Source organism: Mercenaria mercenaria, chromosome 12 (genome assembly GCF_021730395.1).
Source record: "Mercenaria mercenaria strain notata chromosome 12, MADL_Memer_1, whole genome shotgun sequence".
NCBI classification, from domain to species: domain Eukaryota; kingdom Metazoa; phylum Mollusca; class Bivalvia; order Venerida; family Veneridae; genus Mercenaria; species Mercenaria mercenaria.
The window spans coordinates 17,966,126-18,027,073 of record NC_069372.1 but is presented as its reverse complement, the minus strand read 5'-3'; the positions used below and the strand labels follow the sequence as shown (position 1 = coordinate 18,027,073).

At 35.3% G+C, this 60,948-nt stretch overlaps 1 protein-coding gene across 3 annotated transcripts; it reads left to right on the top strand.

Annotated features, from left to right (window-relative positions):
* The first annotated feature begins 3,808 nt into the window (after positions 1-3,808).
* LOC123535253 (uncharacterized) lies at positions 3,809-36,562 on the top strand. Of its 3 annotated transcripts, XM_045317840.2 has the most exons (6): positions 3,809-4,005; positions 4,403-4,942; positions 6,283-9,142; positions 28,580-28,721; positions 30,834-31,409; positions 32,644-36,562. In XM_045317840.2, the coding sequence occupies exons 3-6, from the start codon at positions 9,058-9,060 to the stop codon at positions 32,819-32,821; spliced, it is 981 nt and encodes a 326-aa protein (XP_045173775.1). In that variant the 5' UTR covers positions 3,809-4,005; positions 4,403-4,942; positions 6,283-9,057; the 3' UTR covers positions 32,822-36,562. The 3 variants fall into 3 exon arrangements, with proteins under 3 accessions (XP_045173775.1, XP_045173776.1, XP_045173777.1); XM_045317841.2 differs by lacking the exons at positions 3,809-4,005; positions 4,403-4,942; positions 6,283-9,142 and adding an exon at positions 15,013-15,443; XM_045317842.2 differs by lacking the exons at positions 3,809-4,005; positions 4,403-4,942; positions 6,283-9,142 and adding an exon at positions 27,088-27,224.
* Positions 36,563-60,948: the final 24,386 nt, after the last annotated feature.

The following is a 60,948-nucleotide window of genomic DNA, read 5'->3' as shown; positions in this document are numbered from 1 at the left end:
CAGTTATAGGCAAGAGCACATAACTCCATCAAGGATTTTGGCTGAATTATGGCCCTTTTTGACTTAGAAATCTGGGTTAATATTTCGTACCAGTTCATATTTTGACAAAGTCTTTAAAGATAAAGCTTTGAAACTTTCAACACTTGTTTACCATCACCATGTCCAGTTATAGGCAAGAGCACATAACTCTATCAAGGATTTTGGCTGAATTTTGGCCCTTTTTGACTTAGAAATCTTGGTTAAGTTTTTCGTACCAGTTCATATTTTTTGTAAAGTGTTTGACGTATGGCTTTGAAACTTTTATCACTTGTTTAGTATATTAGTCTCTATCTGTAGGAAAGAGAACATAACTCTGTTATCTATTTTGGCTGAATTATGGTCCTTTTTGGACTTTGAAATTGGTTCTGTTTTCATACAAGTCCATGTTTTGTCAAAACTATTTGACATATGGCTTTTAAACTTCGAACACTTGTTTATCATTATGATTTCCATCTGTAGGCAAGAGTACATAACTATTTTGACTGAATTATGGCCCTTTTTGGACTTTGAAATTGGCTCATATATTGCGATTTAGTGCAAGACTTATCGAAATCAAAGTAAAACAGGAACATTGTTTGTCTAATCTATTTATTTCTTTTGTCTGAATATCCGTGGAAATATTTTGACCCCATTCTTCAATCAGTTCTTCGAATAGTCGAGCGCGCTGTCATCAGACAGCTCTTGTTATTTTGTGTTCTACGAATCAGGCAAAGAAACCGGTTTTTTTTATATGTTTTGATAATTCAACAGTTTTTTTTCTTACTTCATTCAGCATGCACATGCAGCTAAGATAAAAGCCAATGGCTCTTGAGGCAGTGGGAAGCATTTAATGAATATGTTAATACAAGCGGTGGTTGCCGCATTTACCATCTTTACAAACAGATCATATTCTACAGAGTAGTATTTATCAAATGCATAATCAAGTATTTCGAAGCCTTTTCTGTTAACAAAAATTACGTTACAAACTTTGTGATAGTATCCTTAATTTCAATAAAATATTATTGTGAGATAATTGTTATAACTATGATCTCAAAGAACGACAGCTAACAGCTCATGTAAGTGTTCATAAGGTACAGTGTTCCCTCTCTACAACAACACCCTTTGGGAGTCGGAAAATGTGGTTGTTGTTCGGAGGGAGATGTTGTAGAACAATAAGCATATTTTGGAGTCAGCAGCAAGTGTTGTTGCAAGGAGAGAATTGTTGTTCAGAGGGTCGCTGTAGACAGGGAACACTGTATATGTCAGTTAGGTGTCAATTAAATATCTCTGAGCACTGTAAGTGCAAGAGCGATCAAAACTGAGAAAATAATATGAAAAATATTTCCAAATCAGTAATGATTTACACCCAAAACTTAATAATTTTTTTAACAAGAGGGCCATGAAGGCCCTCTATCGCTCACATGAAGAACGTAGGTCATTAGGTCACACTCATGGTCACTGAAGTCAGTTTTAAGATCGGTGTGCAAAACTGTACATGTCATCCAAATTTCAAGGCTGTATCTTAAAAAACAAAAAAGTAGGTCAGTAGGTCAAATTCCACATGACCCAGATTCGAACTTGACCTAAAGATCATCAAGGTTAACATTCTGACTAAGTTTCGTAAGGATACAGTCATAAATATGGCCTCTAGAATGTTAACAAGCTTTTCCTTTTATTTGACCTGGTGACCTAGTTTTTGACCCCACCTGACCCAGATTTGATCTTGACCTAAAGATCATCAAGATTAACATTCTGACCAAGCTTCATTAAGGTATGATTGTAAATGTGGCCTCTAGAATGTTAACTAGTTTTTCCTTTGTTTTGGCCTGGTGGCCTAGTTTTTGAACCCACGTAACCCAGATTTAAACTTGACCTAAAGATCATCAAGATTAACATTCTGACCAAGTTTCATTAAGATACAGTCATAAATGTGGCCTCAGAGTGTTAACACGCTTTTCCTTTGAATTGACCTGGTGACCTAGTTTCTGACTCCACTTGACCTAGATTTAATCTTGGCCTAAAAATCATCAAGATTAACATTCTAACCAAGTTTCATAGAGATATTATCATAAATGTGGCATCTAGAGTGTTAACAATCTTTTCACTTGATTTGACCTGGTGACCTATTTTTTGACCCCACCTGACTCAGATTTAAACTTGACCTAAAAATTATCCAGATTAACATTCTGACAAAGTTTCATTAAGATACGGTCATGAGTGTGGCCTCTAGAATGTTTACTAGCTTTTCCTTTCATTTGACCTAGTGACCTAGATTTTGACCCCACCTAAACCAGATTTGAACTTAATCTAAAGATTATCAAGATTAACATTCTGATTAAGTTTCATTTAGATATGGTCATAAATGTGGCCTCTAGAATGTTAACAAGCTTTTCCTTTTATTTGACCTGGTGACCTAGTTTTTAACCCAACCTAACCCAAATTTGACCTTGACCTAAAGATTATTAAGGTTAACATTATAACCAAGCTTCATTGAGATATATTCATAAATTTGGCCTCTACAGTGTTAACAAGCTTTACACTTGATTTAACCTGGTGACCTAGTTTCTATCTCAACTTGACCTAGGTTTAAACTTGACCTAAAAATCATTAAGGTTAACATTCTGATCAAGTTTCATTAAGATACGTTCATAAATGTGGCCTCTAGTGTGTTAACAAGCTTTTCCTTTGATATGACCTGGTGACCTTTTTTTTTAAACTCACCTAACCAAGATTCAAACTTGACCTTAAGATCATCAAGATTAACATTCTGACAAAGTTTCATGAAGATACAATCATAAATGTGGCCTCTAGAGTGTTAACAAGCTTTTCCTTTGATTTGACATGGTGACCTACTTTTTGACCCCAGATGACCCAATATCAAACTCTTCCAAGATTTTATTAAGAGTAATATTCTGACCAAGTTTCATTAACATTGGGCTAAAATGTGACCTCTAGAGTGTTAACAGTGTGAAATTGTTGACGACGACGGACGACGGACGGACGCACGGACGACGGACGACGACGGACGACGGACACAGGGCGATCACAAAAGTTCACCTTTGAGCACTTCGTGACGACGGACGACGGACGGACGGACGACGACGGACGACGGACACAGGGCGATCACAAAAGTTTACCTTTGAGCACTTCGTGCTCAGGTGAACTAAAAATGTAATAAAAAATTAGTAATGATTTATATTTAAAACTGAATCAAATGAAATGCATTCGACTGAGTATGTATATCGCTGGTATAACTGAGGCATATTTTTCCATAGGCTGATTTACTGAAAGTATAGCTGTTAGCTTTGTTTTCAACCAGTGTTTCTGGATTCTGTGCCAAGTACTCATCTGTTCTCTGCCAGTAACTGCCAACTTCACAGTCAGAGGTGAAAGACGAATGATATCACACACAATGTCTTTCACCAATCGTCACGGAGAACATACGCCTCGCCCGTGGATCGAACTCACGACCCTGTGGTCCGTATATCTGCTCTCTACCTATCAGGCTAGACTTAGTAACACTAAGGACAGTAAGTGATTGTATAGCCAATTTGATTTAAAGGACTATGCCTACATTTAATTTAGTCTAATTTGAGATAATTTACTTATCTAAGCATTTAAATATTAAATACATATTATGCTAAATTGTAGTTTTGAGCCTTCCTTTGTTAGATAAGTGTATACTAATACACATTATACAAATTTACATTGTTTTCTTTTGATCACATTGTTACTGTTTTTTTACAAAGAAGCACTTAGGAATAAAAAAAGTGGGCGTTTCCGGTGTGATAAGTAACAATTAAACATAACACTTCTACACATACACAGTTTAAAAATCATGAATAAAGGTTTCTTGTTCGTATGTTTAATTCTATTTCAAGGATTTTTAAATTCATGCATACATGGATCTGTTAAAAAGGGAGCTGCCGTTGGCCCACGTAGTTTCCTCTGTGATGATTTTAAGGCGTTGAATGACATGTTTTGGTGGTAAGTGATTTCTAGAGAATATCATCATACAGTAATTAAATCTGCTTGAAATACTCACAAATACTAGAAAGTTAATGATATGTTAAATGTTCTTCAAATCAATGTTTGACAGATTGTTTAAATAACGTATGAAGTTTGTAAACCTAGCATTTTCTGTCGTTACAAAATGTACAAAAAATATCATATCAAAAACCACACCGACCTACTTTGATTGTCATAACCCCGGACCAGATCGGTACAGTAATCTGTAGTTTCACCGACTGACTCGTTACACCTGAATGACAGCAGACACTTATTTTTCATATAAACTGGTACCGTACATATTTTTATCTAAACTATTTAGTAACGCAGGTATTAGGTAGGAAACATATTTAACAAACTCTGGTCTGTATTCCAGGTATGACTGGGGCGCTAATCTAAACATGATTCGCAAATACAGTAACTGCTCTAACATAGAACAGTATATTAACAACTTTATCCCAATGATCTGGGGGCGTGGAAGCTTTCTCAATGTCAGTATCCCGAGCAATGCAGCTTATATCTTAGGTTTCAATGAACCTAATCATTTTGAGCAATCAAATATTACTGCAGAACAAGCGGCTAAATACTGGCCATATATTGAGGAACTTTCCCAAGGGAGGCTTCTGGTTAGTCCAGCGGCTGCTCCTTGTGGGGGAATATGTCATGGCAACGCAACGGAATGGTTCGACAAGTTCTTCAAGTATTGCCTTGGATGCAGGGTTGATTACTTAGCAACACATTACTACAGCTGTAATGCAGACAAGACAATGGCATATCTACGTGACCTGTACAACCGATACGGGAAGAAAATCTGGCTGACAGAATTTGCCTGTCCCCGCACAGCTAGCCCGGACAAAGAACTTAACTACATGAAACAAATTCTTCCAATGCTTGAGGCAGCACCTTTCGTATTTAGGTAATTTACATGACTTCTTGAGTCTTTTTGCACAATAAAGAGCACGAAAGTATTGTTTAAACCAAGTATTGCTTTATATTTCGATAGTAAGCAAAACTTTTTATGTCGAAGTTAATGATGTCTTAAACATGTCGTAAAAACGGCAGACATTTATGACTTGGAAATACAGATTCGAAAACATATATGTCTGTTCGATTTCAAGTATTTAGATATTAAATGGACTCGTGATGAAATAATGATCGGAGTGGCATCTGGGGTCTTCCTCCACCATCAAAGCTGGAAAGTTGTCTATATTATGTCGGTGCGACCTTTAAACCCAACAAAAACAAAAAAGCAAGAATGCAGGGATAGTCAGACTGAAATGACCTAAGGCGGAAAATCACACTTTCGTTGTAAGGTCCGTTTAACAGCATACGGCAAAAGTTAGTACATTGCGAAATCCAAAATTCGTTGTCGTTACCAAAATGTCAATTCTTCGGATCATGTTAGCATTACTCTAGAGTGATCTATCCGGATGTTGTAAGCATCGCCTCAGCGTGAATTTTCCAGAGGTTGTGGGCACTACCCTTGTGTGAACTATCCGGATGTTGTATTACCTCAGCGTGAATTTTCCAGAGGTTGTACGCACTACCCTAATGAGAACTTTCCGGAGGATGTGAGCACTACTTCTAAGTGAACTATCTAGAGGTTGTGAGCATTACCTCAGCTTGAACGTTCTGGAGGTTGTAAGCATTGCCTCCAGTGTGAACTTTATATCATTTTTCACGAAACCGTTCATAATGATCATACACTAATATGAAAACTAATAGCTTTCTTTCTTTTATTATAAATAAATCAAAATAATTGCTATTCGCGGATGATGAGTTTCTTTAATGGTTACATCTATCCAATTACCTCTTTTACATAAATAGTCATAATTATGAATTTTGAATGCCTTTGGCAGATGGTCTACTATTTGCTTGGCAGTTCTACTTAAAGAGAAATCATAACATACTGTATATGATTGTAATATGAAATCGTCCCTGCTTACCATACGTGCGCACGCGTGTATGTGTGTGATTGCATATTGGGGTGGAGGGTTTGAGGACAAAGGGTTGTGGGTGGCTGACTGTGCGCGTGTGTGCGTGCGTGCGTATGTGTGCGCGTGCGTGTGTGTTTAAAAGGACGGGATTTATGAAACGTCGTGTGAGAATTATCTATTGGTTTTGCCTTTAATCGTTTGTTAATGCTATATTTAATAGTGTTTCAGATTCCAGATTCCATAATGTACAAGTTATTGAATATAACTATATAATTATTCGACCTGCTTAACTTTCAAGCACAATCATTTTCAATTACAGATATTCTTGGTTTGCATCTCGTATAAAGGAAGGTGTTTTCGTGACGTCAGCAGCCAGCCTTCTTGAGCCCAAGTCGTCTGCATTAACAGAACTTGGTCAGTTTTACAACAGTTTTATTACAAAGAAGAGTATGAACACTTCTGTGTCGTGGCTTATTACCATTTTAGAAGGTTTTGTGGGATTCTGGGAGTATCTACTTGGTTTATAAATTTCAGAGGCGTGACGATCCAGTAAACGAATAGATGACGCTTTGCAACGTTATATAGATAACAATAGTGAGAAACAGAAACGTTTCTGGGCTTACACCTATGCCTGTACGTTTAATCAAGAAAAAAAGAAAGCAAAAACAGCAAACCAAATTACAGCTATTGTAAGGCCAAAGAAAGCGAATTGCTTTATATTTAAAAAGGATGAACACTCCGTAATATGAGCTAAAATGTTAAAGTTATTGTTAAATTTATCATCGTTTATTTAGCAGTGCTTTATTAAAATAGTTCTGTTTTCAATACATAACTTTCCAATTTCTTCAAATATACTTTTAACATCACTGGACAAATTTCGTATACATGTCGAATAATCCCACAAAAATACTTTTTGGTCAATCGGTTGTTGCTCGTAGAAATAAATATTTTATAAAGACGAATACTGTTCACCTTTCTTCTGACTATAGGTACCCATCCCATATCTCCCAAAGGAAGGGATCTGAAGTGCATTTATGGACACCGAGGAAATATTTAATTATTCACTTGTGCAGAGTGTCCGGCTTCGAATAAAGTTTAAAGCCACATCCAGAAGACATGTAGTCCGCCTAGATATTTGTAGTTTTGACAAATGTCAACTACAAAACTTCCCAATTTAAATATGAAAACATCTTTCTTTTTCTACCTAAAATGCACTACTTTTTTGTTTTATTTATAAACACTAGTGGTTTAAAGTGTCTAGTTTTGTTGTAGTAACATATGGGTCAAAGAAATGACTCACCAGATATTGCATGATGTAGCGTAATATAACTGAACGCGGAATACGAAAAGCCATTTACCACCGGAACAAATTCCCCCTAATTTAAATGACAAAGGTAGACAAAACCAGAATTTTTCTCTCCAATGTATGATTTTCATTTTGTTCCGTTAGAAACTGATAGTTATTAATCTTAATATTGTTAATACTTATGTCGATGTTACTTAGATTTTAAACTTTGTACTCAACAAAATCAGATTTTATCCTCCTCATTTGGATTTTATAAGGCGGTTGAAACAACTTAAGAAGAGACACACGGTGTTCTAAATAAATGCTCTATGAATTAACCAATCAAGGTGGAACGTTCTTTAGCGTGCATGTAAGCTGGTCGCGATAAATTATATAAAGGCGGAGACTTTTAATATTTCATTGGATCGATGACTATTGCGTTTCGTTCATACGGTGAGTGTAATCAGGTAGAACGTAATCATCAATAAATCATTATTCATAGGCGGTAATGGGATAACAAATCGACCAAAAAACAGCAATCACTGCGTTTGTTGTGTTCAAAGGTAAATAAAGAAATAGAAAATATATAATTGACAAAAATACCACTTCTACCTTTTACTTCTAAAAATGATTATTCGGTAATTGATTCGTATTAAATGTTCATAGAAAAACAAGAAAAACCAGGTCGCCGAGCATGACATAAACGAAAATGTTGCAAGCTCGGTTAGACTGGGCCTGTTCATTGACGATAGGTGTAAAGGCAAGATACTGCTCACGCCATCTAGCCCTTGGTTGAGAATAACTCCTCATTTACACATGTTACAAGTACCAAAATATATATTTTCGAGATACCCGCAGAAGTACAAATGAAAACTAAATGATAAAGAGAGTGCAAGTCCATAAAAAGCGACATATGGTCCCTAATTTAAATAATTTGTTCATGCAATGGGCTTGAGTACTTTATCACGTCTGAAAGTTCAGAATAAGTAGATGTTGTCTATAGAGGTTATAATGTTTGGGCAATTGTTGCCCTGTTTACCCTATATAAATATCATTGTCTGTTTCGCAGAGAATCCATTATACAGGCCATCGGAAGCAGATGCGTTTTGTACGGCTCCCTACAACAACACCCGCTTTCGTCTTAGTTTGCCATTTTCATTCTAATCCAGAATTTGTCATGCATTGCCGGGATGAGGGCATTATAGTCTTACTTATATCCGTATATGCGTTCGTGTGCGATTGTTTGTTTTTAATGTATGCGCACAATTCAATCCAGTCAGTTTGATACGCATTGTTGGATTTTGAAATAACTTGACACTTAGAAACCACCATAACAAGACATGTTGCATGCATCATCTTTACCTTTATCGCCAATTTTCTTGACACTTCCAAATGTTTATACACGCATGAATATTCATTTTACTTGGCAAATAAAAGTTGGATAGCCTGTATATCTATCAACGATATTCAAAATAATATTAGCAAACATGATATCAAACAACCCATTTTGCGAAAGGTAGTTGGTGGTTTCCTTCATTGACGCGCCATTGCGTGAGTACAAATAACAATCGAGATCTATAGGATATACATTTGCAACATGTTTACTCTTTCCCGAGTTTCAACCTACTTGAACTGCTTTGGTTGGCGGTCACACAAGGAAACTATGTGAAATTATTTTTAAATGATTTGGAGAATTAGGTATTGCGGTGTTGGGTTGAAGATAATTTTGGCGGTGGATGATGATGTGCTACTTAGGAAAATAATAAAGCCACACAGTACACTAAAAGTACAACAGTAGGATAAGGATTAATGTGCGCGGGACATGAAGTATCCGGTCCTCTGCTGGCCAAGTTTTCAACGAATCAGAAAGGCAGGAAGAAGACATTTAATACAGGTTCATTTAAGAAACGTTACAGTCTGTAAAATATTCCAAAAACTAGCGAGCGGGAAGATTTTTCAAACTTTTGTATCTTTCATATAATTAAAATGTACTTATTGTTGGATTTTTATTTTTTTTATGCAACCAGTCTGATACATTTTTCTACTACAATTTCTATTCGTGGTGAACCTACCTTGTAATATATGGCTGTAACTTTGTTTGCTGCGCTCTGTGCTCCGGAAACCTAACATTACCTTTCAATTTTATAGCGCAGCCTCACTGGAATATCATGTGACATGATGCCCCACCCAGTCACATTATACCGATACCGGACTACCCAGATTTAATGCTGAAACCTATTAGGATCTTTTTACACGTCTTTGGTATGACGTTCACTCATCGGATACCTTAACATTTCCTTACGAGCATTTATTTATCAACTCATACTTTGCGCCCACTGCTAAAACGCTATAACTTTTAATCACATTATCCGTGCGATGTTTATTTTGCGCAATTAATCGTGTTAAGCCCTATTGTAGTGTTTTGTCACTGACCATTTCAAGGTGGCGCACCACTATGTTCCCTTTTTTTTAGTTTAGTCCTTTTTGTCTATTTATTTTGATTTGTCTATGTATTTATCTCTTACACGTGCATGTATACGCTTGTATTGGGGGTTTTGTTTTTGGGAAGTTTCGTTCTGGATTCGTTAGTATTTATGATTTGCTCCTTGTCCTAGATTGTTTTTAATCTTTATTACATATTCATCATCAAATTTTTGTACGAAAAAGTTCCTCCTTAATCAAATTGCGCCTTTACAATATTCAAACAAACACCACACTCAGGGGCGGCGTTTAATAAACAGTTTATTTTATATTGCTGGGTTTTTACTTTGCCCTACTTTGATATTATCGTGGGTAATTGCTAATTTTATTGGCTTGATTTTATCTCTACAACGTATTTGCTTTTAAATAATTTAGTGATGGGTCTGCGTGTCTCGATTCGCTCAAATACTTTTTGGCCTTCGTTTTACAAGCTATCGCTATGGGAATACAACATTTTTACTGCTGGATAAAAAGACATCTGATTATTTGTTATAATGAATCAAGAGTCCTACTAAGCGCATGATTGTTAAAGTGATGTCAATCAATTCAACAGCCAATCATGATCAGCATGAGTTTTGTTTCCGATGTAAATATCAAGCTTATCCTCTCAAGCATATCGTCTGTTAATGTCATTTACACTAGAAAACAACAGGAGCAACGCCATCGCTTTTAAAACCTATTGCAATTAGAGCAACCGTAAGCGAACAGCATGGATCCTGACCAGACTGCGCGGATGCATAGGCTGATGAGGATCCATACTGGTCGCAATGCCACTATGTTGGCTTTCTCATTGCGCGGCTCGCATGTCAGACTACCTAAGATGACAAAACGTAACTTTCGATACATCATCGTTATGTTTAAAAACATCGTGTTTTTTTTTTCTTTTCTTTTCTTTTTTATCCCCCGCCGACGAAATCGGGAGGGGGTATTGAAATGGCGTTGTCCGTCCGTCCGTGCGTTCAAGCGTGCGTCCGTGCGTGCGTGCGTCCGCAGCCATTTCTCACTAACTAGCAGGTAGAATTTCATAAAACTTGAAATAAACATGAATCAACATACTGCGATAATGCCCGTCAAGATTTTTAGGATTGGTCAATTCAGTTCCCTTAGAATGATTGCCCTTGTTTTAATGAAAAATCTACGTCTGCTGCCGTTTCTCAGGAGCAAGCTAGTAGAATTTCATGAAACTTGAAATAAATATGAACCAACATACTTTGGTGATGCTCGTCATTTTTAATTGGTAAATTTTCCTTATAGTTATTGCTCTTGATTTAATGAAAGTTCCACGTCCGCAGCCATTTCTTAAGTAACTAGTTTGACGAATTTTATAAAACTTGAAATAAATATGAACCAACATACATCGATGATGCCGTCCATTTCTTCTTTTGAGTGGTCTTTTTTTTTTAGAGTGATTGTCCTTGATTTAATGAAAAATCTACGTCCGCAGCCATTTATCAGTAACTACCTGGTAGAATTTAATCAAAATTCTTTCATTCTTTTCCATGAACATTTATCATAAACATGTGATGTTGGGTACCCACACCTGGTCACCATCTTGCCTTAATCACAGCCTGTACTTCTTTACCCTCCCCTCCCCTCCCCCTCCCACCCAACCCCCAATCATTCCTTTTTTATCTTTTTTCTTAAACCTTCCATGAATATTTATTAAAATGCAAAGTACCGTTCCCCCACCTCACTTCACCCAGTCATGCTCACCATCCCGATCATGCATCCCTAACCCCATTTTCTTTTTCATTTTTAATTTTCCATCAGTATTTGTAATCAACATGTGAAGTTTTGTATCCTCAACCGGTCACCCCGCTGACCTCACCCCCCCCCCCCCCCCACCCCCACACATCCCATCCCCTAACAAAAAACATTCATTTTCTGTTAAAATGATTTTTTTTTATTTTGACTAATGAAATTATTTGCTTCTTAGTAACATCCTTAACTTTTTGCCGGATATATTTCTTTGCCATTCCTCACCACAAACCCTTTCGGCGGAGGATGCCAGTTTATCGAATTTGCTTTATTTTTAATTTTCGTTTTGTGTTTTGTTTTGTTTTGTTAGAAGTGTGACGATTAGAACCTGAACAGTCTGTTTATTTGTCAAATTAAACTGCAATAAAACAGTAAGGTTAAGGTACTGCCATAAAAACAGACGTTTGACAAAAAAAGAGAAGAGATTTGCGTCTTTAACTAAGACAAATAAACCAAAATTTCAGTTTTTACATCATTTAAAGCATTAATATATTATCACGCTTTAAAATTCGATTAATTAGGTAAAATGATTTTTCTTCTTTATGCCTTAATTAAAACTAAATGTAATTGTCTGATGTTTATGATTTTTTTTTTCATTAGTCTATTTCTGTTATTGGAAATATTAAATTTCAGGCAGACATAATTACAATATCGTTTCTTTTAATATGTAATCCAACGATTTTCTGTACTTTTTATTATTATGATTTTTTTTTATTGTTACATAACATTTAAGAACTTTAACCATTTGTACATATTGATGCGCGGAAATTGAATTCCTTTCATTTTACTACATTCTCCATAATGCGTTACTTTTGTACATGCTTTAGTATATGATATTTGAGAATATCATCCTCGTATTTAATAAGTTATGAATACCTTGGAGAATATATTATTTCAAAAAGTCGCGAATACATTTTTTTTTCTATTTCTAATGCAAAATGTCTGAAGCAGATGACAATCTTTCCAATTACCGTATGCGTTAAATAGAACATTTTTGAAGTATTTGAAATATAATATGGGCAACATTTCGATGATATCATAAATTTCTTTTAACTAATCAAATATGACAGCTTTTATTGCTCTTTCTTCATACAGGGTGCGACACTTTTTTCGCTATCGAAAAATTTTAATGTTCTTTACATGTGAGTTTATAGTGTTTTCATATTTGAATTAAAATTTTTAATAAAATTGAAAATTAAGGCTTGGGCGGTGCCCAACTGTAATCTTTTTTCTTGCTTGTCTGTTAGTCTGTGTGTGCGTATGTATTTCCATGTGCTTGTCTGTGGCTTGCGGTGTAGGGTGACTGCATTTTAGGAACGTTGCTTTCCATGTTGAATATTCATCATTGCTATTTTCTGGTTTTAACCAACACCCCCATCCTTTTGTGTACCCCTAACCCCACCTTTTGTATTTTGTTTATATAAATAAATAAATAGATTGTCTTAGATTTTCATAGAAAAGTCAAAAACTAGTTTCGCCATAAATGGCTCATCAGTGTGTCTAAATATAAAATAATAAAAGAAATGGATGTATATTTTGACGTCAAACAGGGGAATTAATTAATGACGTTATATATCTATCAGTATCAAGTGAATTGTTCCACATGTTTAATTTCGGTTTAAAACAGTCGATAAAGAAGTTTTCTTTTGTTAATCTAGCTGATAAACTGTTCGTTTCCATTTTATAATATATAATATATATATATACTTGTTTTAGGATATTTGAATTTTTGAAGCAGTCCATCTACTATATTTTCCGTTACAGTTTAGCATCTTAGAAAATTTTAGCATTTAGCATCTTAGAAACTGGCTTCTAATCTTTAGATCCTGGTGTTCAGAAACTTTAATTACGCTAACGGTCGATTAACATTGAAGGTTATATTTCGGTTTCACTCCGCTTGATAAATACTTTGTCAGTTATTTCCCGCATTTCCCCTTATACAGTCAACTCGCCAATAGAGAATCACTGCCAATAGCGGGTCACTTGAAAATAAGATATGAATCTCTCTTAAACATATTAGAGTATACAATGTTTAAGTATCCAGTAATATAAACTTATCATTTAGCAATTATTACACAAAAGAAGATGGATCTAATCTAATGAGTTTGAGTTCCATGAGTAAAAAACTCTTGCAATCATGTTTCCTGACTTGGATTTTAGCACTCTTGAATTCTTCGAAGTAGAATAATTTTGAGCATACCTTACAGTTTCTTAGATAAAACCACACAAATTTGGTTCCATTTTGAAGAGTGAAACACACACTTTCATAGGAATAATATGATTATGAATTTTAGATTGACTTTGACGAAAAAAAGTGTCATCAAGCAGAGGCGGCCATTCAGCCAATAGAGGGTCAGCCATTTAAGGGATTATCCAAAGGATGTTTATTCTGCTTGAAAATACAAATCAATTGTTGATTTGGTGTAATAATGGTTTGAACTGGCAAATTTAGATAAACGAATAAGGTTCTGTGCATCAATATTTTGATTTAAGTTTTAGATACAGCTGGTGCTAATTATGCTTAGAAATACAACTGTGAAAACTAGCGCTATATTCCTTTTACCTAGTAACTCCCATTTGAAATGTAAAAATTCTGATTCTCGTTATATTCTGCCTTGAAATGTTCATTTCCAATACCACAGTCATGCTTTGTCAGAAAAAAGACTATTTTAAATGGATAGAAAATATAATAAACTAGGTGACCCTCTATTGGCAAAAGTGACCCCCTATTGGTGAATCGGACAGGTTTAAATATTTCATCATAACTTCAGATGTAAAAGATAGATTCAAATAAATCAAACATTTAAATGAATGTGAGCAATAGTTTTAAGTGTTAGTAAGTTTAGATGTCCTGAAAGTCTAACCATTCTTCACCACATGCTATAAGTGTTGATAGTGACCCGCTATTGGCGAGTTATCTGTACTTTAATTCTCAAATCGGCACAATACGTTCCTATACGTCACTTGAGCATTGCTTGTTTTGTTTTGCTTTTAAACAATGACTACAAAAAAAGTGCAATAAACAAAGGTTGGCGCGGGACACCCGGTTCAGTATTTCTCGGATGAGTTAATATCAGCGTCACTCTCACATCCTTGTATATTTAAAACAAAAACATAAATTGATATATGTCCGTTGTCGTCGATATGGCAATAATCTGCAGCCTTTTATGTAACTGTGGCAGTACTAAATAATGTAAAAAGGTGCTGTAGATGGTTTGTAGAGTGTTCGATTTTTTTACTAAGATAAAGAAATTAATGTATGAATACATATTAATTGTGCTAAGCTTCAAAAGTAAAAATGGCTTAATGATGTGTTATGCTAAAGAATTTTATATTTCTTCTGCAGTATTCCATGTAATCGATCGTGACATAAAAGTGTTTGTCACAATTCAAATCATGAAATAGCAAATTTCTTGTTTATTAAGATCTGATAAGAAGTAAAATAAGGTGTGTCATCTTAACCTATCCACGTACATATTATTTTACACCTTAATCTACTGAGGAAACCACCTTTAAGGAACTGTTTTAGTTGTATGAGCTCTTTAAGTCAAACACTGAAATTATTTTTAGTATCTTTTAAATTGCTAAAGTTGTAAGAAAGTAATAAGTTAAATGGGTAAATTAACAAAACTAAATATTACGTGATTCATCCATGAAATTATGTTTTACAGCTATGGTGTAATTGGTGGATTTGATAGAATGAATTTACATGCATGATCTGAACTCCGTGAATCTCTGAAACCCTTCTCACATTGGTATTTTTTTACTTTTATATATTTTACGAACATTAATTTTTATGTGACTTTTTTAAAGTTGTCGATTTATAGTTCGTTCTTTCTCTTTGTAATTTATTATGTGAAATAACAGCCGCTGGTGTATTCTGTGTAAATTGTATGGAAGGTAACCATCTGAAAGAACCTATTAACATATGACTGAAGGTTAAATATTTAAAAAAGGTAAGTGGCTCAATCTGCATTTTAAATATTTTTGTACGATTCAAACACTTCAAAATTTTGAAAGTTTGTGCAATTTTATTTACTATGAAAATATCGTATAGTATAAGAAATTACATTTTCTGAAATAGACAATTACATTTATGATAAACAGTATATTTACCAAATTGAATATATAATTAGTACATTAATAAGTTTAAGCAATTTCATTGGTTGAACAGAGACTTTCAAACTAAATAGATCCTTATGCGTGTTTCAGCCGACTTCGAGAAAAACAAGCTTCTACATTCTAATAATAGTATTTCGATCATATCCTAACCTTTAAATATGGTTTCTGTTCAAAATTTCATAAAAAACCAATTTCGAAATTTTTGATGCCGATAGTAAAATTATCAAAAGATGAAATATCGGTCAGTTTTGAATGATATTTTCAAAACAGGATAATTGATAAAAAAAAATGAATAAGCAATCAAATAAACAGTAATGAGAAAAACTTTTTCTGATAAAAGCATAACTATTCGTCTCTGTAGAAATTGTTTTTGAAATTCATAAAATAAAATGCGTTTTGGCTGGATTACAGATTAGTATTATATCCTATAATGTAATATTTACAAGTTTTTTTCTGTTTAGTTTTGAGTGCAGAATGTGGTCTCAGTTTAAATAATCACATCTAGATACCTCATAACTTGTAAACCAAGCCAAAAAATGTACCAAATTTTATTTTCAATACACTTATAACATTTCCACAGGTCTTTCTTTGCAACTTTAGACAAATAACAGCGCATTTTGTATATTTGAAATTCAAGTGTTGAGTGAAAGTACTTGGCCAGGTTTCATACCAACACACTACATGGTGTCCACTTGGAGTGTTCGGGGCCTCCGAGTGGTTAGGGTCGCTGACTTCAAATCACTTGCCCCTCATCGATGTGGGTTCGAGCCTCACTCGGGGCGTTGAATTCTTCATGTGAGGAAGCCATCCAGCTGGCTTACGGAAGGTCGGTGGTTCTACCCAGCTGCCCGCTCGTGATGAAATAATGCACGGAGGGGCACCTGGGGTCTTCCTCCACCATTAAAGCTGGAAAGTCGCCATATGACCTATCATGTGTCGGTGCGACGTTAAATCTAACAAGAAAAAGAACTTTGAGTGTTCAATGTATTGAATTCATTCTATGTATGAAACTGTTAGGATTTTAATTTTTTTCTAAAATAAAATTCATAAGAACTCACTTTATTATAAAGATACAAAATGTGCCGTCATAATATTATAGAAAGGAGTACCAAATAATATTGCATTATTAACATGGACACGGAATCAAACTTAATGTCTACCAGTCGGTGTGATTCCAATTTAAATGTTGAACCGCCCCTTTGCATCCTCAAATGTGTGCGTCGACTTCTGACCTAGTTCGAAATTTGATTAAACTTAAAAACAGTATGTACGGAACATTTGCAGACAATGCACATAACATTTACAATTTGATATTGACCAGCGTATACATATAGTAATCTCATAATTAATTAATATAATTAATCATTGATTGCATCATGCTTTTTTATGAAATGCATTCATAATAAATTGAACTATAACCAACTTGGTGGTTGCATTTGTTTCAGTAGTTATATACTATTGACGAAATAAATTTTACTGACCATGATTACACGACCTCAAAGAATTAATAGCGAGAATCGCATTGCAAAGAAACTAACACTACAGCAGCAATAAGCATCGTTTCCACAATCGTTTTTTTTTATCTTGAAAAACGAAAGTACTGATAACACCAAGCTAAACCATAAAACACATGTGATGGTAATTAATATGCAAGATAAATATATCTGGCTGACCACTAACTGAGTATCCAATTTACTGATGACTATTAATTATTGACATGCTGGAGTGCTAGTATGTTTCCCTTGGAAATAAACATCCCCCTTTAAGCCGGTGCTAGTGGGCTTGAGAGTTGTTGCACATTTCATTACTTTTCATGAACAGACTCAATCCAACCAAGTCTGCTATTATTATTCTTGGCTGCTTTCTTTGCTTCTAAAGGATCTTTTTTTTCAGATTTTATTTAAATATGTTACAGCAAGTTTAGTGACATGGAGCCTCGACTCCTATAAGTATGTAGATGTCATCCAACTCGGAGAAAAATATGTACAACTATATACAATTTTTTGGGGAAAAAAGATAAAATGAAAGAAACTATGACATTTTTAAATGTAAGGAACAAGTTTTATATTTGTATAATGTGTGGAAATAGACTGGAAATGTTTGTTCTTTTCTGAAGACAATAAGAATAAAGCAGGCTTGTCAGGTAAGATACAATTAATAACATACATGTCTGAAATCAAAGCATACCGAATAATAAATTACTTGACTGTAATCATCTTTATAGTGGCAAAACAATTCGTAATATAATGATAATTTATTTAGGTTTTCTTATCGTTGAGTGTTCTTTTGCCACACGTAAAGAGCCCATGCGCGTTAAAATGAAAACACCCGTGAATACATCAGAAATAATAATTTTACTGAAAGAATTTAGTATTATATAGAAAAAAACATAGAAAATTTGTCAGATATTGGCTGAACATTTACCTTATATATGTTTTATACTTTTATTTCTTTTTTATTCTTTCTTTTAATAATTAAATGCTATTTTCTTAGGCGTTAATACGGGTAGAAACCAAATTTGGCGATTCCTTGAATATTTGTAAGAAGTCAAATTGTGGTTTATAACTGTATAGACTCTTAAGATTAACACTAACCCTCATTATCACATTTTTATAATCGCTTAATATAAAATAAGGTGTTTCTTTCAAAAAGAAAATCGTAATGGATCATTTAATACTTCACAATAAATAGACAGAACAGTCAAAAAGACACACCCATGTTAAATTTTAATTTACCTTCCAACAAACAACTCAGATCCTGACTTTAGCTTACAATATTCCAAAATCCATTAGAAATTAAAGGTATGTCGATTCAGTATAGATGTCATAATTGGCTACAATAATTATTTAATGATTTTTCTGAAATTTCGTTTGCAAATTTTTCAAAGATTTTCTTTTCGAACGACGCCATTTGGCTCATGCTTTTATCACCGACATCAGATGATGTCAGACGTTCTGTCTCATGGAAAGGCTAGCCATTGTTATCATTATGCCATTGCACGGCTACTAAACCCTAGCGCCACCACCAAAAAGTGGAAAAGAGCTATCGATATTTCTGTGGTGCAGCTATTACCACTTTCAAACTGTAAATGTTAACATTCTGTCTTATATTTTTATTGATAAAGCTTAATTCATAAATCGGTGAATGCAGTGATGTGTAAGAACCATTTTTCCTACAGGATGACTGTAATTTCATTAAAATGTAATAAAAATTGTGGCATCAAGAGCTTTTCTTTTGATTCGCATGGCTGCACATTTAGATATGTCTGTATTCGAGCTGTTGATTGATGCATAAGCACTTTAAAAACATTATCGTACATGCAAATGGTCTAAATTACATGATACTTACACAGACAAACATTAGCAGTAATGAAATCACCCTTTAAAGAAATATCGTAGCATTTTTAATAGTGGCGGCGATATAGAATCAGTGATGACACTACACAGTAGCGATTGCTATGACATGCGTTTTCTGTTCAATTGTGGCTACCAGCTTACACGTTCTGAACAACTTGAATGAAACATCTTTTATTTCTCAAATATAAACAACAAATCTTCAATCAATAGAAAAGCACACAGAAGGGACAAAAGCCGTAGCTAAGTATTTCCGAAATAAATGGGTCCGTCAAATAATACATTTTGTAAATTATATGGCCACCCCGACCAACCCCCCCCCCCCACCCCCTCCCGCCCCTAAAAAAACACACAAAAAAAAATCAGAAACGTATCTTTATACATATTTAATGTGCTGAACACTATCTGCATTGTATTGAATCATTTTATTACAATTTTATTACATCTAGAAACAACGTTACATACATGTAATATCAGCATGTGGAATTTTCGTGAAATGACAGAAACTCAATTTTCACACTCCTTTCAAACGTTTTCAGGACATCTATTGATATTTTGAAGTGGCTTTCCCTTTGTTAATGTATTAGATCACTAATAGTAATGTTTACAAAATGGCCTTTGCTTGGTATATTCTGAAAGGTAACCGTGTTTTGCACTATTTTGCAATTTTTAAACAACTTTTACCGTGCCATTTTTTATAAATTTTGTATAACTTATGGTATCTCCTCAAGCTGAAGTAGAGACAAATTTCAATGTGATAGCCACTATCCAAAACGTTTGCAGAGAACTCATTTTACCATTAATTTTAATAAAAGAAACATCAAAGTATTGGTAAACAATTATAAAACACAAAATAACAAGAGCTGTCTCCATAGGATGACACATGCCCCCGATGGCACTCTGAATGAATAGTTATGGCCGATGTTAGAATTTAGGACCTTTGACCTACGGACCTGGGTCTTGAGTGCGACACGTCGTCTTACTGTGGTACACATTCATGCCCAATAATTTTAAAATCCATGCATGAATGACAAAGATATGGAACGGACACGCCCATCAATGCACTATCATGAAATATGACCTTTAACGTCTAAGTGTGACCTTGACCTTTGAGCTACGGACTTGCGCGCGACACGTCGTCTTACTGTGGTACACATTCATGCCAAGTTATTTGAAAATCCATACATGGATGACAAAGATATGGACCGGACACGAATACACTATCATGAAAAATGACATTAAACGTCTAAGTGTGACCTTGACCTTTGAGCTACGGACCTGGGTCTTGCGCGCGACACGTCGTCTTACTGTGGTACACATTCATGCCAAGTTATTTGAAAATCCATCCATCGATGACAAAGATATGGACCGGACACGAATGCAGTATCATGAAAAATGACCTTTAACGTCTAAGTGTGACCTTGACCTTTGAGCTACAGACCTGGGTCTTGCGCGCGACACGTCGTCTTACTGTGGTACATATTCATGCCAAGTTATTTGAAAATCCATCCATCGATGACAAAGATATGGACCGGACACGAATGCAGTATCATGAAAAATGACCTTTAACGTCTAAGTGTGACCTTGACCTTTGAGCTACGGACCTGGGTCTTGCACGCGACACGTCGTCTTACTGTGGTACACATTCATGCCAAGTTATTTGAAAATCCATCTATCGATGACAAAGATATGGACCGGACACGAAAATTGCGGACAGACAGACTGACAGACCGACAGACCGACAGACTGACAGACGGTTCAAAAACTATATGCCTCCCTTCGGGGGCATAAAAATGTCAATATCAATTTTTCTATGGTGCCTCAAGTAAGTGGATTTAATGAGACAGAATTCATACTTCAACATTGAAAAAATAAGGTCGAATGCTGTGTTTCTGTTTTGAATTTTGCTTACTCCATTTAAAAATAACCTAAGGGGCAGACGTAAAACCTACCTAAATTTCTTCCACAATGTATAATCTAAGAGTGAAAGAAAAATAGAGAACTTACACCGCGTGTAACTCGATATTTTTAAAGATGTGTAACTCTACCCCTTCTGTTTTAAGTAGTAAATTCACATTAAGCACCAAGAAATTGCTTATAAGATTCATCTTTTTCCATTTTTGTACAAGAAATCTATAATAAGTCTTGAAAGAAGTAAAAACTTACAAGAAAAAAGGAAAATAAGGAGAATAAATGAGGGTAAATGTCAAGTTTGTTGCTTCAGAAATGAGAAAATCCTCGGTTCAATATCCAAAACAATGAAATCTGGCAGTGGATTAGCCATCTGTGTGATTATATGGAAGTCTTTTCAATTCAGAAAACATTTCTTTAGAATGGGAGTTACTTGCGGAGAACAGGCAAACTTCCCCCACCTTGATGGATTGTCTGTTGCTTATGTTTCCTTGTTTGTTGTAAGCGTTTTTTCTTCCTCCTCACTCCCCCTTTCTCACCCCCTTCCTCTCCCCTTGCATTTGCGCTCCTTTCTGCATACCCTCCCCCTTTACTTTGAATTAGTTATCATGGCTCCCCTTTAAAAAAGGCTGCCGGAATCCTAAGGCGGTATACGATTGCATCTTCTTACTTATATGGGTGCGTTTGTGTACTTCTGAGTCTAAAGTGGTGCCCTACATTGTTCTTGTAGCTTACTTGTTTGAATTTATATGTTATTTTGTTGGGTGTGGTTGTGTGTCTATCTTTGGTACACGAGTGTCTCCGCTATTGTGGTTTACGCTGTAGTGTGACTTTGATTAAGGAGCATAGCATTCCCTTTGTATATTCACCCTTGTTCCAGTTTCCCCTTCAACTTCCTCCCCCATCCCCCACCCCATCCCATTTTACCCCTTACCACTTCCTCTCAATCTATCTATATTTGGCATAAATTGATATGTACTTGTTGGATTTTTGAAGCAACCCGTCTATAATATTTTTCCATTACAGTCTCTTTTTATTTTGGACCTCCTTTGCAAATGCGTGGTTCTGAGGCTGTGATTTTGGTGTTCTGTGCTTTCGAGAAATCTACCCTTACCTATTATCTTCTGTACTGGTACAGAATTCAGAAACACTGATTTGGTTAACTGCCGCCATTACATAATTGAAGTACTGTTGAAAGACGGTGTAAAACCTAAAATCAATCAAGAAAAACATTTGCTCTGCTGAGACAAAGGAGCAATTTCAGCGGGCTGTACTAAATGGATTGTACTTTCTTATAGCATATGATTTTTTAAAAATCCTTTTTCATTTTCTATATTAGCAAAAAACGTTCTTTGTGGGAATATTAAGTATCTGAAAATTTAATATTTTTTAAAATGTTGAATAACGTTATTATGTTTTTAAGTAAATTCATTTTATATGGAATAGAAAACAACCGAATTTAGTGGTCGTTTAGGCTTATATACTTTACTGTTATAATAATATGAGCCGTGCCATGAGAAAACCAACATAGTGGGTTTGCGACCAGCATGGATCCAGACCAGCCTGCGCATCCGCGCAGTCTGGTCAGGCTCCCTGCTGTTCGCTTTTAAAGCCTACTGGAATTGGAGAAACTGTTAGCGAACAGCATGGATCCTGACCAGACTGCGCGGATGCGCAGGCTGGTCTGGATCCATGCTGGTCGCAAACCCACTATGTTGGTTTTCTCATGTCACGGCTCATATCATAGTTTAATTTTCTGCGATTTTTTTTGCATACGTAGGGCGTAGTCATACACGGGCTTTATGCACTTGACCCCATTATATTCCACTAGAATTTCATTAATTCACTCAAAAAGTGTATACAAAGATAATATTTATTGTATCAAGTAATAAAATTAATGAAATGTTTTGTCTAATTCAACTTTTTTTTCAGTTTTGCCTTATACTTGTAATGCGCATAATGGTAAAGAATGATTAAGGGCTGTTATTTCTCTATTTTGTTAAGTTATAGGTTACTTAAGATTTTGTGATTTATCTTTGAATAAGACCATTGTTTGCAGTTCAGATGTGATGGAATTATATCACGTGGTCACAGCCCTTGTGATAAAGGAATACGCATCTGAACGACAAACAACAGCAAATCACTAAATCATAGTAAATGAGATAGATATTATACTGTTTCAATTCTAACGTGTTACCAAGAATTTTTTAAGTACATCATAGACGACGTTCATCAAATTTTTGCCTGTTTTCTGTTGGTTTCTTTTCTGGGGCGCAGCTAAGCCGTCTAACGCTATTGCGTAATATTTGTGAGGTCATAAAATGAATTGTTGTATAACACACAATTCTCTGCAGGAAAAATGAATCGGGTCGTGTTAGAATGCTTTATTTATCTTTAAAAGTAACTTTTATGATTTTTTACATGAAATAACATCCTCCGGGATGACTCGTTTAACAAAAAAATAAATCGACATGTCCTTCATATGAAAATAATCGATTTTAGATAGACCAGAATTTTGAAAAAGAAATCCATTTGGGCATAACATAGAGATGATGAAAGATAACTTCACATAAAAAGGATATCAATGCCGCAGACTTACTTAACTTTATGGAATAATACACTATGGGTAATGTAAAATATAAAAGCTTTGTCATTATCAGACATAATTTTTTTTTATATAACTTCTTTTATTTGATAATAATTAATCACAATCGGTCGCCAATCAAAGAGAAAATATATTTTCATTTAATGTGATGAAAATGTATAACCCTGGGAATAACTTTTTATGATAATTGCAAATATGTAAGAATTGTGATTTTATTTTATTTTATGTATTTCTTGTAAAAGCTGGGTAATTTTGATAATTACAATTTGCCTCAAGTAGAATAAAATTAAAAGGTCCAGCAGATATCTTTTTTACGCAAAAGTTATTGTTATTTAAGAAATGATATGCCCTAAACAGTGATTTGTCGTTAAATAATGTCATAATTTTAAGTTTCCGATGCAAAAGAATTATATCACGAGTGCCCAAATGACTAAACAACAGACAATGATTTATTCATGAACATAATACTGGTTGAGATATATTATTTCGATTCTATAACGTTATAAAGTATCATTATGTACATCCTTGTCGTTTGCCTGTGTTGTGCGGACCTATTCTTCAGCGCGCCGAGATGGCGTTTGTCGCTAAGACGTAATAACTACTCCGTGCAAACAATGATAAGTTGCATATGCACAGACACACTTCAGTCTTTATTGTTAAATAGGAAAGCAAATCGGGTCGTATTAGAATGTCTAGCTACCATTTTGTGTATGTTGTCAAATTATTTTTTCTTCAATTCAGCAAAAAAGGACTTAAATTCAATCTCTAATAAAACTTTTTTGTGTGACAAAAGGCCTTATCTACAGGATACGTTGGGTTTAAAATGTTTAAAACGAGTACTGAAAACCCTTTTGAAATCATGAGTTGAAACTATTTATTTTGTTCTGAAATAGCAATAATTCGCTTTAAATTCTTTCTGGACAATCGGAATATATAACTAGGCTACAGTCAAACAAAATTGTGTATATCCTGAACAATGTTTGTTTCCGGTATCACGACCTGCATAAATATTTGGCCGGACCCTAAATGTTTTTATGGACTTGGATTTTTTCCACTTTTTAACAAAAAGTTGCAAAACTGCTCTTTCCATGCTTTAAACATGGTCAATGTTAGAAGTTAACTTACTGATGTTCTAAAGGAATAACCCCCTTATTTGTCACGAAAATAATTTCTGAAAAGTCTCACTTAAAAAAAAAAAGAAGAAATTAAAAGCAAAATCCGACCTGCCTGAATCAACGAAATTTTTAGGCCTTAATCTGTTAAAGGGGAAATGCTATAAAATGTATCATTCACTAACCGCTCTAAAAATTCGTAGACAGGAGTGTAGTGTGTGACGCATGAGAATGTTTATTTCAAAAATTAATGGGGTGAATGTAACATTTAAATGATGTATTAAAATGTCAAATAAATTGTGTTTTTATCTTCACGTCATTATTAGTATGCATAAATTATAATTGCTGATAACATTTTTAACGGACGCAGAGTTTAGTCAAACTTCGGGTGATATAAAATTGCAGAAAACAGAGAAATTGAAACACATAATATATGAGCTGCGCCATAGGAAAACCAACATAGTGGGTTTGCGACCAGCATGGATCCAGACCAGCCTGCGCTAACAGGTTCTCTAATTGCAATAGGCTTTGAAAGCGAACAGCATGGATCCTGATCCGCGCAGGCTGGTCTGGATCCATGCTGGTCGCAAACCCACTATGTTGGTTTTCTCATGGCTCATATTTATATAGCCCATGGATTCTTGTTTTATTTTTTAGTTATAATGCCTTTGAGTCCAGTGTCTAATGTAGTCGAAAGCTAGGCATTTATATCTGCATGTTAAACACCATTGTTCTTTTGACTTCGTAATCATTCACAGCCTTGATATTTTCTAAAAAATTTCATTTCAATATATCGACATAAAAGGGTTATATGAAACAAATTAGTAAGAAATATATTAACCTTAAACCCAACGGCTCAAAGCACCATCCCAAGCTTAGTCGCCATATAAACTTGCAACATGCTAAGTTTGGTGATAATTGACCAGTCTGAATAAAATATTTTTCCAGAAACTTCTATGCCCGCCCGATCGAACGGCATTCTCCAATCTAATTTATTACTCATCTTTTATTACATGCACGTTAAAAGAGGCTCTAAATGCAAAGGCAATCACTTGGGATGCCACGTTCTTCTTCTGCCAGTACAGACAGACAGAACCAGAGAGAGAAAGGAGTGGGATCGAAGCGAGTACACTGATATATACATTAACTCTTAGCCTGCTGCAGGCGAATTTAACAGCCTTTGCAAACAGCTTGGAACCAGATCAGACGCCGATTAAATCGGCGTCTGATCAGGTTCCAAGCTGTTTGCTACTCTGACAATATTTCTTCCAATTTTGGAGCAAATTGAATGAACTTTACTATTTTAGCAGATGACATTTCCAGCAGACGACAATTTATCTAGCATGCTAAGGGTTAAATTCCAGAAAAGGGCTGTATAAAGATACCACACTTTCAACGTCTTTAAACAGTTATCATTTTTGAAAATATGTTGAATATCACATAACTGGGTAGAACGTAGTTTTCAGCTATTGTTTATTTTCATTTCTCTACAAATAGCATTCATTTATAAAGGGGAACATCTTTTTCAGAATATCTTAAGTATCCATTGTACGGGACAGTACGGCAGAACATGTAATGGTCAGGTAGATTGTTTGTAAAGATGTTGGTCGTTTATCAAATATTTCTGTGTTTTCATGATAATCTTCTAATATCTTAATGTTTTTTTTTTGTTGTTGGTTTTTTCCTGCCAATGAACATAATTTATTTCAAGTGCAATATAATACATGATGATATATAATTATTCTCAATGCACACATAAATACACCAATGTGAACATTGAGTCTCGGTAGCCTAGTGATAGAGCGTCCGCTTCGAGTGAGGGAGATTTTGGGTTCGATCCCTGGTCGCGTCATACCAAAGGCGTGAACAAACTGCAAAAGAAGCTTTCACGTTTGGCCCTTAGTACTAGGGTCTGTATAATGTGACTGGGTAGGGTATCATGTCACGTGTCTACGGAGTGGTATTCTAGTGAGGCAGCACTATAAAGTTGGGCATTGTGCTCACTGATACAAGCAGATATCGTCGTTTATATGACTAAAAAATTGTTGAAAAAGACGTTAAACCCGAACACAAACAAACACATACATACACGCACACACGCACGCACGCGCGCGCGCGCACACACACACACACACACACACACACACAAGTAACTTCGTCTATAAAAATCAGTTTTGAGTGAACCCCTCGAATTTCATCATTTAACACTTATCATGCTGGACACGACTGATTCTGCCTTTGCGACCGTGCAGTCTGATCATGATTTGCACTGTTCGCTATTCATTCAGTATCTTTTTGGTATACACCCCTTTTAAAAGTTAATGGTACTGTCCAAATTGGAAGATAAACAAGTTCATTATAGAAATTTAGCAGAATCATGGTTAATAATATAACCCTGATATATCATGTTGAATGACGTTCACAATGCTTTTGATCTTACCCATCGTTACATATTTGTAGCGGACGACATTGTCAATTAAGTGTGTGCTTGGGTTACGGGTTATTTAGTTGTCAAAAGTAGCTGCTCTATGAAGTATGACTACCGCTTGATAATATTTATACAATTATTATTACGAAACAATATTTGTATGAATATTATTGCCGTGAAACTTATGGATTGACAGATAAAAGATAGTAAGTTGTTTTTTCTTGTGCTTCTTTAACCTATATCCTGCTAAATTTCTAAAATGGACTGAACTTTTATTTAAATTATTTAGTATCATTTATCATTCGAAGAGGTGTTCAATGAAAGTTTACTGATTGAGTAGCGAGCAGTGCAGGCCTTGACCAACCTGCACTGGTCTTCTGCACTGGCCGAAAAGGCAGAATCACTTGCCGCCAGAAGGCTAAAGGTTAGTGATATTTTGACAGGACTTTGGAAATATTCAATGAAGTATTAGTTATTAAAGTATCCTTTATACCGTAGATTTTATGACGAGGATTCCCAAGATGCAGTTAAAAGTATCTGTAAGTCATATGTTATCATTAGAATGAAAGTTATTGTAAGAGTACATAGTATGTGATCTACGTTGGCTTTTCAAAAGAAAGTTTGTCCCATTTTGAATGATTTATCAGACTTGTCGTTAAGCAGTTTTTCATATTACAAAATAAGAAACATTGTGTGATAATATCTTTGTTTCACCAATATTTGTACGAAAAACATTTATTTAAATGCTTTTGTATTTTCTCTCGCTCAATAATATTTGATTACAAAAATATCTTTGCTTTAAGTATGTAAGTGTCGTTATCTAGAATATGACAAACCTTTCCGGCTTTCATTAGATGAGATAGTCCTATATTGTAGTGATATGTGTACACTATCAGTAAAATATTACAATTGTCAAACACCCGAGTCGGTGGGTCGATTAGTCACCTTACACAGGATATATATGATAATGGACAAATGGGTATATTCATACCAACAGTGCTCTTATGCATGCTAAGTTATTTCGGTAAATAAAATGATACAAACATTTACAAAATATGTTTATTATAACACATTTTCGTTGTAATTTTATACGCTTATAAATAATCGGCAAATTCACATGCACAAAGAATGCAAGTTACTACACGTTTCTCAAATTTAAGATTGCAAGAATTAAGTATTTTACGGCGAGCACACATGACTGGTATGCTAAAATTGAGACATCAGTAATTTTAACCAAGATGTTCGGACTGCTTCGCTCACAAAACTTTTTAATCAGTTACTGTAGTAACTGGCGGGAACGGAGGGCAGTCAAATTGAAAATGCAATCATCTTGATCTAACTGCTTATTTTTACAAATTTAAGAGACCAGTTTGTCAAATATGCGTGCACGAACTTTGCTAATTTTATTGTCATATTGCACCATCTGTGGTATGTTTGCCAAACATTTTCCGAGAGGGCATGTCAAAACTCGACAGCGTTTGCAGAAACCTTTGGAAATGTTATAAGTAATCAAATACAAATTAGATACATCGTTGTAATATATTATTCAAATCTACAACAGATATGGATATTTCCGTCTACAGCATAGTTTTGACAGTGGTTGTTGTGTCTGTAGTGCATGGTTCCAGGAAGAAAGGGGTAGGGATAGACCTGAAGGCATACAAATGTGACGATTTAAAGGCATTAGATAACATGGCGTGGTGGTAAGTGTACTATAGTATCTGACCATTTTATCGAAATCGTATACTTTAAAGTGACTGACATGGATTTTTGTCTTTTCGTGACAGAATCTGTACTTCCTGTACGCCTTGTTAATTTCTCCGCTACGTGTTATTAATCTAAAAGATAAAAACCAATGAATGATATCGGATATAACGGATATATTACTAAATATGCGCCTACAATCAAGTTTTTCATTCCCGTATGTTAATTACTAAACGACGATTTGTAATTCATATGGTGTCTCCTTACCCTGCCTCATTTCTATAATGAACTTGTCCATCTTTAAGTTTGGAAAGTACCATTGACTGCAAAAAGGGGTGCTCATCTAAAGGGTATTAACTGTGTGCCAGTGTATGGTGAACAGTGCCGATCTTGTTTAGACTGCATGGATGCGCAGGCTGATCATGATCTACACTGGTTGCAAAGGCAGAATCGATTGTGTCCAGCATGATAAGTGTTAAACTGTGTATATCAGTCATTTATGGGGAATATCTTATATCCGCCTTAAACGGGTCGTAACGGCCACGTTACTATACGTTTCGGAATAGGGAGAAGAGTTTTATACATAAAGATAATTAAGATATATTTCAAACTGTGGATATTAACAATACTTATATCCCCGAAAGGAATCATCCAACTGGAATGTTTCGATAGTAGGCACAAGTACAATAGACACTCCCTTCATATTCCATTAACATCCAGAAAAAAGGGTACTACAGATCAAGAAGAACTTCGTGGAAATGCATGCAACCATTAATTACGTATAATATGCAAAACAAGGCTTAATACTGATCAGTCCTGTGAAGTTTCATTCAAATCACATAAATATGATAAGGTGAGTTGACAGTACACTTTTAATTTAATAAAATCTTTCATTTGCTATAACTTCGAATAAATCATCCGACTTGACTGTGCCGACCATCAAAATCGACCACATGAAGTTGCGTGGAAGTTGTCTAATTAGTTGCTTTGGAGAAGATACGGTAAATCACAGACTGATTCTTTATCTTAGTCTAGTCACTAGAATAATGATAATGGCCCATGCAGTCTGGTCAAGATCTACACTGTTCGTGATTCAGTCAGTTTCCTTTTGGTAAGCACACTTTTTAACAGTTAATGGCACTGTCCAAATTGAAATATGGGCAAGTTCATTAATGAAATTTAACAGGGTAAGGTTTCATTTTTATGATGTTTAAAATTCCATCAATGATAAAGGAGAAAAGAGCCTGGCAAATTTTATTGATTATCAGAAATAGATCTAGCTCTAGATTTTAGAACTGGTACCTACAAATTAGTATTATCCGACATTACTCTACAAATCTTTGCTGTGAAGTTTTATTTGAATAGGATTAATTGCTCTGCCAAGAAATGCATGGCTTTCTGACTGAACGTTGTTGCAAGCTTTATGTTTAAAACTCATAGGGCCATAACTCTGTGTTAAATCATTTAACCGTAAAACCGTTTGAATTTGAACAAGTAAGCTAAGTGATTATTATTCTTGAAAAGTCTCATTCAAATCCCAGCAAAACAATTCGAGAATAGTCCAGATGTTTTTATCTTTAAAAAAAAAATTAACGGGCCGTAACTCCAAAATTAACTATTTGACTGTATACCATATCATGTTGTCATTGCTCTGCACCTGATCGAAATCTGACCAGAAGCTTATGATGAATTGCGCTGAGATCAAGACGGACGGACGTACGTACGGACGGGTGGGCAAAATGACAGGGATGTAAGGGATGAAATATATCTCTCCTAGCCGTAGGAGACAAAATTACGTAATTTTAAGATAATTGTTATAAAATGACCCGCGCCTTGAGAAAAGTAACATAGTGGCTTTGCGACCAGCATAAATCCAGACCAGCCTGCTCATCCGCGCAGTCTGGTCAGGATCCATGCTGTTCGCTAATAGTTTCTCTAATTAAAATAGGGTTTGAAAGCTAACAGCATGGATCCTGACCAGACTGGGCGGATGCGCAGGCTGGTCTGGATCCATGCTGGGCGCAAACGCACTATGTTGGTTTTCTCATGGCGCGGCTCAAATATCTTCATAGGAAGATTGTTTTCTTTATTTAAAATGATTTTTTTTTCAGGTATGACTGGGGGCCGAATTTTGACAAAATTGAAAGTGAAAGTGGGTGTAACATCGACGATAGATACCTTGATCCTTTTGTTCCTATGATATGGGGATATAGTCCAAACTGGTCTACTGACATATACAGAGTTGACCACAGAAATGAGTTTATTTTAGGTTTCAACGAGCCTAATCATAAGGCACAAGCAAACTTATCACCACAAGAGGCAGCTGATGCTTGGCATATTGTGGAGTATGCTGGAAAGAACACTGTAATTGTTAGTCCAGCCGCAGCTAAATGCGGAGGCGGTGTAGACAAATGTATTGAGGCAGAAACAATAGACTGGCTCGATCAGTTTTTCGGAAATGTTTGCGCACCCGACCCGGGACCTTGTCGTGTGGATTATATTGCAACCCATATTTACACATGCAAAGCAACAAAATTAATGCGACTTCTTACGGAACTTTATGACAAATACAAGTTACAGATTTGGCTGACGGAGTTTGCCTGCCCTTACGATGTGACCGTAGATGAGCAGCTAGAATTTATGCAGGCGGCTTTGCCATTACTTGAGGAGAGTGACTATGTTTATAGGTGTGTTTCTCTATTACATAGATTACTAGTATATAGTTCTAGTCTTAACACGTGTTAAGGAAAGGGAAAGAAAAAAGCCATTACATAAGAATGATAATACACTAGTTTATTTCATGGTCTTTAGAGAAATTCTGATATTTATCAGTGAAATAAAATTGATATTTTCACTGTTTCAAACAGTGATAAAAGAAAATTACTATTGTGACTTTCCATATTGAATTTATTAAACCCATTAAATTGATAAAATGTTTGGCAGAGCCTCGCAATTTATTATTTTATTCAATTAGTATAAAAAAATCAATATGAAAAGACACACGTTATATCCTCTATTTAAACTGAGTATATGGGGGAAAAAGACTTATTTTCCTTTGAACAAAGAGATTACTGATGATGGTACAGTTAAATTTATGGAATCTGGTTAGTTCAATCTATTTTATTTTTTGCATTCTTTTCTACAGTGAGACAATTTAAAATGCGGTCATTTTAACTTCCGCTATGGAGCCACACCTTAAGAAAAGAAGTTATTACATCTATACAAGTTTCTATTCCCCATTCAGTACGGAAACATCATTTTTTTCCATGCACGTATGCATGCCTGATCTTCATATATCGGTTGCATGACGTAATTTAATGTGTCGTTGAATTAATGCTTTTATTGAGTTCGGTAATATAAGTCTTGTTCAGGCTATTGAACAAGTTAATATTTAATCGTTTTCATTACATTTATAATTGTAGATACGTATGTAATAACTTGATTAGGCATTTTATCTCGTTATTAACATGTGTAATGCCCTTTCTGGTCATGTTTGGTCCTTTTCGATCAAACTAAGCCCTTTGGAATTAGCAATACATACGCAGAATTATTCCGACTTTTCTGATATCAATTCATAGCTGAGTGTCTTCAGCTTTTATTCCATAGCTTAGTATTTTCCGCATTTTCAATTGACTCATTCCATAGCTTATAGTATTTTCAGCATTTTAATTGACTTATTCCATAGCTTAATATTTTTTTGCGTTTTGAATGATCTTATTCCGTAGCTTAGTATTTTCCACATTTTAATTGACTTATTCCATAGCTTTGTATTTTGAATAACATCTGGAGTCTATTTTACAACCTTTACAGACAAGATCAAGTTTCAAATGTTATGTATCGTTTAATTTCAAGTCATGAACAAATTTCAGTTATAAGCATATGTTTTTAAAATGCTGTAATAACATTTGTGCTTTGTTGTAGATATGCATGGTACGTACATCGCAAAGCCACACCGAGTTCTTTTATCCTGCCGTCAGCCAACTTGTTTGAAACCGGATCTTCTACCCTGACAAGACTTGGGCAATGGTACAATGACTACACATATCCAGACGATCCAAGCCCAGCTGGTGTATGTAGGGCAAGCAGGAAGAGAAGATAAACTATCCATGTCATATCTAAACATTTGCTATTCGAACGGCAATTTATAATAGCAAAGTTTTTCTGTAATCCGTCTCCCTGGTTACATGTTCCGATGCTGATATTACCGCTAGATTTAGATGAAGTATGTCAGGCTTATAAGAAATTCGTTAATACGTTTTGCTTGCATACTACTTGATTTTACGCTAAACAATCTTTTTAGCTTGTTATTTCTGAGTTTAAAATATTTGTATTTCAAATTATGCATTCTTTGTATATGTATATATAATGTTAGTGTTTTAAATGATACACTTACTAATGAACTTCGATAATGTGGCAGTTGACCTCAATACAATCGACAGTTTATTTCCCAATACAGGTTACAAATACTTACTTTACAATATAGCCCCAAGATAATTTTATGACGAATTATCTTGGAACACCCCTGGACTTATTGGACTCAACTGCCACATTATCAAAGTTTATTAGTAGTACTACATATTTATCATAATTAGATTGCAATATTTGTTTAGATTAGGTGCTTATGACCACTTTTAAACTGTAAATAGTCCAAAATACGTGACCAGCTTGTCATAATACAACACCAAATAGCTTGTACATCTTTTGATTTGCACCTATGATAATACTTGCACATCGTGTGATTTACACAACCGAAATAGGCGTACATTTTGCGATTTACAACACCAAAAATCCATGTATATTTTGCGATTTACAACTCCAAAAATCCATGTACATTTTGCGATTTACAACACCAAAAATCCATGTACATTTTGCGATTTACAACACCAAAAATCCATGTATATTTTGTGATTTACAACTCCAAAAGTCCATGTACATCTGGCGATTTGCACAACTGAAAATACGGGCACATCTTTCAATTGGAACCACCGTAAATACGTCTCAAATCATTATACGTCTAAATAACATCTTAAACACGACATGTAGACTCAATTATTAAGACTTGCACTCACAAGTAATGTAAATATATTATATATCAAAAGTTAGTCAACCAAGTTTGAAGAATAAAAGCAATTTCGATCGAAAGCAATTTCTAAGCGATAAGTTAGCTGTGACAATATATATTTTTTTCAGGTTTGCATTTATAAGTTAATTGTTGAACAAACAATAACTGTAAAGCATCAATTTCGTTACAAATTGTTGCGAATACACTGGAACTGAATGAATTCTTCTTGGTAGAAGTGACGGCAAAATCAGTTAAACCTTCGATTTCTGAGTTTTAAAGATATTTTACAGAATCTCTTATTTGTTGGTGTTTCAAAGTATTTGCTGGACTCAATAGCCCACATCTAAACTACTCTAAGAGGGGGCATTCGTATAAGCTTAATATTAGACAAAATTTTGAGCCGCACCATGAGAAAACCAACAAAGTGTTAATTTGTTGAAATAGTTTATGGCTCTATCATGAAGATCTGTTATCGATACTTGATAACACACAATAACAGTTAATTGTTAAAAGAGTTTGGAATACAGTAAATCAAAACTCTTTAAAGTAATGTACTTAAGTTAACAAACTCTATAAAAATCTACCGGCACATTGGCTAATGCGTCATAGTGGAAGGAAAAGAAAAAATCATACACCAAGGAATAAATTGTTTCAACTGTGTCTATTGTATTATCACCTGTAGTATATAGTAAATAAAAACGTTCCCTTGTAAAGTGAATGCATTATAATGTGTTAGTATTTATTAACCCTTCGGTGGCCAGTTTTTGGACCAGTTAAATATCTTAATTACATTATTGACTTGCAATGTAAATCAGAAGTCAACACAATATCATCGCTTATATCATATGTCCAAATCTGGTTGTTTCCATTTTTTTTTTTTTTGCTTACGTCCAGGGCGCTATTTCATCAACGAAGTTGTTGTTAACGAGCAAAATAATTAATCATTATCCCCCTGTTTTACACCGAATATAAGTTATTAATTCTGAATACATGAGACAGACCTTGAAAATACACTTTATCATATACTTCCAGTGATATTTTGCCATTAACATCATTTGCTAAAATAGCATATCCAGGTCTACAGAATGTTAAGCCTTTTTAACGTCATTACAATAAATGCTGTGGATACCTCAATACTGTCCCTTATAATGCTGTTTAAATGGTGCTCATACGACCTGTGTTGTCTAAATCCGTTTTGCTCGGCAGTAAAAATGCTGTTACTTCCCAAATAAATTGATAGTTCCTTACTCAAGTAAGAACAACCTTCTAATACATGCTGCTTTTGTTTTTGTTGGGTTAAGCGTAGCACCGACATGATGCTTCGATTGTGCACAAATTTGCCATCTCCAGATTACTTTTTATCTTCTTAACCAGTGCTCAAATAGTCAATGTTATTAAAATGCAAACATAAGGAAACAAAAGTGTAAATTTTCACTTTTCTTTGATAAATGGTCAAAATTAAACCAAATTTAAACATATGTCTATACGAAACGACAGACTAAAAAACTGTTTTCTTGTAAGAAATATAAAATATTAAATATCCACGGAAAAACTATTATGTTAATGCCAGTGACCAGTGAAGTCAAGTGAAGTGAAATGAAGTAAAAGTAAAAGTAAATGTAAAAGTAAAAGTAAAAGTAAAAGTAACGTAAGTGTTTGTTTATTACTGAAAAGACCAGTCATGTTGGCTTATGAGACACATATATACTTTGAACGGCATTACTCTCCGATTCCTGTTCGTTCATGCCAGGCACCAGGCAGGTAAGCAATCGGTTACCATAATTTAAGTAGCTGGCGGCTGACCGACCGGTATTTCTTCAGTAATAGGTCCCGCCTCTGACAGAGCTCCGACCATCAACATTGTGAGGCAGGTGCCTTTTCCATTAGGCCACCGCAGTCAATATTTAGCGTCGTTTAATTATAAGGGTAATTCCAAATATTCATATCACGGTTAATGCATTGAAACAGTCAAATTTTAAAGACCATGAATATTATTGTGTGATAATGGTAATTATACATATAACCTGCATCGAAAAATTAAGAAAAAAAATATATTTCTATAAGAATCAGCTGTTTATTATCCACACGTTTATTGATTATTACATGAAATACGGTATGGTTTTCAACTGAAGAAATAAATAAGGTAAACTGGAACTTTGTATTATTATTTGGACATGATAAAGAGTGTCTTAATACCTATAAAATTCATTGTAACTTCGGCATTGCAGATGCATACTACTAAGCTCAGACCACATATTGTACATTGTAATATGCTTATTCAAACTTTGCAATATACTACAAAATGTTTGACTAAATTAAAAACTATAAAGAATTAAGCATTTGAAAAAAAAATGGAAACAAAATGTAATGCAACAACTGAGAAAGGCAGTTTGCCGTATAGATGTATTAACGCGATATTATCAGGATGATTTTCATGCGGGGTCTTTAAAACATTTTAAATTGGTATTGTCATATAAATAGTTTCAGTTAAAGTTGCAGCTGACTGTTGCAAAATTGAATGATTAAACTTTGAATCATTTCGGGTGTCAAAAAGAAGATAGTTGCTTAATTTTAAACATAATTGACTTTTTTACAAGTATGTGACATAAAATTCATATAGAAACGTTTTTGTGCCTCTGATATTGATAGTCATCAAATAAAGTTTAATTTATAAATTGAAAAGCTTCAAATAGAGGCGTATGCCTGATACAAATACTAGTCAGACGACACACTGATCTGGTCATAGATTGCAATTTGATATTTACATTTCTGAATCAAAATCGTGATAAAATTGTACAAAATAATTTAAACATTTAAATATTTTTGCCAAAGCATTTTGTTAATAAACACTTTTTTTTTATCAAATCCTGGTGTAAACTTTAACTAATTTTCTATACGATTTCCATTCTTATGATGTATTGTAAGAATATATATGATATGATATGATATGATATGCTATGCTATGTTATGATATGATATGATATGATATGTTATGTTATGATATGATGTTATATTATATTATATTATATTATATTATATTATATTATATTATATTATATTATATCATACATTGAATTTATGGTCGTTGGAAACGAATTCCATTTATGAATCAAAACCGAGGATAAAATATATACGAAATTACGTACATAGTAGGATTTCTCGTAGTCTTTGAAGTAGAGAGAGAGAGAGAGAGAGAGAGAGAGAGAGAGAGAGATCATAATTTATTATAAACAACTTATTTATTTATTTTGTTGGTTATAACGTCGCACCGACACAATTATAGGTCGTATGGCGACTTTGCAGCTTTAATGATGGAGGAAGACATATTTCATCACGAGCGGGCACCTGGGTAGAATCACCGGCGTTCCGTAAACCAGCTGCACAACTTCTTCACATGGAGAATTAAACGCCTCGAGTGAAGCTCGAACCCCTTACTTGCTGTATATTTGCAGTATAGGTTGCTAATGCATCATTATGCTGTATGCTACGTGTAATAACAGCATGTATTACAGTATTTATGAGGCATATACTGCACATGCCTGGTGGAAAACTTACGCAGAACTTCATGAATGTAGCATGAATGAACTATCAGCTGCTTTGCTTGTAAACGTCACATTTATGAACAAGTGTCGTAATATTCGACAGGCGGGATGAGTAAAGGTGTATTTATACTGTCCTGTATATAACTTACACCCAGAATACAACTACCAACATAGCTTTCATACACAATGTTGGCAATACAGTAATGTCTTTGGAACATTCACAGTTAAGCCGCCCGCTTGGTAAAATGACAGTAATCTTTTGCCTCGAATACTTTCATTTCAAAAAGGCAACCTAAGTTCTTCCAAAAAAATATTTCCTTTCATGTAATTAATGCTAGGAAGGCTCATGTCTGTATGAAATTTTGCAGTACTGGGCCCAGTTGTTCGAAACGCTGTTAAAACTAACTGCCGATTAAATTTTGATTCAAAATACTATCCTTCGCGGGAAACTCTAGTATGATGTTTTGATTTTATTGTAAGGACTTTTCAGTGTTCATAATTCTTAACTCATACATTTGTTTTCCTAAGTCTTCTGAAATGTCGAAATGTAGCCCTTAAAGTTAATCAACCGTTAGCTTAATTGCCTGTTAAAGTTTTGAACAACTGGGTCCCGGTCTTTTACAGACGTTTTACAGCTGTAAATATTGGTCCTTTTTTCGTGCAGGTGGGCAACAACAAAGGTGGTCGACTACAACAGCGAGACGTACGATCATTTACTTTTTACAGAGAAATTCAATTAAATATTCTGTATTCTGTATTATTTCTTTGTTTTATTTTTCATGTATGATATAAACTTTGCAAGTCATCGTGCACATTTAACATAAAGATAATTAAATTTGCACGTATTTAACCAATGAAAAAGAGACTTCAATCACTCCTACACCTTTCTACAAATTTAGAGAATAATTAATTGTTTGAATAATATTAGATTATCAAAAAGTTTTAAAGTTAAAGTTAAAGCGTTTATTCAACTATTTGCAAAGTGTCTACGTGAGTATGTGTTGGTGGAAAGGGGGCGTGTGGGATTATCAAATAACATGCCCTAAAAGTTGTCAAATTAACTATAAGTCTGTCCCACCTAATTTTGATCCTCCCATAATTTATTTATACTGTATATGAAATTGTCAAATACCAGACGGTTAATATCTCTAGGCACCTTTTAATTTTTTTGAAAAAAAATGTAAAATGAAGTTAAAAATCAAGATTTTATGTTTTTCCCCATAGACTTGCATTGTAAAATGACGCGACGTCCATTTCAATATGGCGGCGTCCATACAAACGTCATTTGGGGGTTTGCTCACAGATAGCGACGTTTGATATATTTATTGTTGAATAACAGACATGGAAAATTAAAACAAGCTTTGTTCAAAACTTGTAGAATTTCCTTGTACAGAAGACCCTGAATTAACATTTTATCTTCATATTAATCAGTAGTTTTTTACTATTCATTTTACATGGTTTCAAATTTCTTTGTATACTAAATGTATATTTATTCACATTCTGTTTGTTACGGAGGAAAAACAGCTAAGTGTAAAAACAAGTTGAAACGTCCGAGAAAACGTGAATTCCGAACTAAATAGTGAATATTGGCATGGCGACAGAAATAATACACAAATCCTAAGAATGGATTGGAGGGAAACAGCGATGTTGCAAAATCCTTGAAATTCTCAGGACTTTTATTCAAAACATGTTTTATTATTGTTACTGTTATTTTATAACCCAAAGTGAGTCAAAATTTGCGATATGTAATGTTGCACTCATATATGATTAATAGGCGTAATCAGGTTTTATATAATATTCATCATATACACTGTTTTGCTGATGGCTGATTACTGTACCATTTGCCAATTGTTAATGATTCGTTTCCACTCAAGGGAATTAAATTATACCCAATTAAGCAATTTGAAATTGGTTTATTTGTCATATTTTTTTATCTACGTGCGTTAGGTGTACTAACGTGTAAAAAATTAATAAATTTGCAACATCGATTTATTTCCAATATTATCAATCAACTAATTTTTTCACATTACCAATACCATACGCACATTCATGTGGCAACTTGCAGGATGTATCCGTTAATAACGTTAGTGTACGACATTTGTAAGAAATATACAAACTTTCATTTTTGTGACATAAATCATATAAGGCATCGGTGATTCTATTTCACAAGAATTTAAAAATTATGTGCCGCGCAAGAGAAAAAAAAGAATATTGCGAGTATTATGATAACATTTAGCACATGGAAATTAGACTGGTTTGGACCAGTTCCTATTCTTAATAGTCCAAATTGTTGCATGATTCAGAACATCACTGGTTACGTTTTGCAACACATCACCATCTTTTGTCATCATTTGTTGTCGCATCTAGTACCTTGAGGTACATTCCTCTCTTTGGTTTTCGTCATCTTATCTCGTCAACTGACCTTTTAGGGGTATTTTCGTTCTTGCATGCTCGTCATGGGATCTTCGTAGTCGGGGATTTCGTCGTCGACATCTTCTTTGTCTAGTGTTTTCAATAACCTACATGTCTTCTTGTTAGATTTCGTTTTTTGCAAATAGGATCGTAGTCGCATTAAATTTTGTCATAATCATGATAAAAGATGCTGCCCTGTTTATATTGTCGGCATATAGCAAAGACAATAACATAGATACTGAAAGTCAAGAAAAGAAAAATATTAAAAATTTTATGATGAATTTAGATATAAAAGATAACGGGTGTCAGTAAAACATTATTGATAGTTGTCATAAATTGCAATACTTACATAACTATTCAGTGATTCAACCTCAATTGCTCAGTGTTGAGTGTCGCTTTGCGTGCGGGAGTACTAGCGTTTAAACCCTGGCCCGTCATACAGAAACATGAACGATATTGGTAAACTCCGTTGCCTGGCCATCAGTTTAAAGGATGTACCAGGAGTAAATATACACAGTAATATTTTGATACTAGTTGTCGCAAGCTGTGTACGTCATGCTGTATGTTGATATGCGACTAAAATACAGTTTTCGTTACATTTTATCGTTTGAAAAAAATAGTTCCGAGTTTTCTTTTTAAGGATAAATAGGTTGGGTTATTTTCAGTTTTTTCGCACACGATACGGGCGTCTTAAGGTCGGTTTTCCACATGCACTCATTGTTGGCATATCAACAGGTAGTTCGATACAGTAGATTTGTTTATCAGGAACTAGAATAATTGTTCTGTTTACTGACGATTTTTGTATAGACTTTACCTTTATATTAAGGTTTTACTGATCCCAGTCCTCAGTTTTATGTGCATATTCAAACTAGCTGACAAGTCATAATCGCAACTTTAAGGCAAACGTATCAGTTACTTATTACAATTACGTAATGTACATGGTTCGTCATAAATTGCTAACTTGCCTTTTGCAACGCGTTGCGTTTTTATTGAGGAAAATGACTATACGTAACTAGTTGTTAATATCAGCAGAAGGCTTTGAATATGACAAATTTAAAATGTTATAACAAACCTTAGGACATGAAAAAGCTATGGTCACCATATTAAAGCGACTGATGTCTTCAATCTCATTTGAAACATTTTTGAGACATTGTCTCTTTAGGGCACGAGAATGACATTCAAACTTTAAGTGGTATGTACACATATATCCTCAGGGCAAAAGGAGCGGTTATTTTTTCCATGAAGTAGAAATCGCATATTATACAACTTGTATGTGGCTGAATCTAAAAAGAGCCGACACTGAAATTTAACGCGACAGTACATTGCATGTTACAAATATTTGAAGTGGTCCTTTGAGTCGGGGGTACACATACCGTGTGCCTTTAGCACATGTCACTGTAATCAATAGTCTAATAAAAACCTAGCTATGTTACATATTGACATAATCTTAAAAATTTATACATTAATCTTATTTTTTGTTTTTGAAACATAACATACCTTGTAATTTATTCTATTGTTTCGTCCTGGAGTTAAAAGCTATTTACTTCCAATTCGAAGAATTGGAGACATAAGTTGGCTAGATAATTTGTTTGTTGTGTTCGTTGTTTAAGCCGTTTTTCACAGTATTTCATATTACGCGGGCAGTTACCTAACCATGTTCAGATTGTCCAGTTACAAACTGTTCCCGCAAGTAAACTTCCAACATGATAGTGTGAAGGGCGAATGATTCAGAACAATGTACTTTTATCAAATCGTCACGAACATACCCACGCCGGTGATCGAAAATCACACCCCGCATCGTAACCGACGCTCTTCCTACTCGTAAACAGAATTCTTCATATTGCAGAAGATGACTAATTTTTTAATGAAAGATTTCGAGGTGTAACTAAATGTGATAAATAATTAAAAAACCACTTTGCAACAAATCGATTTATTTCTACCAAAGATATTATCAACGTCAAACTAATTATATTTCCACCCAGTTTTATAACCAATTTAACCATTACAAGCAAACAATTCAGTGTGCAAACATGCAGGATGTATCCGTTTTAATAACGTTTTAAGGTAGTTAATCACATTTTTGTCAAGAAATATATTTCTTAAAAACTTTCATTTTTATCACTATAAATCACTAACTAAAGGTCATCGGGTGCTTATTTCGTGTTAGATTTTCACTAGATGATATTTTATAAAATTTTGTTTTGCCTTCCTGGTTGCAAAGAGAAAAAAAAAAGGATATATTTTGGCATGAGTATTTAATTGATAAACATTTTTAGCACATGGAATTATTTAAGAACTGTGTATATGGAACCCAGTTTCCCTATCTTATTAATAGTCCAAATATATAGTCTCATTGATATCCATGAACATGCACTGGTACCCAGTTTTGCCAACACATCACCACATCTTTTTCGTCATCATTTTTTGTTGTCCGCATCTCAGTCCTCTTCGTAGGTACTTTTCCTCTCTTTGGAATCTTTCGTCATCATTATTCTTCGTCACTGCCATTTTTAGGTTGGTATTCTTCGTACTTGGCATTGCTCGTCATCGGCACTCTTCGTAGTCGGCGATTTTCGTCGTCGACATTCTTCTTTGTCGGTAGTGTTTTTCAATATCCTCTGCATTCTTCGTTGTTAGCATTCTTCGTCGTCGTTTGTATTCTTAGATGTCGTCGGCATTAAATTTTGTCATAATCATGATAAAAGATGCTTGCCCTGTTTTATCTATTATGTCGGCATATAGACAGAAGATCAAGTAAGGCATAGAATATGAAATGTCAATGATAAAGAAAATATATTTAAAAATTTTATTGATGAATTTAGATATTAAAAGATAACGGGTGTCATGTATTAAAACACTTATTGACTAGTTGGTCATAAAATATGACTGATATATACACTACTATTCGTTGATTGCAACCTCAATTGCTCAGTGGTTGAGTGTCCGCTTTGCGTGCGGGAGGTCTGGCGTTTAACCCTGGCCACGTCATACAGAAGACATGAAACGATATTGGTAACTCCCTTGCCTGGCATTCAGTTTTTAAAGGGATGTACCAGGAGGTAAAATAAGCACAGGTAAGTATTTGTTACTGGATACCTAGTTTGTCGCCCAAGAGCTGTGTAGCTCATGCTGTATGTTGAGTATGCGACGTAAAATACAGCTTATCGTTACATTTTTTCGTTTGAAAAAAAAAGTTCCCGAGTTTTTTCCTTTTTAAGATAAATAGAGTAGGGTTATTTCAGGTTTTTCTCGACCAGTCGGCCGCGTCTGTAAGCGTCCGGGGTTTTCCACATGGCACATCAATTGTATGAGCATATCAACACGGTAAGTTCGATACAGTTACAGATTTGTTTAACAGGAACTAGAATAATATTTGTTCTGTTTACTTGACGAATTTTTTGTATAGACTGTTACCTTTTATATTGAAGGTTTTACTAGATCCCCAGTCCTCAGTTTATTATGTGCATATTCAACCTATGCTGAAAGTATATAATTCAGTAACGCTTTAAGGCAAACGTATCATGTTCTTATTATCAATTAACGTACATGTACATGGTTTCGTCAGTAAATTGCTAATCTTGCCTTTTGCAAGCGTTGTTTGTTATTAGGTAAAAGACTATACGTTACTTAGTTGTTTAATATCAGCCAGAAGGCTTTGATATATACAATTATAAAATGTTATAAGCACACACCTTTAAGGGACATGAAAAAACGGCATATGTCACCATATTAAAAGCGACTTGATGTCTTCAATCTCATTTGAAACATTTTTGAGACATTGTCTCTTTAGGCCACGGAGAAGACATTCAAAACTATTAAGTGGTTATTGTCACATGATATCCTCAGGACAAAAGGAAGCGGGTTTTTTTTCCATTGAAGTAGAAATCGGCATATTTATACCAAACTTGTATGTGGCTGAAATCTAAAAAGAGCCGACACTTCTGAAATTTAACTGCGACAGTAACCATGCATGTTACAAATATTTGAAGTCGGTCCTTTGAGTCGGGTGGTACACATACCCGTGTGCTCTTTAGCACATGTGTCACTGTAATCAATCAGTCTAAATAAACCTAGGCTATGTTACATATCTTGACACTTAATCTTAAACAATTTTATTACATTAATCTATTACTTTTTTGTTTTTGAAACATAACAATAAACCTTGTAATTTATTGCTATTGTTTCGTCCTGGAGTTAAATAGCTATTTACTTCGCTAAAATTTGAAGGAATTTGGAATTACAGTAAGTTGGCTATGATTAATTTGTTTGTTTGTTTGTTTGTTTTGGGTTTAACGCCGTTTTTCAACAGTATTTCAGTTATGTAACGGCGGGCAGTTAACCTAACCAGTGTTCCTAGATTCTGTACCAGTACAAACCTGTTCTCCGCAAGTAAACTTCCCAACATGAATGAGAGGTGGAAGACGAATGATTTCAGACACAATGTCTTTTATCAAATCGTCACGGAGAACATACGCCACGCCCGGTGATCGAACTCACGACCCCGCGATCCGTAGACCGACGCTCTTCCTACTCGATAAACAGAATTACGTATCATAGAATTGCAGGTAAAGATGACTAAACATCTTTTAGATTGAAAAAGCAATTTGACGTTTCTCAATTCTAATATGCTTGTTTCTGTTAAAACACGCTTACGCTAAAATGACGTCACGTTAACGTGCGATGACATCAACGTTTTTGTTGCGACCAAGAAAGAGCGCTACTATTTTATCTACTGTTTTAGATTAAGGGCATATTAGAATCGAAATAATGTATAGCAAACTCGTGATTTACCTAAATTTATACACTCAAACATCGGTTATACGTCGCCAGAGTAATTCACTCGGGCTATGCCCTCGTGAAATTATTTCGCGGACGTATAACCTCTTTCCGTGTATAAATAACATTAAAAACGGGTTTTCTATATATTATTTCTTAATTATTCAAACTAACGTTGTACTCGAATTTTTTCACCGAGAAACACTTTTCAACTTATGCGTAACGGCTATCATGTAGAAAGAATTTTAATGTATGAAAATTAGCGTAAATTATTGACAGACAGTTTAATTATTGAAATAGGTAACGTGGATGCCAAATTGAACTGACAAATTAGAATAGGTATAATAACGATGCCTCTTCCAAAATTCTTATAATATAAATTTCAATGAATGAATAACTGACGTGACTGCCGTTAAAATAATTTATCAAAAGTAGACATGGACGTTCACGCCTTGCAGTTACGTGCAGTACTCGTCGTGGCATTATGTTCTGTTGCACACGGGTCAACGAAGAAAGGTGTAGCCGTAAGTCCCCGAGACTTTCAATGTGACGACTTAAAGGCTCTCAACAACATAGCATGGTGGTAAGTAATATTTGAGGTCACGTGGTTATAGGTCACGAGGGGTTAGTTTATATTGGAGACTAAGTAGTCACATGGCGAGAGCTGATGTGATGACACATCACGACTGGTAAGTTATGTACGAGACATATTATGTGGTTACGCGGTGAGGTGAACGCGATGGGAGGTCGCATGAATCGTGTGTGGTCATGTAGAGAGAGGTAATGCGGTTAGGGATTAAGTTACAGAAAGTCACTTGAGATGTTAAATAAGTCTATTGGTGAGAGGATACGTTGATGAATGTCATTTGAGATGTTAAACAAGGCCATTAGAAAGTCACCTGAGATGTTAAACAAGGCCATTGTTGAGAGGATACGTTGATGAATGTCACTTGAGATGCTAAACAAGTCCATTGTTGAGAGGGTACGTTGATGAATGTCACCTGAGATGTTAAACAAGGCTATAAGAAAGTCACTTGAGATGTTAAATAAGGCCATTGTTGAGAGGGTACGTTGATGAATGTCACTTGAGATGCTAAACAAGTCCATTGTTGAGATGGTACGTTGATGAATGTCACCTGAGATGTTAAACAAGGCTATAAGAAAGTCACTTGAGATGTTAAACAAGGCGATTGTTGAGAGGGTACGTTGATGCATGTCACTTGAAATGTTAAACAAGGCCATTGTTGAGAGGGTACGTTGATGAATGTCACTTGAGATGTTAAACAAGGCCATTAAAAAGTCACTTGAGATGTTAAACAAGTCCATTGTTGAGAGGGTGCGTTGATGAATGTTACTTGAGATGCTAAACAAGTCCATTGGTGAGAGGGTACGTTTATGAATATCACTTAAGAATCATTAAACAAGGCCATTAGAAAGTCACTTGAGATTTTAAACAAGGCCATTGTTGAGAGGGTACGTTGATGAATGTCACTTGAGATATTAAACAAGGCAGTTGGTGAGAGGGTACGTTGATGAATGTCACTTGAAATGTTCACAAGTCCATTGGTGAGAGGGTACGTTGATGAATGTCACTTGAAATGTTAAACAATTCCATTGGTTAGAGGGTACGTTGATGAATGCCACTTGAAATGTTAAAAATGCCACTGGAGAGAAGGTACGTTGATGAATGTCATTTGAAATGTTAAACACGGCCATTAGGGAGAGGGTACGTTGATGGATGTCATTTGAAATGTTAAACAAGTCCATTGGGGAGAATGTACGTTAATGAATGTCACTTGAAATGTTAAACAAGTCCATTGTGGAGAGTGTACATTGATGAATGTCACTTGAAATGTTAAACAAGTCCATTGGTAAGAGCATATGTTGATACATTTTTGTCACTTGTGATGTTAAACAAGTCCATTGGTGAGAGCATATGTTGATGAATGTCACTTGAAATGTTAAACAAGTCCATTGGTAAGAGGATATGTTGCTGAAAAACTCGTTTGAGATTGTAATGTTCTCGGCTTGTTTATGGCATGTTTAAAGTATGTTCTCATTGGTTTCACCATTTCAGAATCAAATTACTATTATTATTACACTCATATGTAATGTTAAGCAAGTCATGTAATGAGAGGTCATGTGGTGAGAGGTCATGTTACGGAAAGTCACTTCAGATGCTGGGCAAGTCTTGTGGTGAGAGGTCATGTTTCGAGAGGTCACTTTGCGGAATGTCAATTGAAATGTTGGGCAAGTCGTTTGGTGTGAGGTCATGTAGCAAGAGGTATCATTGCAGAAAGCCACTTCAATTACCGATAAGCCATGTGGTGTGAAGTAACGTGATGAGATGTCACATTGTAAACGGTCACCTGAGATGTTCAGCAATAAACACATTGACTATTTCAAAAGTTTGGTACATGGTTCATATGTTAAGCATTTTCTGTCTCTTTGAGTCAACAACTTCCATTTAGACTGTAAAAGTGACCTCTGCTCAATAAAATGTTGTTGAAAGGTACTTAGTAGTGCTTGTACACACTGTTACTCTATTCATTTTAAAAGTTTCATGATAGTATTATAATTGAAAAAGGATAAAAAAAACCCTCGATTAATCAGAAAGAGAACCTTACACCACCAGGGTCTGAAATTATGTCGGAAGTATGTCTTTGAAAAACAATACCCCTATACTTAGTATAGAAAATAAAGTTAGAATTGTTTTATATTTAGGGGTATTTTACACCAATAAAACGAATGTTGTTATTACTTTCATATCGTGGATATCGCCTCAAGAAAGGCGAACCATTATTGTAACTACAATCGGAAAGTATTCCAGGCATTGTAAACTAACAAATTTGTAATACTATATTTTACGGTGTTCCGTTTGGACAATCGTGACTTTTATTGAATCCTAAACCGCGATGTACGATGGTACGATGACGAAAACGCGATGGTGCGATGGCACGATGATAAAACAACGATGGTACGATGGTGAAAACGCGATGGCACGATGATGAAATCGCGATGATGCGATGGTACGATGGTGAAATGTCGATGTAATATCGCGTTTTCATCATCGTACCATCGCGTTTTCATCATCGTACCATCGCGTTTTCATCATCGTGCCATCGCGTTTTCCATCGTACCATCGCGTTTTCACCATCGTGCCATCGCGTTATCACCATCGTACCATCGCGTTTTCACCATCGTACCATCGCGTTATCACCATCGTACTATCGCATTAACACCATCGTACCATCGCCTTCCGGTGGTCATGCGTAATGGTACAGTATATGTGTCAGTAATAAATCTCATTTTCACATTGCACTATGTATCTTCTACATCCTAACAAGAATAACTATTACATCCAGCTTTTTATTTACTTTCATGCATACATAGATACGAAGATTTTACACAGTTTTAATGAGTTGAGCACTGAACATTTTGAAAAACATTTTGCAAAACAGCAGAATCTAAATGGTAAATTTCTTCTCACAAAATACATTGAGATACATTCATCTATTGTTGACAAAAATTCAAGTGCACGGAACTACGCCTTTCTAACCGGAAGGCGATGGTACGATGGTGAAAACGCGATGGTACGATGGTGATAACGCGATGGTACGATGGTGATAACGCAATGGCACGATGGTGAAAACGCGATGGCACGATGGTGAAAACGCGATGGTACGATGGTCATAACGCGATGGCACGATGGTGAAAACGCGATGGTACGATGATGAAAACGCGATGGCACGACGGTACCATGGTGAAAAAGCGATGGTACGATGGTGAAACCGCGATGGTACGATGGTGATAACGCGATGGCACGATGATGAAAACGCGATGGTACTATGGTGATAACGCGATGGCACGATGGTGAAAACGCGATGGTACGATGATGAAAACGCGATAGTACGATGGTACGATGGTGAAAACGCGATGGTACGATGGTGAAACCGCGATGGTACGATGGTGATAACGCGATGGCACGATGATGAAAACGCGATGGTACGATGGTGATAACGCGATGGCACAATGGTGAAAACGCTATGGTACGATGGTGATAACGCGATGGCACGATGGTGAAAACGCGATGGTACGATGATGAAAACGCGATGGCACGATGGTACGATGGTGAAAACGCGATGACACGATGGTGCGATGGTGAAAACGCGATGATACGATGATGAAAACGCGATATTACATCGACATTTCACCATCGTACCATCGCACCATCGCGATTTCATCATCGTGCCATCGCGTTTTCACCATCGTACCATCGTTGTTTCATCATCGTGCCATCGCGCCATCGCGTTTTCGTCATCGTACCATCGTGCATCGCGGTTTAGTTTTAAATGAAAAGTCACGATTGTCCAAACGGAACACCGTAATATTTGGTGTTGACTACAAACTTGGAACTAGATCTGCATGGGGCACTCTTTTCAAAACTGATCAATTTCTCAAATATCTGTTAAAGTAGCATGGATAATCTTTCTTACGTACAAGTATCAGTAAATAAAACTTTGGTCTGTTTTACAATTAAAAACAAAGGTCTAAAAGTTGTTCCTCCGACTGAACGGTGTTGAAAGCCGTTTAGATAAAAAACATTTTTTTCATTTCTCCAGGTATGATTGGGGCGCTAATTTTGATCTAATTATTGATGCCAGTGGTTGTCCAGACGTCAGCCAGCACATTGATACATACGTTCCCATGACCTGGGGCTATGGGAGCTACTTTTCAAACTACTACATCTACGACCAAACAAAGTTTCTTATGGGTTTCAATGAGCCAAATCATTTATTACAATCTGGTTTGACTCCCGAAGAAGCAGCGACTTACTGGCCTGAGGTGGAAGCGCTTGCAGACGGGAGGCTACTTGTGAGTCCCTCAGCCGCACCGTGTGGGAGTCGGTGTCTCGGTACCACTGAGGAGTGGTTCGACAGGTTCTTCAATAGTTGCAAAAACTGTCGGGTGGACTTCCTCGAGAGCCTGTACAAAAGATACAATCTGAAGATTTGGCTCACAGAATTTGCATGTAAAAAGACTACGGACACCAACAAACAGCTTAATTTCATGAACCAGGTACTACCGAGACTGGAAGAAGCGGATTTTGTTTTTAGGTACGTTCAATGTTCATTACACGCATGGTACTAAATATACAGGGACTTCGAGTGAAATTTGAGCTATTCTATTGCAGTGAAATAGAAATAATCACACAGATGCGTTAGTAATCAGCTGCAGTTAATTACGGGGGTTGATCCGAAAGTAATGTCATTGGGACCATAAAAATGTGTATGGTGAAAAGATAATCCAAAATTTACATCAAAGAATCTTGAATTATTTTTTCGAAAGAAATCATAAATGAAAATATTTTGCCTTCTTATCGGCATATTAAGTTCTATCGAATTACGTCACTTCGCGTCTTTGCATATGATTTTGCGTGGAGGACATCCTGTATATTTTTCATAATATTAAATTACACCAAGGCGTAACTGGGTAAACGTTGAAGAAATTGATTTTGACGACGTGTCAGTAAATCATATTTCATAGTATACTAAATGTTCAAAACTGTTCTGTAAAATATGCTTACAGATATGCTTGGTATGCACATCGCATTCGGAACACCGGAGAGGATGCCTTCATAACGTCAGCAGCCAGTCTATTTGAGCCAGATTCCTCAACACTGACAGAACTTGGCCGTCTCTACAATGAGTACACGGTGCCGACGTCATCCCCACCAACCCCACCACCTCCTCCACCACCACAAGGTGTCTGCATTAGACGCACCAGGAAATAAAATGCCTTTTTATTACCTTGATGTATATATTCAAATTGATTGTGTGATGTTACCAAGAGTGGACGCACAGAACACTAATCTGTATTGACATTTACTTTTTAATCTTATCTACACTGTCTTGGCTGCCACAAAGACGCACAACAGAAGCAGTGCATTAATACAACCCCCCCCCCCCCCCCCCAAAAAAAAACAAAAAAAAAAACAAAAACGTTCAATGTTCCGTCAGAATAATGTCGCTGGACACCGTTTAAGATATTTTAGTTTGTGAACATATATTGAACAAGCTACTGTCCACCTCGTAAAGTTGTAGCGAATACACATCGAATAAGCTAATTACAACGGCCCTTTCTTGTATTACCATCAAACAAGTCTATCTGACTCACTGATCTTGAGACGGTGACAGATATAAATTACCATTGTCACCACTTTTTTCATATTATAGTACTGGGCTTATAATCAAAGCAGCAACTCACACTATATATAAATGACAATTTATAAAATCTGTGAAAAAATCTGAAAGCAATCAAGCAACATATTGCAGACTCGGTTTGATTGACTCTCTTCATGAGAGGTAGTGGAAAGTGCAACACCTAACGCCCATAGCACCGGCTTAAGTATAACAACAGTCTGGCAAATCTCTCACACTTCTCGGACGACAGTCGCCTACTTGACTTTCAAAATCTCACATGAAAGTCTGTAGTCACACTCCTGAAATAAAAATATCGCAACATTAATATGACCATTTGTGCTTCATTGCATCCATCGCCAGTGCATGCATAACATATAGTTTCATTTCGCAAGCCTTGGATTTTGAATTCTCCTAGACGTGAAATCTGCTCGAAAAATGCAGTTTGCCAATTTTCAAATCGCTGTGGAAAATTCCGTGCAAATGATAGCAGCAGCTGCTACATGGTTCCTTATTACTCAAATAAAACTGTAAAATCTGAAAATAAGTATTGTGTCATCCGTTTAATTCACTATTTCAGTTGTCCTGCTGCCCCTGCCAAAATGACAGCTCCATTTTATTTAAAAAAGCTAGCTGAACAAAGGCACGTATTTATGATGTACCATTTGGATCGAAAGTCTGCTTCGCGTGCGCGCACATTTCAAAATATACATTTACGTATCAAATTATGCGTGCACGCGTAAATATATACGTCTACGTGTATAGTTATGTACGTGCACGCGTAAATATATAGATGCACGCTTATATGTACGTGCGCGTGTGTATATACGTGCATTTGTAATTACGCGTATACAAGTGCAGAATCGAGGATTGATCGTTATGTTACTTAACTGAAATAATGTCGATAACAGCGTTAAACCACAAAACTAATGAATAAAGCGACGGGACTTTTTCACTTAATCTTTAGCCTGCTAGCGGCAAGTGATTCTGCCTTTGCGACCAGTGCAGACCAAGATCGGCCTGCACATCCGTGCAGTCTGATCATGATCTACACTGTTCGCCATTCAGTCGGTATCTTTTTGGTAGGCACTCCTTTTAACATTTAATGGTACTGTCCGAATTGAAAGATGGACCAGTCCATTTTAGAAATTTAGCAGGGTAAATGTTAAAGATTCAGAATAGTGATGAATCACGGTGTATATAGAAAAACACATACCCCCCCCCCCCCCCCCCCCCCCCCCCCCCCCTCCTCACCATCAGAAAGTTCATTGTCCTGGCCGAGGTTACCAAAACAGTAACTCCATCTATAAATAAGAATGTCATTGAAGTTCCGTGTGTAAATAATTTATCGTTTCACAGCTTTGCAAAAGTATGTTTATTAGCACAATAGCACAAGAAATTCTTATTCTTTAAAGGGAAACTTAATAATTATTAAGCGCTTTAGTGAATGGTCAAAATTGTATAGACATCAATACTGAATTTATTCATATATTTCTGCTTTTTTTGTGGACTATTATGAAAAGAAAATTATAAAAATGTTGTAACAGGCGTCCTATTACTTTGTCAATAATGATTTGTTTTTAATGGATCAAAGTAGAAATGAGAACACTTTTATGTAATCCTCAGTACTGATGCGCATAATATGGTTCATTCACCATGTTTTATTCTAATATGATACATTTTTTTTTTTAAGTGTAATACCAAAATCTATCGCTCTATCTAATCATCAATTAACGTTACCGAATGTCGGACTTTTATGTAACCTTAAAATGCACTACACATTTTTTTCTTTTGAGGTACATTAACATATTCAAATTCAAATAGAATTTCTATGTTTCTGTTTCATTTTCCAGTCCTAGGTGTTACTTCTGGTTCGGTAAGTTGATCGACGTTGCATAACTGAAGTACTTTTGAAAAACGGTTTATACTCGTACCTTAGTCAAACAACACCAAAACAACAGCTAACAACCCTTCTGTGAGCCTGGATAGGGTGAAGTCTATGATGCTAACCCTGACTCCCTTGGACGCAACAACCCGATCTTGGCCTATCAGACTCCTCGCCTCGTCAAAACTTTTTTTAAGGGTCCAGTTTCGGGCCGTTTCGGTGCGTAATTTTGAAAGTAGGTCAGTGCATAACTCTTGCACCAAATTTTCATAAATTATGCCCCCTGTTTACTTAGAATTTTAGGTTGATTTTGATGTATTTGACACAATCATTTAATGAGTTATGCTCCTTTTTACTAAGAATTTCAGTTTAATTTTGATGCTTCTGTTGTTACTAAATGGATTTCATTCAAACTTAAAATGGTTGTTCCACATGGTCACCCACAAATGTCACAATGTTCATGATGCTGGCACCAAAATACTACGACGTATGCCCCCTTTTTACTAGAATTTCAGGTTCAAGTTGTGATGCACTTCTGCTCTATCCCACTTATCTGATTCAAGTTGCTCCACACTTTTTGCCACATGATATGACTCGGTGTCATGGTGTATTACTTTTGCAGAAACTTTCCATGAATTTTGTCCCTTTTTAAGTTTTATACTTATTTAATGTTTTGATACATTCTCTGTCTCTGTTATTACTAAATACATTTGACACAGACATAAGCTATTGTCCGATATCTTCATCCACATTGGGGTAATTAAACACTCAAGTGACAGCTCCAGCTTTCTCAGATGTATTATCAAGTATCAAAATAGTCGAGCACACTGTCTCCTGTGACAGCTCTTGTTGCTTATTATGATGTCTTAATTGTTTTAGAATCCATTCACAAAGTCAAAAATGGCTGATATTCACAATAGAAGATACCCCATCAAAACTTCTTCAATACCAAATATCTACAATAGCAATAACGATATCTTGAAAATTTAAAAAGTTCATATTACCAGCCCCAGGGTTCTTTAAAACGAAGTATGCTATAAAAAGTATTGTCTTATACTTAAAGAGAAATCGAGAAAAAACTGTAGACAGACTGAGCTATCACCAGCTTCGTCCTTCGGGATCAACAAAATTTCATGAATACTTACAAGATGCAAGAAATTTTATTAAATGTCGGATATGAATTTAACAATTAACATTAGCTTAAAGCTATTTCCCGACAAACAAATGATATAGTAATAACAAAATAAAATAGAACAGCTGTAAAGGATAAAGAGCAAGGGAAATAACCCTGTAACAGTACATATACATTACTGACTTTGTTACTCCCCTTCGAAGCAAATTAAGATTAATCATACATGCAGAAAAGAGCAAAATAAGCAAAGTAAAACTCAGTTTATTACAAAGAAGTAGATGACATATGGGTATTATTGTGGCAAGTGTAAGACAAAAACCCTATCAAAGTAAGTGTCCCAAAAACTACCGAAAGAAAGGTGTAGATTTGGGAAAAGGGCCTGGAGGGGTCATACACTTCACCACACCCACATCTGTCATCTACCCTATATCACATTCATATTAGAAATTTACTTCTTTTTTTTTTTATCTTGACTGGCTTCACCAGCGGTTCGGCCACTCCACACGTGCTGAAGCTACACCAGACGAGGAAAAAAGAAGCAAGCAAGTTAAAAACATAAAAAACACAACAACTTTCAGTACATATTTACGTAAAATTAACTAAACTAAGAGAGGAGCACATTATTAATAATAGGCTTTTAAAAGCACATGCATACTAATACTAGGGAAACGAAACTAAAACTATATGATGCAACTAAGAAAAAATAAAAAATGAGGCATGAAAAAGATAATACAGAAAAAAAGTAAAACCTGTGGGAAAGCTGCTGATCTTGACCTAGGCCTAAAATCTGCCATAAAAAGTAACTATATAAAAAACTGATTGAGCAAAACTAACACAAAAGTGTGACAAATAAGATGAAATTAAGAACAGATATCTCCTCAAATCAGATTTGTGAAGAACTGATCAGCAACTTTCTCACAGAGAGCCATTTTTACATAATCTGTGATAACATCAGCACGATATTTCCAAGTGAACAAGTCAGGCTGTCATCAAATTGTATCTATCAAATATTGTTTTACCTTCTATGTTATCCACACTCCAGCTCAATAACCCCTAGCCGTATTTCAGTGAAATCCATGCACATTTCAGGGATTTTACTTTTTACTTGGCACAAATGTTCCTGATAATCTGTTGGTATGCCATGCGCACAACCCCGATCCCTAGTTGAAAGGTCAAAGTCACATTGGAAGTCACATATTTTAGGTCATTTTCTTGTCTAGACTGTTGCGTTGTTAACTTTTTGACCTATGCATGGATAGATAACGCTGATGAAGTAAAAAAAAATGTGTGTGTTCTCTTCGGAGTTATATACTTCTCTTTAAAATGAATATTGCATCATGTGAGCGCAAAAACTGGATAACTGACATTTTCATAATTTTTCAGGAGAGCCAAAAAACTAATAATTCCTACTTTAATTTGAGCTCATTTTATATGTGTATAATTTTCCAACAGTTGAAAATACATGAATTTATACCTTAGATGTATTTTCTATAAAATCATTATTGTAAAAGAGTTTTTTATTAAATATGCATATAGCTTGATTTTGTTCCAAAATTGTTTTGTGCAAAAACAGGTTAAATGCTCATAACTGGCTTTTGCATCATTTTTGTGTGTGCAAAAAGTAGCTATGTGCACTTCCCTAATGCATATTTGCACAACCAAACTCAAAATAAAGCTTTGTATATGCTTATATAATAAGAAGAATAGATTTCAAAGTTGACTCAAACTCATGACTAGTAAGTTTAGAGAGCATCAGGTGATTAAAGATACTATGTTGTATAGCGAGATATGTTTTACTTTACTACATTCAGTTACAGTTGGTGTTAACTATTATAATCATTTATGTTAATGACTTGAAAATGTAGAAACCTAGTGCAAGCCAGTGACTGAAATTGATAACTTAATTATCTCAATAATCTTAATTAACAGTCAAATGCAACATAACAAAGGGGTCTGGCACATGAGTGGATTGAGTTATGTGACTTATTTTTGTGTCCTAGAGCCTATAAAAATCATATTAATATGACTACTTCCTAGAATATAATTATGGCTCTAGGACACAAAAATAAGTCGCAAAACTCAATCCACTCAATGCTGGACCCCTTTGCAACATAATGATATAGATTGATACTTTAATTCTTCCAATAATTTGAAGTATAAGAGAGTTGTTCAAAAATAACGTTGACTTCTGCTATCAAATATTGCATATTGTGTAAATAATAATTGTAACATTTTTGCTGATAGGTGAAGTGCGTCGAACGTTTTTATACATAGCTACGCATTACCGGCGCAGTCGCTTTTTGATCTGTCATGATTTGAATTTGATCGCTAATGTTCGCACTAATAATACACATGTTTGCCAAAGTGCAGCAACACGTCAAGGCAACATGCACCTAGAGTATAGCGTCATTCCGACGTGGGAGGCGGAGGAGAACAACGTTTAAACTAAGTGAGTATCACTGTGTATTGTAATGTCGTCATCGACTCGCATGGATACTAAGACAGTTGCTTAGTTTCAGAGAAATTTTGGCGAACAGTAACTGAAACTCATAAACTAATGAAGCAGACACCACAACAATGTTCAATCATCTGTGTCTTTATCTTCAAGTGGTACAAACGTTTCTCAAATGGTTCAGAATTGCTTAAAGCCAGCGAAGATGGGAGGGCAAAAATGGAAAAACTGCGAATGAATGTTAACGCCAATGTATGACGCCGTAGATAAAGACCAAGTACTCACGTTGAGTACCCTGTCCAAGATGCGTGTCATAAGTGTTCATACATTGTTAGTATTCTAACCAAAAAACTTGTTATGACTTAAGTAATTTAGCTCATGAAAATTCATAAAATAAATTTACAAATATAAATGAATGCAAACTTAATGAAAGCATCACAATGTAGGCACGACGTCGTTAACGTCTTTGAAATATGATCGCCGTGCGCCGGGTCCGTGTAAGTAACTTTTTTCGAGGAGCCTCAACTTACTCCTGAATGCATGGTCATAATCTTGTCAAATTTGCAGTGCAGATAGTAAAAAGCTTGCAAATCAGGATGTTATATTTCTTGTTTTGCTTCATTAAAGAATGTAAAAGCTAGAGAAAAAGTTTATGTTATTTTTGAAGAGCCTTTGTAGCACAAATACACTCTCCAACAGAAAAGTTGTTAAACAGATGGTAATTGTCATTTCCTAAATAATTCAGAATCAACATCTAAATGTTTTATTTTACCTGTCAGGACTACAGTAATGTGGTCGGTAGTTGTTTGATAAAAATGCTGTTTAATGGAATGTATTTATGTACTGAAAAAATTCGTGAGGGATTTTGACCGATCATTTAATAAAAAGGATTGCTTAATAGAGGTGGTTGCAAGTACGATGTCGACTGTAAATCTCCAAGTCAGATTTTTAAAAAAAAACAAGAGCTGTCTCCATAGGATGACACATGCCCCCGATGGCACTTTGAATGAATATATAGTTATGGCCGATGTTAGAGTTTAGGACCTTTGACCTACGGAACTGGGTCTTGCGCGCGACACGTCGTCTTACTGTGTCACACATTCATGCGTAGATATTTTAAAATCCATGCATGAATGACAAAGATATGGACCGGACACGCCTATCAATGCACTATCATGAAAAATGACCTTTAACGTCTAAGTGTGACCTTGACCTTTGAGCTACGGACCTGGGTCTTGCGCACGACATGTCGTCTTACTGTGGTACACATTCATGCCAAGTTATTTGAAAATCCATCCATCGATGACAAAGATATAAACCGGACACGCCCATCAATGCACTATCCTTTAACGTCTAAGTGTGACATTGACCTTTGAGCTACGGACCTGGGTCTTGGGCGCGACACATCGTCTTACTGTGGTACACATTCATGCCAAGTTATTTGAAAATCCATCCATCGATGACAAAGATATGGACCGGACACGCCCATCAATGCACTATCCTTTAATGTCTAAGTGTGACCTTGACCTTTGAGCTACGGACCTGGGTCTTGCGCGCGACACGTCGTCTTACTGTGGTACACATTCATGCCAAGTTATTTGAAAATCCATCCATCGATGACAAAGATATGGACCGGACACGAAAATTGCGGACAGACAGACCGACAGACGGTTCAAAAACTATATGCCTCCCTTCGTGGGCATAAAAAAAATTTATTACTCTGAAAACCATTTACTTTGTTTCGAAACTGCGCTTAGATTTAATATTTTATAATCACATAATAAGGTTAGTATAATTACACATAATAAGGTTAGTATAATTACACATAATAAGGTTAGTATAATTATTATATCATTTATAGCTGAACACTTTTTCTTGGCAGCATTTCATTTAAATATTGGACACTGCTGAAGATGAGATTGATTCTGTATAGTGTAATTGTGACTATAATATGTTGTACTGATAATTTCAGTATATGAACTTCAACAGTACTCTATACTGCAAACCTAAGCATATGTGCAGGCAGGCATGGGGGAGGGGAATACCATTTTTGGAGTATTATATATATTGGTATATTTTCTTTTTATTTATAAGACCATACTGATAAATATATCCTAAAAGCTCACTAGCATTCAGCAGTTGGCTGTTGAAATAATCAGAACCATCTGCAGTAATACTTCCAACAAAGATCTTGTATCCTAATAAAGATTTCTAATTAAAATACATTTTTTCTAAGTTTTGATAACAATATGTAACTTAAACAAAAGTAATTTACAACCATAATCAGTGTTGAAATCGCCTTAAAATTCAGGATTTAGCATGCACAAATTGCACAATTTTACGTCCCCCATTGTACAGAAATAATACAACATTTTCTCAAAATAAAATGTAACATTAGATGTAATATGCCTTATGCAAGTACATAATTATAGCTATTATTTAAAGGCATATAGCTTTGAAACTTATTTTTTCCTTTTTGTATGTTAAAATATCTACCCCGCAGTATCAACTCCCATAAGTCTGACATGCATTTTGCCAATCATGCCCCCTTTTGGACTTTGAAAATAAATCCTGGTTACTGTTATAAAGTTTGGGTACAAGTTACTATCTCCAAAACTAATGCATATATTGACTTGAAACTTCACTTTTCTTCAGGGTTATTAAACTAAGCTATAGCATCAAGACCCATAAACCTGACATGCATTTTGACCAAATTATGCCCCCTTTTGGACTTAGAAAAACTTGGTTAAAATTTTGCATGCAAGTTCCTTTCTAGGTGATAGCACAAGTTCTATAACTCTCACATGCATTTTTGTCAAATTATGCCCTTTTGGACATAGAGAAAATCCTGGTTAAAGTTTTGCATTCATGTTAACTTAGATGCAGATACTGGATTGAATCTCTATAGATATTTTAACATTTATGGTAATATTTCTGCTTCTTGGACAACAATTCAAAAAGTCGAGCTTTGGCAAGGACAGCTTTTGTTAAGAATAGCTTTAAAACACACAGACAAAATAATGTGAATAACAATATTTATAATTTCAACTCTTTACAACACACAGAATTCATCACAGACTGTGATGAACTGATTATAAACTCTGTGTAAAATTTCATTAGCTTTAAAACTGTAAATTATGAACTACGGCATTCTGTCATTTGTTGTCTGTTTTGAATTTTGCTCACTTCATTCAAAAATAACTTTGGGGCAGAAGTAAAACCTACCTACATTTCTTCCACAATATGTAATCTAAAGAGTGAATGCAAAATAGAGAACTTCTACCGCATGTACCTAACTCTGTATTTTTAAAGATAGCAGTCAAACTCTACTGAGGTATCAATTATATAATTTATGCATAGCGAAAATTGCGAACCATTTTTTTACCATTTTTGATGTGTGATTGGCAGATGACCCCTATCGATTTTGAGGTAGGTTGTTCAAAGATCATGGGCAAGGTTATGGTGACCTTTACCTTGATCTGGAAGTTGGTTGTTTTGGCCTACCAGCTTCAAACTTCTTAGAATGATTGCCTATAGTCAGTAGATAATCTATTGTGTCCATGGTCAGTTGATCAAAGGACAAAGATCATAGTGATCTCGAGAGGCCGTCATAGGGAACATGCGTGTTTTACAAACACACCTTGTTTAACATATTAATAGATGTTAAAAGCAATGAACAACAGCAGACTTTTAGATATGTCAATTTAAATCTAAATATTTTGCATAAAGCACAATATTGTGTATACATCATTAACATATATCAGACCATTAGGTTATGCTGCAGTTGAAATATTTTGTCACCTTCCAGTAGGGAACTGTATTTAATGGCAGTACTTTATTCACTAGTTTAATATAGAGCTATTGCCCCTTCAAAGATATTATGTGACCTGTATATACATAGGCCTTTGAAAATTATCTAATTATCCAATAATTTGAAGTATAAGAGAGTTGTTCAAAAATAACGTTGACTTCTGCTATCAAATGTTGCATATTGTGTAAATAATAATTGTAACATTTTTGCTGATAGGTGAAGTGCGTCGAACGTTTTTATACATAGCTACGCATTACCGGCGCAGTCGCTTTTTGATCTGTCATGATTTGAATTTGATCGCTAATGTTCGCACTAATAATACACATGTTTGCCAAAGTGCAGCAACACGTCAGGGCAACATGCACCTAGAGTACAGCGTCATTCCGACGTGGGAGGCGGAGGAGAACAACGTTTAAACTAAGTGAGTATCACTGTGTATTGTAATGTCGTCATCGACTCGCATGGATACTAAGACAGTTGCTTAGTTTCAGAGAAATTTTGGCGAACAGTAACTGAAACTCATAAACTAATGAAGCAGACACCACAACAATGTTCAATCACCTGTGTCTTTATCTTCAAGTGGTACAAACGTTTCTCAAATGGTTCAGAATTGCTTAAAGCCAGCGAAGATGGGAGGGCAAAAATGGAAAAACTGCGAATGAATGTTAACGCCAATGTATGACGCCGTAGATAAAGACCAAGTACTCACGTTGAGTACCCTGTCCAAGATGCGTGTCATAAGTGTTCATACATTGTTAGTATTCAAACCAAAAAACTTGTTATGACTTAAGTAATTTAGCTCATGAAAATTCATAAAATAAATTTACAAATATAAATGAATGCAAACTTAATGAAAGCATCACAATGTAGGCACGACGTCGTTAACGTCTTTGAAATATGATCGCCGTGCGCCGGGTCCGTGTAAGTAACTTTTTTCGAGGAGCCTCAACTTAC

Bases quoted from the DNA above. Each gene is read 5' to 3' on its own strand.
- LOC123535253 (XM_045317840.2), top strand. From the start codon at position 9,058: ATGTGCGCGGGACATGAAGTATCCGGTCCTCTGCTGGCCAAGTTTTCA. The intron at 9,143-28,579 runs GTTCATTTAAGA...AATCTACAACAG, and splicing joins GAAGAAGACATTTAATACAG to ATATGGATATTTCCGTCTAC. The intron at 31,410-32,643 runs GTGTGTTTCTCT...GCTTTGTTGTAG, and splicing joins GAGAGTGACTATGTTTATAG to ATATGCATGGTACGTACATC.